The sequence below is a fragment of the Vigna angularis genome, chromosome 11 (assembly GCF_016808095.1).
Source record: "Vigna angularis cultivar LongXiaoDou No.4 chromosome 11, ASM1680809v1, whole genome shotgun sequence".
Classification (NCBI taxonomy): domain Eukaryota; kingdom Viridiplantae; phylum Streptophyta; class Magnoliopsida; order Fabales; family Fabaceae; genus Vigna; species Vigna angularis.
In genome coordinates, this window is record NC_068980.1 from 8,485,139 (window position 1) to 8,557,227 (window position 72,089).

Below are 72,089 nucleotides of genomic sequence, written 5' to 3' on the forward strand. Positions count from 1 at the left end.
TCCCCTCTGTCCAGAACCTACATTAAAGTACGAGCATATTCATGCAGAAAATACATTTTATTAATTTTCCAACTAGAATTTATATCTAAAGCAAATTAGAAAAGTTATTTAAGAAAGATGACTTTTATTGCAGAGAGCAATTTATGGTGTGGAGGGATACTAGAACTAGATGTTTATGAAGGAACATTACTGATATTGCTTCTTTGATTAGATGAAAAACCAGTTAGAGCCAACAATGTTGTGTCAGGAAAAGCAAATATTTTTCATGTTAAAGAAACTTGATGAATGGTTTTGTTTGTGCTAACATGAAACCTTATGAAATTTGATCCTATATATGAAGGACTGAAATGTTTTCATAGCAGTGTAAGCAAAATGACTGACCTCAAGAGCCTTGTTCTTGGCAAATGCTTCAGGATCAACAGACAATCCAGCAGTGTCCCATCCATAGTCCCCTGGGAATTCTCCAGTCAAATAAGAGGGAGTCTGAGCCGAAAAGGGTCCCAAGTATTTCACTATGTCTGGACCATACCACAATTCATTTCTCTGCTCACTCATCAACACAGATAACACTACATATTAGTCACACAACACAACCCAAAAAAACCAAAACCAGTAACTTCTTCAACAAACAAACAAACCAACATAAACAAGGAGGAACTTATGAACTCAAAGGTTCACGTCTAAACATAACTAAGATCCAATCACATTTCCAAGACTAATTTCAAGAGGTTTTCATCACATAATTCAGATTCCAAACTAGATTCAAAGTGTTATATAAGACAGTAGCAATTCTACCTTATATCAACTAAACAAAGGTCTATCCATCAAAGGAAGAAATCTGAAATTTGGATCTAGAAAGGATGAAGAACCAAGGAGAATAAGGTTGTTCTGAATGGTAACCAAATTCCATCTAGCTAATGTAATAGTCAATGATTGAAAGGCCACAGTTTTATCACCGTGAGAGTTAATGAATGAGAATAAGAGAAGAGTTGTCCTACCAGCACAAAGCAACATATAAACAATCATTTTGGGAACAAAAACAACAACCTTAACGTGATAATTGAGAAGCCATACTTAAATCTAATTCATGTACATGTCCTATTCTTAATTTCTTATCTTCAACTATCTACCATTTACCACTGTGAAAGTCTGGTCCAACTTTATTTTATAACTTTAAGTAACCATTAGTACACCAAGAGGAAACGGACAGACTTGACAGCAAGGATGCGAGAAATCGACTTTACCAAGAAGCATGGCTTATAGGATAATAAAATAAGATGCTCAAAATAAATATGGTGAAATGGTTAATTTCAACAGAAAACATTTTAGAAGTTCAGAAGTGACAACCACAATAGCAGGCTTAAATCTACACAAAGAGCGAAACACAATCAAACCTACACAATAAAACAAAAACACATTCACACACACAACAAGAATTTTAGAGTTGGTTCAGACCCTTGAATAAAAGAGTACAGCCAGAGAAACATGGAAACTCGAGAGGCAATTCCAATTTTAGCCTCTGGATTGTCCAGCTCTTCAACGAGTGCCGCAATGATCTTGGCAACCTCAACGGAGCAGGAGGTAGGAGTATACTTAATACAACTTCCAACCTTCTTAAACCACAACACAATGCCTCAATCGAACTTTGGAAAGAATGAAACACAGCTTGCCGAACCACAAATGTCCCAATTAAAACCAAAACGCAGATTAGGGTTCCTGTGGTTTACGATTTTAGGGATTACTAGGGAATGAAGGAAGAGAAGGATTACTTACCAAATGAAGGGACTGTTGAACGCGTCACCTTAAGCAACCACAACAACGAACTTCGTGACCTCAATGCACCGAACCACACCGAGAAGGCTGAACGAGAAGGCAGAACGAGAAGGCAGAACGAGAAAACCGATAGAGAAGGCCGAACACATACACTTCGTCAACAAACACCAATGTTTCGTCAACAAATTATGAGAGGCCAAAAGAGAAGAAGGTTCTTCGTTGAGAGAGAAGAAGAAAACGAAGTGAGTGACGATCAAACCGTACTTTTCCAGAAGTCGGAGCCCTAGAAATCATAACATTGAGCGCTTCATTGGTGACGATCAGAGAATGAGAACGAGAATTGGTGGCGGTTGGAGCGGAAGGAATGAGATTCACGGCTTACGGAGGAGGCAGAGTGGGAAGAGGAAAGAATTTGGTTTTCTTGTCTAATTGTCGAAGTGTAATTTTTTTCCAAACTTCTATACCGATTTTAGCATTTTTCAGGTATAGAATTTTTTTTTTTAAAGTTATTCCTGTACCGGTTTTAGCTTTTATTAGGTATAAAAAAATTTCTTTAAATTATTTATGTACCGGTTAAAAGTTGAACCGGTTTAAAATTATTTTTTTTGTTTTTTTATACCTAATTTAAGTATAACCGGTGTAAAAAAACTTACCTTATTTACAATTATGCCATCGCATCATTTTTTATACCTGGTAAATTTGAACAAGTATAAAAAATAGCTATAAAAAGTGTATTTTGCACTAGTGAATATATTATTTTACAAAGTAAATGATTATATTATATAGGTTGGGATGCCTGATGAGGTTTTTGAAGTTGTGGACTTTCTAGACAATTGAATCCTCAAATATAGCAATGAAGAAACAAGTTAATGAGTTTGCAACCCAGATTGGTGGAGTTATTTTGAGGCATTAGGAAAACATAAAGAGATGGGTTATAATGTTGTGAATGAGTTATGGTATAATTTGGTATTGGTTTTATGTTGGAAAAAAAGTTATAGCTCTTGTGTGATGCTAACAGGGCAATGCACATGATATTGCAAGAAGAAATGGGGATATGTACTTGTTTGTAGTACACAGTGTCTGAAGTTGAAATAGTAGATAATTTATTGGAATATTACCCTGCGAGTATCACAGTGGGAATGTTGAAGTAAAGGGTAAGGTGGATGGTCATAATGGTTGTGGGGATGAAGATCATGTGGTTGTTAAGGCTGACATTGTGAACCAAGATGATGAGACTGACATGTAGGATGAGGTTGATCTTTAATGTAAACAAGGGGTTAAGGGTGATAATGATGTTGACTCTAACTGGGAGAATGATGTTGATGATCAATGTAAGGATGGGATGGAAGCTAAGTGTGAGGTTGAGGCTAATTTTGGGGTGAAAGGTAAGTGTGAGGTTGAGGCTAATAACAAGGGACATGATGAGGTTCAGAGTTAGATTAAGTCTGAAGGTGATGACTTGGGTGATAATGATGATTCAGCAGGGGATAAGTTTGTACATGAAGATGTTAACAATGAAGAACTAGTTCATGTCAGTGTTGATTATGATCAATCAAAATAATATAGTTGACCATAATTTATGGGAGAGCAATGTTGAAGTAGAGGTTTCATTTAGTGAGGCAAATATAAGCATAAATATGAAATAGGGGAATGATGAGGTTGAAGGTTTGGGATGTCATGAAAGCGGTAATATGAAGATGCATGACATGGGATTATTTAATAATAAGTGAGAATCACGCCACTTGGACATGGGTGAAGTTAGTGACCAATCATTGGGTTTAAAAAGCAATAGTAAGTCAAGGTTTGTGACATTTTCAATGCTCAAAAACTTGGTTGAATACAAGTGAAAAGTTGGTACATATTTCACAAATAAGACAGAGTTTGTAGAAGCCACAAGAACGTATGAAGTGCATTTTGGAAGAAAAATAAAATTACAAAAGAGTGATACAAGCATAGTTAAAGTGATATGTTTGGGGCAAAAGGAAAGAGTAACTAGTTTGCATATTATGGGTAAGTGCCTACAACAAAGATATGACAATTAAGGATAATAGATGACAATCATACAGGTATCAGATAATTCAATGTTAATGTATTGAATGCTAAGTGTTAATGTATTGAATGCTAAGTGGTTAAGTGGACAGTTAAGGAACACAATAAGAGATAATCCAAGTATAAGGATAACCAATATTCGCAACAAAATAACCAAGAAATAGAATATTGTTATCACCAAGTCAATGGTATGAAGAGCAAAGGGATTAACACTGAACATGTTGAAGGTTCTTTAAAGATCAATTTAAAAAAATATATGATTATGCCCATGACATCATTAGATCAAATTTGGGATCTACTACAAAGATTAAAGTGAAAACAACGAGGGGAAACATATTTCATGAGATTTTATGTGTTTGAAAGCATGCAAAGATGGTTTAATCTCTTGTCGCCTTATAATTAGTTTGGATGGATATTTTTTGAAAGGGGAATGAATGGTGAACTGTTGACAACTATTCAAAAGGATGATAATGATCAGATGTTTCCAATAGCATGGGTTGTTGTAGAAGTAGAAAATAAAAATACATGGACTTACTAATTAAGGATCTTGGTGGTCTCGATTTTTGTGTCGTGGTTACTTTCAAGTCAAACCAACAAAAAGTATATATTTTAATTTATGTTTTTGGTTTAACCTTAGTGGGCGTGCACTTATAATTGTCTTTTTGTGACAAGGTTTGTTGCGTAATATACAATTACTTTTCCCTGGAATTGATAAGAGATTTTGCATGTGTCATTTATATGCAAACTTTAGGAAGAAATTCTCATAATTTTTTTTAAAATGTTTAATGTGGAAGGGTACTATATGAACTTATCCACAATAATGGGAGAGAGACATGAGGATGATTAAAGAAGTTAGTGTTGACGCATTCAAACATCTAATAGTAATACTCCTAAGGTAACTACATTAAATTATACTACTTACTTAAGTAAATAACATTATCATCATTTGGCTGAACATTTTATATTTGTGATTGATCCTTAAATAGGTATTGGTCAAGATCAAGGTTCAACCCAATACCTATGTCTATTGGTAAATAACATCGGTGAGACTTTCAATAATGTAATTGTTTGTGCAACGGCTAAGCCTACTATAAGCATGATGGAAGAAATCCGACTTTACAAGATGGAAAGATAAGCTACAAATAGATTAAAGGTTAGCTCATACGAAGGGTCAATACGACCAAAAATTAAAACAAGATTACAAAGGGAATCACAAAAAATTTAAAACTGGAAACCAAGGTACTGTAATTTTCATTGTCAGTATTTCTGATTCTTTGTAAGTGTGCTACAAAGGTTTTGTTCTAATTAACTTTATGTTTATTATGATAGGTGGTCAGCAGATAAAGTATTTGAGGTTAGACACACATTCAATGAGATAAGTTTGTTGTGAACATAAATAATAAATAATGTAGTTGCAAGAAATGGAATATCAATGGGATCCCTTGCTATCTTGATTGACTGAATGGAATTTCTCAATTTCAATGAAGAAGACTTCATCCCTCGCTAGTTTAGAATCTCAACATATAAAGAGAAATACTAATATGTCATATACCCCACCAATGGTCACCAACTGTGGGATGTTACAAAATTTCCTGATGTTTTGCCTTAATTCTTCCTAGAAGACCAAAAAAGAAAAGAATACTTAAAGCTTAGAAGTTGAAGAAGAATGAAAAACAATTAAGAAAATGTGGTTTGCCAAAAAAAATGTGGAATATGCAAAGAACTTGGCCATAACAAAAAGACTTGCTCCTAACTCCCTCGATTAGAACTAACACCTATAATTGAGTTATCTGAAGTAGGAGACCAAGAAGAATTACCTAGCTAAAACAATTAACCAGACAATAATGTAGACAAGTCAACTTTATGAAGCATCATACCAATAATCACTACAAACAATGCAGCCACATGAACAATCATACCAAGCACCAACACCGACAACTCAGGCAACTGAACAATCATATCAGGCATCAACACAAACAACTTAGCCAAGCAATCTGGCAACACACTCGAAACTCATTCCTTTTCCAACACGAGACAGACCCAATAAAAAGAAGAAACTTCAACACATGAAAACACATGTTTGGAAGCCATGACTTAAATTATGAATTTTATATACGTATAACCTTTATTAAGGGTCTTTCTTATGGATTTAAGGAACGGACGATAAACCCTCAATATTATAAACAAATATATAAGTTATGATTTCAAAATAATTAATTAATTCAAAATAAATTAAGGTGATTTTTTTTTTGGATGATTAATCGTTTATCATTTATAATTTATTTTAATTTTGATATTTAGTTTATATAATCTATTTTTTTATATTTTAAAATATTTAACAAAAATTAATAAAAAAGTAGATTTTAAAACTTACGATCGAGAATTAAGATGAATTGAATATAATAAAAGAATACAAAAGTTAGACCCAACCAAAGTTTTGTTATTAAATTAGTTGATAAGTTTTCGAAAATACATTTAAATGAAAACAATCACTTTGATATTTTGAGATTTTATTAAATCACACTAAAATTTTAAAAAATTTCAAAATCTAACCCAACCTTTTCTAGGTATTGCACATACTTCTTTTCAAAATTCCCTATGGAAAGGGAAGGGTAATTTAGTAAAAGAAATGAAAATATTTAGTGGTCTTGTAGCACTAAGAGAATTTGATATTTTTTTTATGATGTTAGTTGAAATGAATGTTGGTTGAGCGATTTTTAGGAATGAATGAATCAACAGTGGACACGTTGTTGGCAGCGTCACAGTTGTCTCAGTTTAGTGATGCTTTGTTTCTGTGTGTGGCTTAGGATTGTTCACTGCTAGATATTTTCTTAATATTCATGAATAAAATAATTAACATTTTTTATTTTATTTTATCACAATAGTAAAAAATGAGACTGCATTTATGAATTTTAACAAAATAAGATCAATAATAATGCTTATATAAATAAATATTTATATATTCATTATGTGTAATTTTTTGATAGTTTATTTTATTTTTTAATTTTAGAATACAACTAAGAGTAAAATATAAATATTAAATGTCCATGTTTTATATATTATTATAAATTTTTAAATTTTAAACATAATTAAGAAGAAACTAAAAATATAAAAAGTATGTACCAAAAGATAATATTTTGTATATTTAGGTATAGATGTGGTATATATTTAGGTATCTTTTGATAAAAGATATATTCAGAGAAAATAGAATTTGTTATAAACGTTTTTTTTAATATTAACAAATTAACTATCAGTTTCAAGTATAATTATTAAAATGTCTAAATTAATATGTGAGAGATTCAATATTTTAAATCAATAAATATATATATATATATTAATTTTAAAAATATGAGTTGCTTAAACATATAAGTAAGTTAAACGGATTAATTAATTAAATTTTAATATAGTTATTAGTGAAATAAAAACTATTACTTTTATATATTCAAAAAAATACAGTTCATAAAAATTAAGAATTAAATATCATACGTAATGTATAATAAATTAAAAAATTATACTAACCTATTCTTCAGCTTTTACATGATACATCATTCATAATAAATTATATAATTAAGTTTTTAGTTTATCAATTTTGTAGTTTTATTTTTTTCTAAGTAAGTTGGTGGGTTAATCCTACTCATCACAAGGACTATGTTGTCTCTAATTTTTTGAACTATTATTAAAATGATTATTTTAAATCAGACCTAACTTAGATACATGTCAAATGAAGTTAATCAGTAGGCTTTGTTTCATTCTTATAGCTTTAGTTTCACATCACACTAAATAATTTTCGTATTTATACTAAAAGAGAAAATTAATATTTTAACAATTATTTAATAATATATTACAATAATATGAATGAATGATTAACTAGCTAATGAAGTTACTATGTGGTTAGATGATATAAAGAGCTATCAATACATCTTGTAAAGATGGTTATAAAACTGAGTGATAAAAATATTCAATGGTTATTTGTACTTCTACAACATAAATAACTATTTTTTAAAGTAAATATCAGATATATAAAAATATTATTCGATTATTTTCTCAAAAGTATATTTTCTTTTCAACAAAGATAATAAAAAACAGATAAAATACTTTCAATATATTTAAATAAAAAGTTTAAAAATGAAAATAAAACATATAAAAAATAAAAGATAAATAAATTTTAAAATTATTATTTTATAAAAAATCATAAAATAAAATTTATTAATATAGTACTCAAGTATTGTAAATATATTAATTTAACAATTATAAAAAATTTCAGAAATCAACCTCATACCTATAACATGAATCCCTCTCTCGGCGTGCTTTTATAATTAAAAATTACACAGAATAATTTATTTTCTTTTAATTCTCAACTAATCACATTTGACAACCCAAATTAATGTGATTATTGATATTATTTTTCTTTTATTCTCACGAGTTTTTTTTAACCTGTTATGTTAGGGAGTAATCTATTATTTCCACCAAAAAGTAATTTATTATAATTATTCATTTGCACGAGCCTTTAATAAAAGTTAAATTATAAAAATATTTTTAAAATTAATATTTTGGATTCATACATTTATTAAAACATTAACGTAAAATAGAAATAATAAAGTGAAAAAGAAAAACACTTTTGACATCATAGAATGAAAAATATTTTGAAATAAAAACTATGAAAATGGTAATTATTTCAGAATGGATATGAGAGTTTCATAAACTTTTCATAATAAATAATTTTCTTGATGATATCATATTTTCAAATTCTTTTACAAGATTCTACTTTGACTTTGCATAAAAATTAGTTCAACTTTAATGAGTCAAAATTGATCGATCACCTGCACCTTATGATGCTATTTATCACTAAGTGCAAGACAATGGTTATAAAAAAAATATTTATACAGAAGCCAATAATTGAATGGATAAGTACAAAATTCAATATTTGTTTCCAAAATATGGATAAACTTTTTTTATTTATATATTTTGAGAAGAGAAAATGAATCCTTTCCTTTTTGCTTTTGAGATTTAGTTTGCTTTATTATCTTTAACTACAGTTGCAAGCAACATCTTTATCTTTCTGGAACTACTTGGGTGACAAGACAAAGATATGTAACATCATTATAATTCCACTTTGTATTCTAAGGCTTCTAATAATATCTTCCAACACCATTGATTAATGTTTATTAACTCCAACATGTGTCTCTTATTCATTTGTCAAGAGCCTCCTGGATGATTATTCTATTGCAGATCATGGTATATCCTAACTCACCCTGCCAAAAAGGGAATATCCAATAATCAGTCAACCGAAGAACATAACAAGACAGTTTCCTTTTTAATTGAGACAACATAGTAAGATTTAATAGAGGAAAGAAAAATTGAATGGTTTTGGTTTGAAGTTGCTCACTTGGAACAATTCATGCTGTCAGAGATGGGAAAGCTGAGAGTGGTGTTACACATATGGGGAAGATCTTGGATCTTGGAGGGCAGCAATGGTGGTGTCATTCCCTTAACCATGATCTCAATGCACCAACAAATGGTCTTGGGACCAATCCCATGATGGGCTAATGTGTTAAGCTCCATCACATGTTGGCAGCATTTTCTTGAGGGCGTGCTGAAATTTGGATCCCCCACAAGGAATTCCAAGCAATAGGGGAAGTATTGAAATACTGGTGTACAAACAGAGATTGGAGAGGCCATAACTTCTTCTGCCTCACCCATGTCTGATGCAGAAACCAGACATAGTGCTAGTACTAGGATACCAACCATAGTCATTGTGCAAAATCAGCTTAATGCTTAGAACGGTTTTCATTCATTTATAATAACTAGACCTGCTATTTAGCTGCTGTTATATCACTGAATTTCAGCAAAAACACTATATTACTGAATTATATTTAATGATGGATCCTGTTTTGGTAACACCCGCATTCTCATAGAATAAGCTGGTTTTTTATTTTGGAAATACTGAAATCAAACATGCCACATTTATGTTCCTTAAAACCTTAAAAGTGGTTCAATTGTACACTTCACACCAACTCATGTAAAGAGTATTTTGTTCCAAAATGCAAATAAATAACAACTCCAATTGCTTGTACCAAATGTTAGAATTGACTTTATTTATAGTGGATTTGAGACTTTCAACACACTCCCTCACGTCAAGGTATATATATTGAGTGTAAGATTAGGATAGACTCTGACCATAGTTTTGATATCATGTTAGAAGTAGACTTTAAACCTAACTCAATTTTACAAAACCGACTTGTAGAGTCAGATTTACACTCATTTATAAATATGAATTAATCTTATCTTTAGTACACGTCGAACTTCCAGATTCTGTTAACCACGACAACATTATGTTAACCACGACAACATTATGCAGACAACATTCTCACCCAAGTTGCCTTCACATTCTTTACTGATAATTGAAGGCAAGGTAGACTCATAGAATTTAACAAAACCCGATCAATATTTATATATTTTTTCCTTTTTCGTCTTTCACCATCTTCCATTTGTATAAAGGCTGTTGTTGTGCTTATACAATCATGTGACATCTTAACAACTGCATTATGGGTTGTACATTATAGCGATCTGGATATGCTTTTGATGGTCGGTGCACTGCTTGCGATGGTTCGAGATGAATTTCTCACCACATAAACAAAATATATTTATCTGTTTAAAAAGTATTTTATTTATTATACTGGAACTGTATAAAAGAAGGATCATTGCAGTGGTGAAGTTGGAAAGGAATGTAGTGTTATTTATGATTATGATGAGATGGTGAAGTGGTTCACGTCAGATAAACTAATTGGATAACCAACAAATTAATTTGGTATTATGATAATCAAGTTAATTGAACTAGAATGTACTTTTTTTAACACATTACATTACATACGGAAGTCCAATATGCTAGAGAATATCATATAGTGAAATTATTTATAAACGGATAAAATTCATGAATAGAGATTTTTTTATTACGTTTAATACTTTTGTATTATTTAGAAATTAAAATTTAAAACATTTATTTTTTTTAAAAATTTTTCGAAACACTTTTTGAAAACAAAATTATAACAGAATATATACCACAAAGTAAATAATACCTTAAATAAAGAGTAACTAACCTAATAATATCTTTATAGACCGACTTAAAAAATAAATAATAAAAGACATTATTCATTCTCTAATTATTAATTTGTTGAGGTTAGAACTATAGCTTAATTTTCTATACCATTTAGCTCGTAAGCATGTGATTAACATTAGAATTTAATTATTGATGAGACGCGAAGAGATAACGTCGGAGGTGACTAGTTTAGATGAGTTAGACAATGTAAAATACATTATTCATTGTTACTTAGTGAAAATAAAGGTAAAATTGTTTCTGATAAAAATTGGTCCAGCAGAAAAAAAAAAAAGACTCACATGAATTCAATTTTCGTTGTAAATGTCAAATTAAACATTTTTTTTTATTTTAAAGTGTTTGTTGAGATATTTGATTTTCTTAAAAATTAATACCGAACAAATACTTTTAGTTTTTTAGTACTTTTTTTTAAGATTCTTACCGTTTGATTTGATCTTTTTGCTAACGTGTTGACATGACCGTGATATTGAATAGTCAACATTATATTTGTTACAAATATTTTTAGTTTAAATTCACAACTTTTTTATGTTGAGATAAAACGACAACGTTATTTAGGGTCATAGGTGTAAATGAAAATCATTTTGGGTGGAAGGAAATGAAAGATAAGAGTGGTTGGTGAAAAAGAAAGGTAAGAGACAATACACTACGAGAAAAGTGTATTTAACATGGGTCAAAAGCCTATACTAAATACTTTAGTTTTGTATTGCATGTATACAAAACACTAAAATAATGAACGTTAATTTATTAGTGTTATTTTTTTAAAACTAATTCTAGTTAGCATTGGCTTAATAGATACATGTCATTATTAATTATTTAATTAAAACAATTTAGCATCAATTTGATAGATTATAAGACGTTTTTATTTTAAATTTTTTGCATTAACTTAATCTATGCTAATAATAATAACTTAAAAAAATCATAATGTACCTTCGTGTTTAAATAATATAAACAAAAAATTAATAAATAATTATAATAGATTAAATGTATAATTAGTAAATGAAGATAATGGATAGGTCAGAGTATGAATAAAGAAGAAAATGAGAAGAACGTGGATGAAGGAGATGAGAAAAAAATATAAACAAAAAAAATGTATGGACGAAAGAGATGAATATGAATTAAGAAGATAAGTGTGGATGAAAGTGATCTCTGTGATAAAGATTTATGAATATCAACCGAAAAGATGAGTATGATGAGATATATATATAAAAAATGAAGAAAATTATAAATAAAAAAATTTGTCATTTTTAAATTTTTTTAGCTTATACTAACTTGATAAATAAAATATTAAAACTAAATAAGATTAGTATTCACTGAGTCAATATTAGTTTTATTTATTTTAGTTTTTTTATACTTAGCATATACTCAGTAAACTTTAACTTTAACGTGAACATTACATTTGCTAAATTGATGCTAAACTTATTTATTTTTAATGTTTATTTTAATTAATACTTGCTAAACTAGTACAAACTCAAATATCTATTTAATAAAAATTAAAAATAATTTTACTTTTTTTTAGTTTTTAAAAAATAAATATTTTACTTCATTTTAGAGTCAATTAAGTCAATACCAATAAACAAACATTTATCATCATCATTCAACAAAAAAAAACACTTGTTTTCATCATGAAAGAAGTAAAGAATATGAAAATCCAAACTTAGCATAAAACAACAACATACAATGCCAACAATCTTAAACAACAAAAATCCCTTTTTCTAAATTAATATTAAACAATCATTGACAAAAATATGTACAATGTTAACTATGCAACATAAGAGCCACGTTAAAAAAAATCAAACAATAAAGACCTTGAAAAAACAGAATTATCGACAGTCCAAATTCATTAACAATAGTAAAATTTCGTTTATAAAACAAAAAATTTCAATAGAAAAGTGACAAAAAAATTGTTAGTATGATAGGAAAAATCCATCGTTAATTATATGATTGTAATTATTGTGATATTTTTCTTCTTTTTTTTAGATTGAATTAAATATACTTTTAGTCCTTAAATTTTAACATAAAATTATAATTTGTTATTGTCTAAAACTTTAATACATTTTAGTCCAAAAACTTTAAAAATAAATTAATATAGTCTTTTTAACTCAATTAGGTTGAATTTTTTTGACATGTCAAACATGTTTCCTAATTGATATTGAAGCGATAATATATTAAACGGTGTAAACAATTCAAATACTAACATAAAATACATATGACACGTAAAAAAATTTAACATAATTAAGTTAAAATGACTATATTAATTTATTTTTAAAATTTAAAAACCAAAATGTATTAAAATTTTGGACAAAGAAGAATTCCAATTGTTTTATTAAAATTCATAAATTAAAAATATATTTAACCATTTTAAATTTTATCAACGAATTCATCCATTAATAATAAAAATTCTAAATTATTAAAGAATTTTATCGATGAAAATCTCCCTTGTTAATAAAAACTTTAATATCTAATAAAATTCATTGATAAATTTTTATTTTTAATTACAAAATTTCTTGTAATGTTCGTTTCAATAAAAGTAGCTAAGAAAATTCTTACATTGCTATATTGCTAATATTGTTCTTGTGAATGGCTTGAACTATCACCATCCTGTTTTATATTGCTTATGCAAATTCTTAATTTTAGTTTCTACTTTTATGTCCGAATGTAAGTAGTGTCTATGTTCCATTTATTAGATCACAATCTTACGTATCTTAGGGACACGTAAGATCTCTTCATAAACCAATAAAGACTTTGTGAGAATAGATAGGAGTTATGGGAATATTTAACAACCAAAATATATTAAAGTTTTAAATTGAAGAAAATTTTAATTTTAAATAAAATTTATAGACTAAAAATATATTTAATTCTTTTATTAGATCACAATTTTACATATATTAGGAACACGTAAGATCTCGTCATAAACCAACAAAGACTGTGAGAATGGATATGAGCTAAGAGAAGTAAAGTAAAAAATAATGTGCAAGTTTGTCATTTGAAAGAGGACCATACGAAGCAGAAAAGACAGAAAAAATTCTCAGAGAAATCACGAACTGAAAATATATGTAGGATAAAAAGGAACAGGATCTGCATATATTCTCATAATACAAATTATATAAGAATATAAATCATAGGTTTATGTTCCCATTAATATAATATAAACATATAATAACATGTAATTAATAATAGTTAATAGTAACATAATAATATATCATTATAAATAATAATTATAATAATAAATTATCGAGATTAGTTATAATAGGTAGATATTGTTTTAAATGAACGGTTTCATAAGGGAGAGATTGACTTATTGGATTATGATTTTTAATATATCTATTAGACTGAATATGAAGAGGTTTTTATGTGAGTATTTCATTAAAACAAAAGTTTCAGTGTGATTAACCAAAAACTTAAAAAACAAATAGAGGTGAAGAAAGTCAACTTCACTGTACAAAGAGCAACCAAATTGGAGAACTTTTTGAAGTTTAAGACATTCTAATTTTTAAAAAGTTTTAAAATAGATAATAATAATTTAGAGACTGAAAATTGATATGACCAAATATAAAGATTTCAAAATAATTTATATAGATAGGTCACTGAAGAAATTATCACGAATGAAAACAGTGAATTCGGTTTGCTTATAGGCTAAAAATGAAGCCAACTTGAAGCCCAAACTTTAGAGGCTGCATGTAAAGTGTATTGGATGGAAATAGAAGGCTTTTTCTTTCTGTACCTCATAATTTTTAAAATGACCAGTTTATCTTCAATAAAAGTAACTTTCGCATCACTTATTCAAAAAAATTCTGAAATTTATGGAACGAAATTTCCATAATAGAATTTCTGGAACACGATTTGTGAAACAAGCTTTTCAACATGATGAAATCTGTTTCGGAATAAAAATTTCAGAACATATTATATATTTTTTTGAATAAATATTTTCATCTTTTTACTTGTAGAGTAGGGGTGCTGTCAGATCGCATTAAAAACGCACCCAAACCCTTCTGAACGGACGTCAGGTGTCAAACAACAGGATTTGGAAATCAGATAGTGGAAGACAAGTGTTAGCAGATGAGCGGACGTTCGTTTTAACGTGGGAAGCAAAACTATGTTTTTCTAAAAACCTCGTCTCACTCTCTCTGCATGCACCATTCTTCTCCAAAACTCTGATATTTCATTTCTCCTCCTTCTCTCTAAAAAGTTTTCCCTTCTCTCTACCGAAACTCACCATTTCTCTACTCCAATCTCCGTTCAAGCACCGTAGAAGCATCCCCGACGTCCCAAGCTTCAGTTTGAACCGATCAGTTTCGAATTCTAATCTGGTAAGTCTTCTTCTCCGTTAGTCGTTCGTTCCCTGGCACATGCAAACCAACTTCTGGTTGCATGGGTTCATAGTCTTCTTCTGAACCAGTTGGTTTGTTGTTTGTTTTGATTTGAATAGTGGATTGAACGTTGAGGGTAGAAGGATTTTTGTCAGACAAACCGCATTCTATATCTAGTATGCTCGTTCACGCTAGAGGTAAGGGAAGCTTATTTAATTTAATTAGTATGTTGTTGTAATGTATGAACGTTCGTTAGTTGACTGAATGAATTGGATGCATGATGATTGATATAAATGTAGTACGTGAACGTTCGTTTATTTAATGAGTGGAAATGGAATATGATTGAGCTATGTTATGATGTATGAAGTATATGAAATCTCTATGTTTGAATGGTATGAAATATGAATGTGATTATGATAGGAATATATAAAGTTGTAAAACTATATGTAAATAAATGAGTTGGAATATAAATGATCCTGATATGAATTCCCCTAAGAAAGTGTACGTTCGTTACTGAACGGTCTTTGACCGTTCGGTTTTCTACTGAATTTGGTTAGTGGTGGATTCTTTCATTTGGGAAGAATCCTATTTGATGACGAGCGTAGTCATTTCGAAATACCGTGCTTGAGCGTTCGGTCAAGCATAAGTTCTGTCTTGATATCCTGTTATAAACTTAAGTATGTATATATATATATATATATATATATATATATATATATATATATAGGAAATTGTATATTTTGGTTATTCTTAAATACTACTTCAAAAGTCTCTTAGTATATTTATCAAATCTCTTTTCTATAAGTTTGAGTAACACCCGGTCTTATACCAAGTGTTCGTCCTAAGCAAGTGTTTGGTCTCATACCAAATACTCGTCCTATCTCCTTAAACTAAAATCCTTAATACGAGCGTTCGTTCAAGCCCTCTAGGATTCGCTCACTAGTGTTCAGTCTTTAACTAGCATTTCGTATTTCTTGATACTAAACCTGAGTAATCTAAGTTCTCATAAGCATTCAGTTTCTTCATGGGAATTCCGCTAAGTATGGTTCTTTGAATATCTTGAAGTGTCGGTGTCCATTGGTTCCGGTCTAGAGCCTTAGTGCTGAGCATGGTCATTTAGATGTTCGGTTAAAACTCTTAAGAGTCAGTTCATATAATTGACTCATTTTGTAAGCTACGTTCGTTCGACTCGTTTCAGTAATACATGATTGTACTCGGTTTCTTTCTAAAACCGATAGTAAACTTCTTGGTCTAAATCCTTCTAGAACTGGAGACCTCTCGGTCTCGTTCCAATTATTCGATCTCGTCCTGAGTCAGGGTTGAACGTTCGGTAAATTGTCTCCGAACGGATCTTTGTGTGAAATGTTTAAGTGAAATGATAATTAAAGAAAGATGAAGAAAATATGATATGGAAATGTTGTGGATTATGGACGAGCGTTCCGGGGAGGAACGACTTATGTGTGAATATTGAAACTTGTAAAGTATGACTGTGGGTAAGCTAAGCTGACTGTTCATCCTGATGTTCCGTGAGTACTCGTCTTCACGTAGAGGAGGGTAGGTCATATGTGGGAACGACAGGAGGTCCTAGTCCTTAGGGTTACTTTGGACAGATAGGGCTAACCTCGAGTGGCAGCTGTTGAGGGTATCTCAGTTACTACATCACCCGAGTGCACGAACGCCTGTAGCTACGCAGATTTCATACAGTCCGGACAGTCAGTCTAGTATTAGGATTTGTGTGAACGAACCATGAATTATCTTGTTTGAATGATGTTGTGAAATGTATGTTTATGCATGAATTAAATTACATAAGCTTACCCTGTGCTTTTCTGTCATGTCTCGTCTTGTACATTCATCTTGTTGTTGCAATGATCATCCGTGTGGATGTGAGTAGAAAGGGACGCGTTGTTGGAAGATACGCTGGGAGAAGAAAATTTGGTTGAAGTTGAAGTTAAGACCGAACAGTAGGACGTTCGGTCAGTAGTTTAGTTTTTGTAGTAAGGTGGTCGTGTGATCACATTCTCTTTTGATTTTATTTGACCGTTCGGTATAAACTTTTGTAAACCGTTCGGTCAGATTTGCTTATCTTGTGCAGTTTTAGTTGTATCCTTTCTGTAAGGCCGTTCGGCCAGAACCGTTCGTTTTTTTAGTGTAAAACTGAACTGAAATATTATTAAATGTAATTATTCTATTATATAGTTTATTGTTGTATTTTTGAGATGTTACAGGTGCAATCAATAAAATGGGATGCAAGAAAAAAAAAACTCGAAATAGAATAAGTTGAAGGAAGAGTAGAGAAACTTTTATCAATTTGTAAGTGGTTAATTTTATTTATTTTTATAAGAGTAAGTGTTATATTTTCAGAAGAACGTACTAATATATTTTTAGCTCGTAAAATTAAAATAAAACTATTTTTAGTCCTTGAAATTTAAGATAAATGGATCTGTTGAGGTTATGAATGGGATAAAATGACGGAAAGAAAAAGTAAAACAAAGCAACGCTAACAAAAGCTAAATCCAAACCTAGAAAATCAAGTATTGTTTGGTTAGTCTAGTATTGGTGAAGTCATATGTTCTTATATAGTAACATCATATGTTCATTCTTAATTGTTAATTACAATACCAATTGTTTTAAGATAAATATTTCATTTAATACAACAGATATCACCATATCGCATTTTTAATATAATAAAAAAAATTACAACAATAGTAAACAACTTTAAGCATGTTAACTTTGTTAGAATTTTGTTAATCATTGAGTATATATTTAGTCCTTAATAATTTTAACATGTGTTTATTAAACACACATGATAATTACTAAACATCTGTTTATATATTAATCATTAATATAATTTAAACAAAATTAAACAAATTAAAATTGTTGTACTATTATTATACATTTTTTTTATTGATGCTTGTTTTATCTCAATATTTATCCAATAATTTATAAGTAAAAATAATAAAGTGAGTAAGGTTTTTATTTTTAACTTGCTAGTAGTGAGTTGTCAACTTAGTCAACCAAAAGCAAGATCTACCATAATTATTTTCTTAATCTTCAAGGTCATTTATTTATGTATTGAGTATAATAAAAAAAAAATAGTTTCTTTTATTTGACAATAATCGTGTACCGAATAATATGTAAACAAAATTGAAAAATACTAATCTTCTACGTGTATATTGCAATATCACAATAAATTTTTGAAAGGATAGGACTAACAATGTTCTACATTTAACGTTGATAACATTTGTGAAAAAAAATATATGAGAAATAGTTGAAGAAAAAAAGAAATAAATTTGAGAAAAGAAATGTTAAAAAAAATTGAGTATATGTAAATAAGAAAAGAATATGGTGGAAAAAAAAAGAGAAAAACACGTTATTAAAATGAAAAAAGATACTTAATTAGGCAGGAAGATATTCCATCAAAGAAATTAAAAATTAATGAAATATCTTTAATTATTATTCTTTTGAACACAATTAATTTTTGAAATGTGAAGAAACAATATCATTACATAATACTTTTATTCAGACACAATAACAGTTTGATTCAGGAAATGTTTAGATTTTAATTAGCTTAATCTATATTTTTTTTATTATAAATAGAGGAATTGGGTGTATATCCAATACAAAAGAAATTAATCTTATATATAATTCTTCAACTATTTTTAAAGTAATAAATGACTTTTTCTTGAATATCAGATATGTTGATATTAATTGACCTAAAATTTCGTAACTCAAATTTTAACACGTATACTATCCTCACATATGTTGACATTTTTGTGTGTGGACATGGTCAAGATTCAAGAAGAGATTATAACGTTCTGCCATCTTCGAGAAGGTTCTGTTTTCATCTGCGTCTTTAGTCTTTAGAAATATTTCTCTTACAAAACATATTTTTAATAAAAAATCTCTAATAATATTTTATTTAGAGTAGAAGAGAGGTGGCGTGTGAAGACGGCACCACGTGGCATGCTTAATCAATTCTTCTCACAATACTTTGACCCAAGCCACAACCAACACACATGCAACACGTATACAACACTCTTTTACTTTTTTAATTTAAGAAATCTTTGAATTGGGAATTAAAACCATCACAAAACCCAAAATTTAAACCATAAAAAAAATAAAAACAAAACCTAAAAACTTCAAAATTTAACTGAAAGAAGAAAATATTTTGAAGAAAATATACCTAAAAACCCAAAATTTAACTAAAAAGACTCTTTATTTTCTTTTTCTTTTAAAGAAAATATTTTATCGAGATTGCGTTATGTTCTGTGTGTATTATTTTTCAACTATATTTTACCATTTTTATTATTATATAGATATTTACAAGGATTTCTGTATATTGTTTGGATGTTTTCTTTTATGATTTATTTTAGACAAATTATTGACCACAATACATGGTGTAAGAATTCATAAACCAAATTCAAATTAAATTTTAGAATTAATTAGACAAGCAATTTTACTTTACTACATTTATGATTATAGCTAATTGCTTAAATAATATTCATACGAAAGTTGCACTACAAAATATAATTTTAAATTTTTAAGTTCTTGATTTACTTTTAATTATTGTTATATAAAACAAAATACATTTGTTATAGAAAATAATCTCGTGCGTTATACGGCTTAAAATACTAGTATATTATAATTCTTACAGAAGATAAGATAAAGGTCACAAACATTATAAACCAATCATGATATAAGATAATATATGTATTTATGAATATTTTTATAGTTAACTCTCCATGGTATTTAACATTTAATGTGACATAAACTAATAATCAATCCATTGATGTGTATCAATGCCCTGTTAACATATTTGGTTAAATAATTAATGATTAATAAACAGATGAAAGATGAAATTTTATAATAATGTATGGAAAAACTATTATTTTAGAAAAATGACATAAGTAAATAATGTTTTAATCAATTAATAGTTTAGAGATTGTGTCATGAAGTTGAATAAAAGTTGATTGAAGTACCACTTAATAATAAGAAACTACGAATGAAGTCATATATTTTCTATCACCAATAAATATTTATTGATTAACTTAGATTTGAAACATAACATGTGGCAATAATAATTGTTTTCAGGACAATTTATTAATAACTTACACAATTCTCTCTCAGACACACCCTAATGATTCAAAGTAGGTAATTCGTATTTTTTTCATGGCAAATACGATTAAATGATCATATGAAATATTTTTTGAATTCAACCATCGATTTTTTGGATAATTATTCTCTTAATATACGTAGTTTGGGGATACCAGGCAGTCAAAAAGATGGTACTCGACATTTCTTAAAGTATCAATAATTAATTCCATTAGTGTATTAATTTAATAGTAATGTACCACGTTTTTTTAATTCTCATCTCACCTAATCTTTCAAATACAAACGAAACTTCCTTTTTTAGGAGACATGTAACGTTACACACTCTCTCCATCTCAGCTCCACAGATTTCTATATCTTTCACACAAAGCTTCTTTCTCTCTCTCTCTTATCTCTCTCTCTCTTATCTCTCTAACTCACCCGCCGCCTTCACCTCCGTTCATGGCGTCTTTACCGTCGGGTCTCGCCAACGGTGCTTCCAACGGTTTTCATTTTACTTCTGGTGACATCCTTTGTTCCTACGAGGACAACAATACCAACGACTGCTCTTCTAACGGCATTTACATCGATCCCGCCAAGGTAACACAAACATACCCATGTCGGTTTTCCTTGTTGACTTTTCGTTTTTCTCCCTTAAAAGGAAAATTCCAAATATGGGTATGCACAAATGGCTAAGGTTTTGGGAAAGTTTTCATTTTTGGCACTATGTTGTGATCACGGGTGGGGGATTTTTTTTCGTTGCTATATCTATTTTTCTTTTAGGTTTTTAGAAGCTTCCTTCATTGGCTGCTGCATCGTAAATTTGGTTGTTTTTATTTTAGTATGTTAATGCAATGAAATTAAAGACTTGTTTTTGTTAAATAGTTGCATGATAAAAATAAATATATACCGACTGGTTCGTCAAGAACAAAATTAAGAATGCGTTTCTAATGTGGTTTGAGTTGGGAAAGGTGTTCTACAGATTTAGGTATCGATGCGGGAATGACGAGGGTAACTGGTTGGCAGTGAGAATAATGATAGAGGAATTTATGTTCAAGTGAAGAAAGGGTAGTAGCTTTGTGCAAATAGTAATATGAAGATCCTATCCAGGGTAGCTTTGTACACTAACTGATGAAAAATGATTGGCTGTATGTTCAATGTACCCATTGGACTGTTTTTTTTTTTATCTTTTTCATGTTTTTACTTTAACTCATCATTGATCTGGTTAAAAAGAAAGACATAGTAAGTTTAGGAGGGAGACTTATGTGAACATGCTTATTTTAGTGTGATTATGGCAGATGAACTTCTTCAGCGAGGATTGTCAAGCATTACTTTATTCCCTTGAGAATAACAAAGTGTCCTCATAAGCTCATTGCGTTTAAGTTGTTACTGTGGGTAGTTTGAATTTCTATTAGCTTAGAGTTGTTCTGTTTGCTTTATTGTAAATAATTTTTACCATTCTCAAGCTGAACACTTGCTGGACGGGTTTTTGTACTTGCAATCACAATGGAACACGTATACTTTTTTATTCCTGGCGAGTGGTTCTGGATCTCAAATCTGCAAATTCAAACTTTTTTGTAGGATTTTCATGCATCAAGGATGGCAAAAACATCCATAGTTCCTGCTACTGCCTATAGTTCGTCTGAAGATTCTTTGAGCCAGGATGTGATTGCCTCTGTTGAGAAGACTATGAGAACATGTACCGATAACCTTCTGCGGTTTCTTGAGGGAATCAGTTCAAGGCTGTCAAACTTGGAATTATATTGTTACAATCTTGACAAATCAATTGGAGCAATGCGATCTGATTTAAATAGTGATCGTGAAGAGGCAGATTCAAAACTCAAATCTCTTGATAAACACCTTCAGGAAGTAAGTTTTATTTTTAATTGATAGAATCTGCAATGTCCTTTAAGTTAGCTTTGATTTCTCCTTTTTTTGATCTGCTTGATTCATAGCTTTGTCTTAGAGTGAGAAAATATCTCTCTGGTGGATGAGTAGCTGGAATATTTGTCCTCATCCTGTATGGTAAACTTTAAAGTGAAGTCCTAGCCTGCTGGGGATAATTTTGTTTTCAGTAGGAGAAGCTCTTTTTCGCTCAGTTGGAAAATATCTTCTCTGTATCTTACACCTAAGTGTTCAACTTGCTTGTTTTTGTAAATCTTTCCAACATTAAATTATTAATATACTTTGTTCCTCAAGGTTGTTAATTACAAAACTAATATGTTGTTGTTGCTAAACTAAGAACCTTTTATTGCTGACAAAAAAAATCACTTACTACTAGAATAACATTTTTCCCCCTACCATCATAAAATTTATGCTGTTCAGGTAGGTGGAAGTATACTAAGTTATAAACGTAATAGTCCTTCATTAAATCACTAATTTCTTGCATGGAGCTGTTCACTTATTGGCTGGCTGCAGATACTTTTAGAGTAGACCTAATTCTGCCATGTATTTATTTTCTTGTGTTGCTGATGTAGGTACACAGGTCTGTGCAAATTTTGAGAGACAAGCAAGAGCTGGCTGAGACTCAGAAAGAATTAGCCAAGCTTCAGCTTATTCGTAAAGAATCATCTTCCTCAAGTCATACACAGTCTAATGAGGAGAGATCTTCACCTTCTTCCATTGATCCAAGAAGAATTGATAATGCATCTGACACACAGAACCTAGAGTTAGCTCTTGTCTTACCTCATCAAGTTGCCCTCCGGCAACAGCCCGTGTCATCTTCCCATCAAGTGCCAGCTCCAAATGTCGGCCAAGCCACTCAACAACCTCATCATTACCTGATGCCGCCTACCCCTTCCAATCCACATGCTTGGAATCAATATTTGCCGTCTGATTCACACTATCGAATTCCACCATCAACATCATCGTCTCTGGTAACACAATCCCCACCCAGTCAACAATTATCTCAGTATCAGCAGCTACAGCACCAAGAATTGCAATGGCCTCAACAGCTACCACAGCAGGTGGATGTGCTAACTCCACATCCACCCTCAATCCAGTCTCAAGTAAGACCCCCTTTAACCAATGTTTATACTCCTTATTCTACAAGCCAAGCTACAAATCATCTTCCGCCACGGAACAGCATGCCGATGCAACTCTCTTATTCAGGGATTCCAATTCAAGTACCCAGCCATGGTGATGTTCAACCACATGGATACAGTGGAGCTGGTGGAACAGTTCCCCCCCAACAACCTATGCTCCAGCACATGAAGGGCTCTTTTTCAGCACAGCCAGGGGATGTGTATGGAACTAGCGGGATCTACACCACTCATCCTCCTGCTAGTTCCTTCACGGTGTATGATAGTGAGAATGCAAGATCACATTATCCGTCACAACCTTCTCATACTGCTCAAGGTGGATATCCTCCAACTAGTGCTTCCCTTCACAACGCTGCACCACAGAATTTTATGGTTGAGAGCTCTAGCCAGTCACAATTTCTTCGAATCAATCCCAACAATGATCACGTGATAAGCACGATCCAGAGGGGATGGTTAGGGTGAAGTACCTCTACTGCATATACCGTTTGAACAATGGTGTGCACCAAATTTGGTTTGAACAATGTAATCCACCAGGTCCTGTGCGAACAATATGGTCAAGGACCGGGATGCTCTGTTCAGACTCTCAAAACATTGCGTGTTTTATTATGCATGTTATACTAAACTTTGATGTAATGTGCACGGTATATATAACGTGTTTTAGAAATCAGGATTATTATACTAGATTTAATGTTGATTCCGTTAATGGAATTATACGAATCCATTTGTTCATAAAGAAGTCAAATTGTTCGAAATTGTCTACAGCGACTATTAATCAAAATTGTTTATATTAAAAATTATTAGATTCAATATTAGAATTTAATTACCATGCATGGTGTGGATGTATGTTTGAGGTATGAATTGTGGACCCTATTGTATTTACCAACCATGCACATTTCTTCCCTTTTTTCCATCTCTGGTTTTGTAGCATCCACTACAAATTAACCCATATTTTAATTAGATATAATATTCACATCTCATTCTTTATAACATTTTCTCTTATGGAAATTTTGCCAATTTTTTGACAATGTCAAGTGTCGACATTTGATTGGTCCATTTCAAATAATATTTTCATTAATGAAATCTTATGTAGAGGGTGTTTTGGGAACGAGAAAAGGGATTCATCTGAAATCTATCTCTATCTCAAGGCTTTCTCTCATGTTGTCTCTTGGTTGCCCATCGTTCTCACTGACCACCGTGACCTCTCCCAATGTTGCTCCACCACCATTGTAGCATTCTGTCTCTCTATACTTCTCTTGCGCTCTCCATCAACAAGAAAAGATATCTCCTTTCTCCAAAGTTTGAGTTTTGTTCAGTGCGAAAAAGAGTTTTTCGCAATATCTATAAATAAAATAAATCATCCATCTAAAAAAAGGAATAAATCTCATCAAAACACACCCAAAATCATCCAAAAAGACATAAAAAATGACCTTGGAGAGTAAGTTCTTACATCAAACAAGTCATGTAATTTTTTTACAAACGAGCAGTTAGCCCCTAATAATCGATTAAAAGGACTCTGTAATCGATTGCCAAGGCATAACTTGGGCAAACATGGTCATAGACTTCACCATAGACTGCACTTCTTTCAACACTTGAACCAACTTGTCTTGACACCAACATTGGGTCTTTCTTTACCATAGACTGTCCAAACCTCAGTTTCCTCCCTCTACTTACACTTAAACACTAAAAACAACTCTCATCCACTGAAGAAATATGAAAAAATAGCAAAATTTCTTTGGCTACCTATGTGCCCACAACGGGCTCCTACAACACAGGTTTTTGTACAAAATCAGAATTTTGTTCTTGTAATGGTTTACAGGATCCTTGTAATCGATTACAATGGTCAAAGTGGCCTACACTTGATTACCAAGGCAAAATTTGAAAGGTCTTTGAGTCTAGATTCTAACAAAACAAGAATCAACTCATTTGGAGTTCGGTGAAGAAAGTTATGAGCAAAACAACCAACAAAGGTCAGAGTTGACATAAATATATAAAGCGTTAACTTTAAGGAATAAACTGTACCTACTCAGATGTACAAAAATTACAAATTAGAAGTCATTGAAAAGCCTTTTGAGTCTAGTTTCTAATAAAAAAGAATCACATCATTTGGAGGTCGGGTGGGAAAAGCTATCACTAAAATAGCAAGCAAAGGCCAAAGTTGACAGTATGTTAACTTGGTCATGACACCAACATTGGTTCTTTCCTCCACCAAAGACTGCCCAAAACCAAATTTTTTGGCTCTACTCACACTTAAACATTAAAAAGAACTCTCATCCATTCAAGAAATATGGAAAAATAACGTAAAATTTTTTTGGCTACTTATGTGCTCACAGCTAGCTCCTACAGCATAGGTTTTTGTACAAAACCACAATTTTGTTTGTGTAATCGTTTTCAGGGTTCTTGTAATCGATTACTATGGTCAAAATGGCCTACACTTAATTACCAAAACATAATTTGAGAGGTCTTTGAGTCTAGATTAAAACAAAACAAGAATAAACTCATTTGGAGTTCGGTGGATAAAGTTATGAGCAAAACAACCAACAAAGGTCAGAGTTGGCAGGAATATATAAAGCGTTAACTTTAAGGAATAAACTGTACCTACTCAGATGTTCAAAAATTACAAATTAGTAGTCATTGGAAAGCTTTTTGAGTCTACTTTCTAATAAAAAAAGAATCACATCAGTTGGAGATCGGTGGGAAAAGTTATCATTAAAATAGCAAGCAAAGGTCAAAGTTAACAACATGTTAACTTGGTCATGACACCAACATTGGGTCTTTCCTACACCAAAGACTGCCCAAAACCCAGTTTTCAGGCTCTACTCACACTTAAACATTAAAAAGAACTCTCATCCATTCAAGAAATATGAAAAAGTAACGTAAAATTTTTTTGGCTACTTATGTGCTCACAACTGGCTCTTGTAACACAAGTTTTTGTACAAAACCATATTTTTGTTCGTGTAATCGTTTACATGGTTTTGATAATCTATTACAATGTCCAAAAATGCCAACACTTGATTTCGAAGGCATAATTTTAAAGGTCTTTGAGTCTAGATTCCAACAAAACAAGAATAAACTCATTTGGAGTTCGGTGGAGAAAGTTATGAACAAAACAACCAACAAAGGTAAGAGTTGGCAGGAATATATAAAGCGTTAACTTTAAGGAATAAACTGTACCTACTCAGATGTTCAAAAATTACAAATTAGTAATCATTGGAAAAAAATTTGAGTCTAGTTTCTAATAAAAAAAGAATCACATCATTTGGAGGTCGGTGGGAAAAGTTACCATTAAAAATAGCAAGCAAAGGCCAAAGTTGACAGCATGTTAACTTGGTCATGACACCAACATTGGGTCTTTCCTCTACCAAAGACTGCCCAAAACCCAGTTTTCAAAAGAACTCTCATCCATTCAAAAATATAAAAAAATAACGTAAATTTTTTTGGATACTTATGTGCTCACAGCTGGCTCCTGCAGCACAAGTTTTTGTAGAAAACCAGATTTTTATTCGTGTAATCGTTTACATGGTTCTTGTAATCGATTACAATGTCCAAAAATGCCTACACTTGATTTCCAAGGCATAATTTGAAAGGTCTTTGAGTCTAGAATCCAACAAAACAAGAATCAACTCATTTGGAGTTCGGTGGAGAAAGTTATGAGCAAAACAACCAACAAAGGTCAGAGTTGGCAGGATTATATAAAGTGTTAACTTTAAGGAATAAACTGTACCTACTCAAATGTTCAAAAATTACAAATTAGTAATCATTGGAAAATTTTGAGTCTAGTTTCTAATAAAAAAAGAATCACATCATTTGGAGGTCAGTGGGAAAAGTTATCATTAAAATAGCAAGCAAAAGCCAAAGTTGACAACATGTTATCTAACTCAAATTGCATTTGGTTACTTATATGCCCACAACTGGCTCCTGCAGCCCAAGTTTTGTTACAAAACCGGATTTTTGTTCGTGTAATCGTTTACAAGGCCCTTGTAATCGATTACAAGGCACAAAATGGCCTACACTTGTTTCAGGACTTGAACCAACTTGGCCTTGACACCAACATTGGGTCTTTCGTTCACCATGGACGGCCCAAACCTCAGTTTTGCTCCTCTAGTCACACTTAAACACTAAAAAGAACTCTCATCCACTGAAGAATTATGAAAAAATAACGTAAAATGTCTTTGGCTACCTGTGTGGCCACAATTGGCTCCTGTAGGACAGGTCAAAACCACAATTTTGTTCGTGTAATCGTTTACAAACTCATTGTAATCAATTACAAGAAGCAAAATAGGAAACACATGCCATAGATGCAATGAAAATTGGTGATATCATTATTCATGGATGATAGTCAATTGCATTGGCCACTTTGTTTATTCACATTCCAAACAATAACACATCTGACAATGACAATAACAAAGACATTAAAACTTCAATTAACATTAACAATAACCAACTGAAGTAAAGTTTCATCTTTTATTTCATTAAAAAAATTGGGTACAATAAACTTATTTCATCTATATACAATTTTGTATTCCTTTCTATAACAATTCAATACAAAAGTCACTCGTGTTTCGCTCTATTTCTTGTGTATGGGGTTCTAAGCTCCTTGCTCTTGTAACAATTTCGCGATCTGACCCTCACAAACCTCTGCACACTGGGTTGGTTGTTGTACATGCCTCTCGGGCTTACAAAGGCAGTATTCATGTCAGATTATGCACTAGGCGTACTTTTTACATTTCTCCTTTTATTCTTATCTTCAAAGTACAAAGATACTTTGTTGAAAAAGAATAATGGAAGCACAACTGCATCAAAGAAAACAAAATAAGAAAACCGCAAAACACAAAAACGGTAACAAAAATTTTTAATAAACAAATAAAACGCCCAAGAACTAAAATTCAATAGCCAAACCGATAATGCAAATAAAAAAAGACAAAAACTCATTTACCTTGCTCAAACCACCAACGTCATTGGAAGATTTCATTTCGCACTATAACGTCAACCGAAATGCTTAGATCTTGAAGATGAAAGGAAACATTTTGGTTCGTCAGAGCCGAAGGAAATTAGGAGCCAGGAGGGAGGACGACGAAGATGACACAAAGTTGAAGAATGCTAAAGGTTTTGCAAAACGGCGAGAGACGAGAAAGAGAAAAATGAGAAAATGGAAAGAGAACGGTGAATAAAAATGAAAAATCACTATCGAGAGAGATAAGGAAATAAAGTACTTTTGAAATTAGGAAAATTGAACCCTCAACCCATTTCAACATGAGTTTTTTATTTAAATAAATTTCTTCAAACGAGCCAAAACACATGACGTTGGCAAAAAATTGGTCAAATTTTGGTTGTCAAAATACAGGAATCCTTCTCTTATTTCTGCATCACATTCTTGTTCTTTTATCTTTGTAAAACAAACAAAAAAAAGTTTAACTATTAATGTTAAATTCAAAATAAAGAAAACTACGAAATAAGATATATAAAAGCTAGATTGTAAATATATTAAGTGTACTAATATGTTAATTATAGCGTAAAAGTAATAATTTATGAGAGCTTGTAACAAACTAACCCGTCTTTTGTCTTTTTGGCGCTAACCGTGCACTAGCGTAACCAGCTCAGTGTGGTATGTTGTTGTAGATCCTCGTTCTTCACCATCACATGCCTAACACTCCTCATCACCACCATGTCGACCACCCATACAACATCATCCCCCTCCACACCCCTACCATCGACCACCCTTCTCTCCGCTTCCCGGAGGTCCGGGCCGCCATCGTCGCCCTTCGCTCTGTCGGCGACCTTCGTCTCCCCCCACAATGGCACCCTGACATGGACATCCTGGACTGGCTTGGCCTCTTTTTTGGCTTCCAAAATGACAACGTCCGCAACCAGCGCGAGAACCTCCTCCTCCACCTCGCCAATGCCCAGATGCGCCTCTCCCCTCCTCAAGAAACCCTCGACGCCGCCCTCCTCCGCTCCTTCCGTTCCAAACTCCTCCGCAACTACACCTCCTGGTGCTCCTACCTCTCTGTAAAACCCGCCATCAACCACTCCTACCGCCCCGTCAATAACTCCTCCTCCAATCACCGCCGCGAACTCCTTTACGTCTCCCTATACCTCCTCATCTGGGGTGAGGCGGCCAACCTCCGCTTCCTCCCCGAATGCCTCTCCTACATCTTTCACCACATGGCCATGGACCTCAACATATTACTACAACACCATGATGACGATAACAACTTCCATCAACCCTCACTTCACCAGGAAAGCTTCCTGGATCGCGTGGTGCAACCAATTTACCGAATCCTACTATCTGAGGTTGAGAGTAGTAGGAACGGAACCGTGCCTCACTGTAAGTGGAGAAACTACGATGACATAAACGAGTTTTTCTGGGACAAACGTTGCTTTGAGAAGCTCAAGTGGCCTATTGATATTGGGAGTGGTTTCTTCGACAAGCGCGTTAAGAAGATTGGGTTTGTGGAACGACGGTCGTTTTGGAACTTGTTTAGGAGTTTCCATAGGCTTTGGGTTATGTTGTTTTTGTTCCTTCAGGCTGCTCTGATTGTTGCATGGGAGGATAAAACCTATCCTTGGCATGCATTGGAGGATCGTGACTTGCAGGTTCGGGTTTTAACCATCTTCTTCACGTGGAGTGCACTCAGGTTTCTGCAGTCTTGGCTTGATATAGTGATGCAATGGAGGTTGGTTCTGGAACATCAATACTTTCCTTTGTTTCATTTCATGCATTCACGTGTGTATCTATCCCATGAACCTAACTTGTAATATAACGTATTTGTTGTAATAACAGGTTGGTTTCGGTGGAGACAATTGGACTTGGAATGAAGATGGTGCTAAAAGCCGTGGTTGCCGCAGCGTGGTTCATTGTGTTTTTCGTTTTTTATCAGAAAATATGGGAACAGAGAAACCGTGATGGAAATTGGTCTGTTGAAGCGAACAAGCGGCTGGTGAATTTTCTAAAGGTTGTTTTTGTTTTCATGGTTCCGGAGCTTTTGGCTTTGGTACTTCTTATTCTTCCTTGGGTCAGGAATTTTATTGAGAAGAAGAATTGGAGGGTATTTTTCATGTTGTCGTGGTGGTTTCAAAGTAGGACGTTCGTTGGTCGTGGATTGAGTGAAGGTCTTACGGACAACGTTAGGTACATCTTGTTTTGGGTTGTGGTTCTGGCCTCAAAGTTTTGTTTCAGCTACTTTTTGCAGATTAGGCCAATGGTTGGTCCATCGAAGATGATTTTGGACCTTAAGGATATCAATTACCTGTGGCATGAGCTTTTTCGAAACGGTACTTGGTTTGCTCTCGGGTTACTGTGGCTTCCGGTTATTTTGATTTATTTGATGGATATTCAAATATGGTATTCAATATATTCATCTTTGGTTGGGGCGAGTGTGGGGTTGTTTGCACACTTGGGTGAGATTCGAAGCATGCAACAACTGAAGTTGAGGTTTCAGTTTTTCGCTAGTGCAGTTTTGTTTAATCTAATGCCAGAGGAGCAGTCGTTGAATGGAAGTAAAACATTGAGTAGCAAAGTTAAGGATATGATTCACAGGATGAAGCTAAGGTACGGGTTTGGTCAGTCTTATAAGAAGCTTGAGTCCAACCAGAGTGAGGCTAATAAGTTTGCATTGTTATGGAATGAGGTAATTATGTGTTTTAGGGAGGAGGATATCATATCTGACAGAGAGGTTGAGCTCCTCGAGCTGCCAAAAAACTCTTGGAACGTAAGGGTTATTCGTTGGCCATGTTTTCTTCTTTGCAATGAGTTACTACTGGCGCTCAGCCAGGCTAAAGAGTTAGTTCATGTTCCTGATAAGAGGCTTTGGAGTAAGATATGTAAGCATGAGTTTAGGCGGTGTGCTGTCATTGAAACCTACGATTGCATCAAACACTTGCTTCTTCAGATTATCAAACCTAACAGTGAAGAACATTCTATTGTGACGGTTCTGTTTCAAGAAATTGATCACTCTCTCGAGATCGGGAAATTTACTAAAGTTTTCAAAACCACTGCACTTCTCCAACTCCATATTAAGTTGATAAAAATTTTGGAGTTATTGAACAAGAAACAAATAGATTCTAGCCAAATGGTTAAGACCTTTCAGGCCCTTTATGAGATTGCTGTCAGAGATTTTTTCAAGGAGAGAAGGAATATTGAACGACTTAGGGAGGACGGTTTGGCTCCACAAAATCCAGATTCTTCTAAAGTTCTACTTTTCGAGAATGCCATTCAGCTGCCTGAGACTGTCAATGAGAATTTCTACAGACAGATTCGACGCTTGCTTACTATTCTTACATCTAGAGATTCAATGGAAAACGTTCCAGTTAATCTTGAAGCAAGACGAAGGATTACTTTCTTTACTAATTCCCTTTTTATGAAGATGCCCCATGCCCCCCAGGTTGAGAAAATGATGGCTTTCAGTGTTCTAACTCCTTACTATAGTGAAGAGGTAGTTTACAGTAAAGAACAGCTAAGAGTTGGGAACGAAGATGGGATATCAACCCTGTACTATTTGCAGACTATATATGATGATGAGTGGAAGAATTTTATGGAGAGGATGAAGAGGGAGGGGATGAAGAATGAAAGTGATATATGGACTGATAAACTTGGAGATTTGAGGTCTTGGGCATCCTATAGAGGCCAGACACTATCAAGGACTGTTAGAGGAATGATGTACTACTATAAGGGCCTCAAGCTTTTGGCGTTTCTGGATTCTGCATCTGAAGTAGAGATTCAAGAAGGAACACGTGAACTTGTTTTACTGAATCAAGACAACTCAGATGGATCTAGCTCCAATAAGTCACCACCTTCCCCTATGAGTTTAAGTAGAGAAAACAGTTCAGCAAGATTGTCATGCAAAGGCCATGACTATGGGACTGCGTCAATGAAATTCACATATGTGATTTCTTGCCAGATATATGGAGCTCAGAAGGAAAGAAAGGACCCCCGTGCAGAAGAAATTTTGTATCTGATGAAAAACAACGAAGCCCTTCGAGTTGCTTATGTTGATGAGGTTCCCTTTGGGAGTGGTGAGAAGGAGTATTATTCCGTTCTTGCTAAGTATGACCGACAATTGGAAAAGGAGGTAGAAATTTACCGTGTGAAGCTGCCAGGTCCCATAAAACTCGGAGAAGGAAAGCCAGAGAATCAAAACCACGCCATAATCTTCACTCGCGGGGATGCAGTTCAGACCATTGATATGAACCAGGATAACTACTTCGAGGAGGCACTTAAAATACGAAATCTCTTGGAAGAATACAGGTACTACTATGGTATGAGGAAACCCACTATCTTGGGAGTGAGAGAACACATTTTTACTGCTTCTGTTTCCTCTCTTGCATGGTTCATGTCAGCTCAAGAAATGAGTTTTGTCACCTTGGGACAAAGGGTGTTGGCAAACCCTCTGAAAGTTCGAATGCATTATGGCCACCCTGATGTGTTTGACAGATTTTGGTTCATAACTAGAGGTGGTATTAGCAAAGCCTCAAGAGTGATCAACATAAGCGAGGACATTTTTGCAGGCTTTAACTGTACACTTCGTGGTGGTAATGTCACACATCATGAGTACATTCAGGTAGGAAAGGGAAGGGATGTTGGTTTGAACCAAGTATCAATGTTTGAAGCAAAGGTTGCAAGTGGAAATGGGGAACAAGTCCTAAGCAGAGATGTGTATAGGTTGGGTCATAAACTAGATTTCTTTAGGATGTTGTCATTCTTCTACACTACAGTAGGGTTCTTTTTCAACACAATGATGGTGGTTCTTACAGTATATGCATTTTTGTGGGGCAGGCTAATGCTTGCTCTCAGTGGCATTGAAGCTGCTATGGTAAAAAACAATAACAAAGCACTTGGTATAATTTTGAGTCAACAGTTCATAGTACAAATTGGACTTTTCACTGCCCTTCCAATGATTGTGGAGAATTCCCTCGAACAAGGGTTCCTTCAATCTGTATGGGATTTCTTGACCATGCAGCTCCAACTTTCATCAGTTTTCTACACGTTCTCTATGGGCACACGTAGTCACTTCTTCGGAAGAACCATCCTGCATGGTGGGGCAAAATACCGAGCCACAGGTCGTGGTTTTGTTGTAGAGCACAAGAGCTTTGCCGAAAACTATAGACTCTATGCTCGCAGCCATTTTGTGAAAGCTATTGAACTGGGGCTAATACTAATAGTTTATGCAACACACAGTACTGTGGCAACTGACACATTTGTTTACATAGCCATGACCTTCTCTAGTTGGTTCTTAGTTGCATCATGGATCATGACACCATTTCTGTTCAATCCTTCTGGCTTTGACTGGCTGAAAACTGTGCGTGATTTTGACGAGTTTATGAACTGGATTTGGCAACGCCAAAGCTTCTTTGCTAAAGCTGAACAGAGCTGGGAAAGGTGGTGGTACGAAGAACATGATCATCTAAAGCTAACTGGAATTTGGGGAAAGCTTTTGGAGATAATTTTAGATCTTCGATTCTTAATATTTCAATATGGTATTGTCTACCGGTTAGGCATAGCTGCTGGAAATACCAGTATTGGTGTTTACTTTCTATCTTGGATTTATGTATTTTGATAGGACTCCTAATAAGAATGGGCCTGTTAATCAAAATGAAACAATTATAGAGGGAGCAAGGCCCAAAATATGGAAGGTCTACGTGAGAAGAAAGAAAATGGGGTTAGGAAAAGAAAGGGAAGTTAGTTAGAAAGGGGAATGACGTGTCAGGAATCGAGGGGAGGGGAATTCTGTTATAGGAGAGAGAATAGAGAGTGTGAAGGGGGGAAGGAGGAGAGGTGGTGAGTGGGTTAGGAGGAGAGTCATCCTCTGGTTAGGAGTGGGAGCACTCTGGGTTTTACTGGTGATTGTAGAGCTTTCAGCTCCATAACTTTTATTCTGCATAATACTTGAATAATATATCTGTGATATTCAGTTTTATTGTTGGGTTTCTATCATTGGTCCGACCTGCCGGATTCCCGAGAAGAGCTAGCATTGTTGTCCATGCCACCCAAAATGTCTGACCGAGTCGACGCATTGGAGGAAAGATTGTTAGCGATGGAAGTGTCTTTACGTGAGACGTTGGGGGAATTTCGCCAACTAATGTTGGAAGAGTTGACTAAGCTGCGTAACGAGCAAGCGGGAGAGCGTCGAGAATCTCCGTTTTCAGATATGGATTCAGGGGCAGAGTACAGGATGGCAGCAAAGAAGGTGGAATTGCCATCATTTGATGGTACTGACCCTGTGGGATGGATTACCAGGGCAGAGACATATTTTGAAGTGCATGGCTCTACAGAAGAGGTGAAGGTCCGATTGGCAAAACTAAGCATGGAAGGGGCAACCATTCATTGGTTTAATCTTCTACAAGAAGCAGAAGTGGGGTTGTCGTGGGCAAAGTTAAAAAGAGAGTTGATCGGTCGTTATGGTGGTCGTACTAGCGGTAATCCTTTCGAAGAGTTGAAAGATTTGTCGCAGACGGGCAGCGTAGATGAGTATCTAGCGGAGTTCGAATATATCTCCTCTCAAGTTTCTCGTTTACCAGAGGAGCAATATCTGGGTTACTTTATTGGAGGGTTGCGACCGGAGATTCGGCGGAGGGTTCGCACCTTCAACCCGATGAATCGTCTCCAAGCCATGCGCCTAGCTCGAGACGTGGAAGCAGAAGTGCAGGGAGAGGGATTTCAGCGTGGAGGAGGATTACGAGGGTGGAAAAGCAATCGTGATTGGGGAACGGGTCAGGGAGAGAAGTCTGGATCCGGGTCGGGTCAAGGCCCACATTTAGGGAAATTAGGCGTTGGGTTAGGCCCAACCCAGAGCATATCAAATAAACCATTATCGGCAGCGGGCTCCAGTCTTCATGAGTCACGTTCAACGACGCAAGGCAGTCGCGTTTCAGGTGATCGTTTTCCGACCGCCGACCGAAATCGCGGTACGAAACATTTGCCGTATGCGGAAATAATGAACAGGAAAGCTCAAGGGCTTTGTTTTCGATGCGGTGAAAAGTATCACCCCTTGCATCGATGCACAGAGCGGCAACTGCGAATGGTGGTGTTAGCGGATGACGAAACAGTAAATGAAGCGGGGGAGGTGATCACGAGTGAGACGCAAGAGGAGGAAGATGACCCTAACTTGGAGTGTGGGTCTATGGGGTTGTTCGCAGAAGTTGAAGTACCATGGGGTGGTCGGAATAACCCTACAACTTTGCGCATAGAGGGTCTTCTCAATGGATTAACCCTGGGAGTGCTGATTGATAGTGGGGCCAGTCATAATTTCATTTCTCCCCTTGTAGTGGCTACTCTGGAGTTGAAAGTGGACAAAAGAAAACAGATTGGTGTACGTTTGGGAGATGGACATAGGGTGTTTACAGCGGGGAAATGTGAGAAGTTGGACATCCAATTAGGAGAATTCTCTACTACGGTAGAGCCATATGTGTTGGAATTGGGGAACGTGGACATGATTTTGGGAGTTTCCTGGTTGCGAAGGTTTGGAAAGGTTACTTTTGATTGGGAAGAGATGACGCTAAGTTTTTTTTGGCAGGACAAATATCTGGAGTTACAAGGTCAGAAACTGAGAAAACACGGACAACATATAGCGTTGATGACATCTTTCCAGAGTGTGGTGAAGGAGAATAGTTTGGGAGAAAAGTCCATTTCGAAACAAAGCTTATCAAAGACACAAGTTGAAGATATTCAACAGATTTTAGTGGGTTATGCGACTGTATTCCAAGAGCCACAAGGGCTGCCCCCTTATAGAAATGTGGTGCATGTTATTACATTGCAGCCAGAAGCAAAAGCCGTGAGTGTGCGACCATATCGGTATCCACATCACCATAAAGAGGAGATTGAAAAACAGGTTGGAGAGATGTTGACACAAGGAGTTATCAGATCCAGTTCTAGCGCTTTTTCCAGCCCGGTAATTCTTGTTAAGAAGAAAGACGGTTCATGGCGCATGTGCGTGGATTATAGGGAGCTGAATAAAGTCACAATTCCCGACAAATACCCAATTCCAGTGGTAGAGGAGTTATTGGATGAGTTATATGGTGCTACTTATTTTTCTAAACTAGACTTGAAATCTGGGTATCATCAAATACGGATGGCAGAGGAAGATGTCCATAAAACAGCTTTCAGGACACATGAAGGTCACTATGAATTCTTAGTGATGCCCTTTGGTTTGACAAATGCCCCTGCGACTTTCCAGTCTACTATGAATCAGATTTTTAAGCCCTATTTGAGGAAATTTGTACTAGTATTCTTTGACGATATACTAGTTTACAGTAAAGGATGGGATGAACATTTGAAGCACTTAATGAGAGTCTTTGAGCTGCTGTGTGAACAATCTTTCATGGTCAATAGAAAAAAGTGTGTTTTTGGGAGTCGGCAAGTAGAATACTTGGGTCATCTAATTTCTGAGCAAGGAGTTGCAGTAGACCCAGAAAAAATTAAAAGTGTGATAAATTGGCCCATACCTCATAATGTCAAAGGTGTGAGGGGTTTTTTGGGATTAACGGGGTATTATCGAAAATTTATTGCGGGTTATGGTAAGATTGCTCGGCCCCTTACGGAATTGACGAAGAAGGATGGTTTCCATTGGGGTCCAAATGCATTATTGGCCTTTGAGGAATTAAAAAAGGTAATGACTCAAGCTCCCCTATTGGCTTTACCTAACTTTTCTAAACCGTTTGAAATTGAGTGTGACGCTTCAGGGGCAGGGATAGGAGCAGTATTGATGCAAGACCGACAACCGATAGCTTATTTTAGTAAAGCTTTGGCACCGACTAATGTTAACAAGTCAGCCTATGAAAAAGAATTAATGGCATTAGTGTTGGCGGTCCAACATTGGAGACCATACTTGATTGGAAGGAGTTTCAAGGTGTATTCAGATCAGAAGAGTTTAAGACACCTCTTACATCAAAAAATCACCACCGAAGCTCAACAAAATTGGCTGGCAAAGTTGTTAGGATATCAGTTTGAGGTGATTTACAAACCGGGCCCAGAGAATAAAGCTGCTGACTCACTCTCAATAATGTTTGAAGCGGGTGAATTGGGGGAGATTCAGTCTTTTCCATTATGGTTGCAGGAACAGCATATCCAAGAGGAAGTGGAAGTAGATCCTTTTTTACAGCAAGTGGTGCAGAAGCTACAACGGGAAGATGCATCTGTTACAGATTTCAGTTTGCAAAGAGGAGTATTATTTTACAAAGGACGCTTGGTATTGTCAGCTAAGTCAGATTTAATTCCTACTATCTTAAATGAGTTTCATTCTTCACCAGTAGGGGGTCACTCGGGTTTTTTAAGAACCTACAAACGTATCGCAGCAAATCTGTACTGGACGGGAATGAAGAAGATGATTCAAGAGTTTGTTAAAGCATGTGATGTATGCCAACGACAGAAATATGAAGCAACGTCTCCAGCTGGATTACTACAGCCCCTGCCTATTCCAGATAGGATTTGGGAAGATATTTCCCTAGACTTCATTACGGGCTTACCAAAATCTAAGGGGTTTCAAGCTATATTTGTAGTGGTGGATCGATTGTCTAAATATGGCCACTTTATTTTATTGAAACATCCTTATACTGCCAGGAAGATTGCTGAATTATTTGCTAAGGAGATTGTACGACTTCACGGCCTTCCGCAATCGATTGTTAGTGATCGAGACCCTGTGTTTATGAGTCTTTTTTGGCAGGAACTATTTCGATTACAGGGAACAACTTTAAAAATGAGTTCTTCTTATCATCCTGAGACTGATGGTCAAACGGAAGTGGTAAATCGATGTTTAGAAGCTTATTTACGATGTTTTGTGTCGGAACAGCCCAAGAACTGGTCATATTGGGTACCTTGGGCAGAATTATGGTATAATACTACTTTTCATGGAGCAACAGGAAAGACCCCTTTTGAAATTGTGTATGGGAGAACACCACCCGCTTTAGTGCGTTTTACACAGGGCGAAACACGTGTGGAAGCTGTAGCCGCTGACTTGGTTGATAGAGATGAAGCTATTAGACAATTGAAATATCATCTGCTGCGAGCCCAGCAGCAAATGAAGAAATTTGCAGATAAAAAGCGGAGATTCATGCAGTTCGAGGTTGGAGAGTGGGTGTTTATTAAATTGCGTCCCCATAGACAAGTAACCATAGCCCGACGTATTAATCAGAAGCTGGCACCTCGGTATTATGGGCCTTTCTTAGTGGTGGAGAAGAAGGGAGAAGTGTCTTATAAGGTGCAGTTGCCGGAATCAGCAAAAGTACACCCGGTTTTTCATGTTTCTCAATTAAAAAAGGCTATTGGTAATCATGCGGTAGAACCCACTTTACCAACAGAGTTGAGTCTGGAAGAGGAAGATCAAGAAGAACCTGAGACAGTGTTAGCAACCAGGGAGATTCCTGAGGGTGGTACTATTACTAAACAATGGTTGGTTAAATGGAAGGGGAGAACAGAGGAGGAGGCAACTTGGGAAGATGAGGGACTATTGCGAAGTCAATTTCCTTATTTTAGCCTTGAGGACAAGGCTGTTGCTGCAGGAGGGAGTAATGATAGGACTCCTAATAAGAATGGGCCTGTTAATCAAAATGAAACAATTATAGAGGGAGCAAGGCCCAAAATATGGAAGGTCTACGTGAGAAGAAAGAAAATGGGGTTAGGAAAAGAAAGGGAAGTTAGTTAGAAAGGGGAATGACGTGTCAGGAATCGAGGGGAGGGGAATTCTGTTATAGGAGAGAGAATAGAGAGTGTGAAGGGGGGAAGGAGGAGAGGTGGTGAGTGGGTTAGGAGGAGAGTCATCCTCTGGTTAGGAGTGGGAGCACTCTGGGTTTTACTGGTGATTGTAGAGCTTTCAGCTCCATAACTTTTATTCTGCATAATACTTGAATAATATATCTGTGATATTCAGTTTTATTGTTGGGTTTCTATCATATTTTTTGTGTTTGGGATTTATGTGGTGGTAGCTTATGCCCGGAATGAATATGAAGCAAAACAGCACCTGTATTTTCGGTTGGTCCAGTCCCTGGTCATAGTTCTTGCCATACTTGTGATACTTGCATTGGTGAAATTCACTGAATTCCAATTCATGGACATTTTTACTAGCTTGGTGGCATTCATTCCCACAGGGTGGGGCATGATATCGATTGCTCAAGTATTCAGGCGATTTTTGCAGCGCACCATAGTTTGGAATGTTGTTGTTTCCTTGGCTCGTTTATATGATACATTATTTGGGATGATTGTTATGGTCCCTGTGGCTCTGCTCTCATGGTTGCCTGGGTTTCAGCCCATGCAAACTAGGATTCTCTTCAACGAGGCATTTGGCAGGGGCCTTCGCATTTTCCAGATTGTTACTGCAAAAAAGTCCTCGGCTAAATCTTATTAGACCCTCTTCTTCTTCTTCTTCTTCTTCTTTGTTCATCCCTTATATTGGCCTATATGTTTCTTAAATTCATCTCTGCTCCATTCTCATTATAGACAGTAAAAGAACTGCCATTTGAAATTTATTCTTATCTCTTTCTTTCTGTTACATTATAGCACTTTCAGGTGTTGATCTCTCCTTTTATTTGTCTTTAGTTTTCTAATATTTTTTAAAAGCATAAGATAATAGTTAATAAAAAAAATGCAAAATTTGAAACCCCGCAAATCATGATAAGAATTACACAATACACTTACAAAATCACCCTATTGTAAGCCTCCAAAAAAAATCTAATAAACATGATAAACTAAAGAGAGTCATTTCTCCCATCAAAACTTTCTTCTTCTGACGTATTTCAAAACATAATAACTCTCATAAAGAAAAACAAATTTCATTCACACTTCTTTTTTGGTAATGTGGAAGTGCACGCCAATGTCTATTGAATGTGGAGGTTGTGGACACATATCACCCAACGTTTGTGATACATAAATATTCTATTTTTTTAACATTAATCTAATACTAATAAAATAATATTTTTATTTTAAAACATAAAATAATTTAAAATAAATTAATTAGAAAAGTAAAAGGAATTTTTTTTATTAAATGTTAGAAAAAGTAGAAAATTGAAAGGTGTACATGAAGTTTTTTTCTAAATCAAATTTTTAGTAAGATCTTAAGAAACCTTTTGGGCAAAATATTTTAGAAGATTTAAATTTTATATTTTTGGAGGAAAAGGAGTACTGTTTTTCTTATAAACTGTTTTAAAATAGTATTTTTTTTAACAAAAAAATATAATATAAACAATTTTATATCAAAAGTGAGGAGAACATCACATTTTCTAAGTTAAATATATAAATACTTTTAATTTGGATACATTTTTATACAATTTATTTCTATTCTTTTCTTTCATTCATCTAAATAAATAAGAAAAGGATCTTTACTTTTTTCTTCAATTTTCATCTCTTCAAACAAGACATTGCACATTGTTACCCCTGTTTTTTAATTTTTTTATTCCTCCTCTTTCATTCTTATAGCATTTTTAGTGTAAGTATTCGTATATGTTTCCTTGCATTGAGTAATTTGATAGCATCAATGGTGAAATTAGGGGAATGAGGTAATAGAGATAGAAATACATTGTATTTTAGAAGTAGTTTTTGTTAGAAGTGGACTCTGAATTTAAGTAAATTCTACAAAAGAAGAGATTTAACTCACTTATAAAAAATGAATTAGTTTTATTTCTAATTGATATGAAATTTTTAATATTTTTTTAATTGTATTTTTTTAACGACATTACACCTAAATTTCACTAATTCTACTCCAGTAGTAACTATTTCTGAATGCTTTGTACTTTATCTTATTAAAAAAAAACTTTAACTTATTGATTTTTGAAGATTGTCACACTAGCCACTATCCATTATCAAACTGTATAGCTCGTTAGTTTCCTTTCTTCAGTATATGATCAAAGCTTCAAATTTTCAAAAGGTAACAATTTGCTGAATTCAGTCTGTTGACCAACAAACGAAACCAATTTTTAGAAGATTTGAGACAAAGAAAAAGACAAAAAGGCTTGAAAAATTAATTAATATGAATACATTATTACAATCGGTATAGAAAATAATAGAATTAAATATGTTTTTAATTAATATAAAATTAAAATTTGTTTCTTTCTAAAATTTTAATTTAGTTTAATTTTTAAATTTTAAAAAACAAATATTAATCATTTTATTTAATAGTATTAAATTTTTTTAACGTAAAAAAACATATTAAGTTAGTGTTTACATTATTTATATAATTAGACATATTTTAATCCAAATATTAATTTAATACATAAAAAAATTAACACCTTTAAATTAAAAAAAATATTTATTTATCTTTAAAATTAAAAGACTAAAAGACATTTATGAACAAAAACAAATTTCAAATCGAGTAAAAAATATTTAACTCAATATTGTTTAAGAGGCTATATGTAACAAAAGTTTAGAATTTCATAAAAGACACTTTACCTAATCTAAACCTCAAATTAATCTAAACCAATGCGAAATAGAGAGATGAGTACAGTTTACACGACATTGTGCAAACCCCTCGTACCCAAATCCTAGAAACTAACCTCAATCAAAATCAATTAGTCAACAACTTTTCCATTTGTTCTCCCAAGAACAAAGTACCCCAAAACAGCACAAACAGCAGCCACTATATTCCCTTCTTTCAGCAAAACCTTAACCACAAAACTGAAAATCTCCCTCGTAATCTTCCTTCCCTCCACAACCAAAGTCCTCTTAGGCTTACCAAAGAAAGCCAACAACACCACTATGGCGATCCACGTTACCAGAACCGCAGGCACCACCACAGCAAAAGCTGCCACCATTGAAAGAACCCCAAAAACAACACCGAGAAGCAGCGAGACAAAGAGTGCAGGCCACCAACAAGATGATGACGATGACTCAGCTTGCAACTTGTACCACGAAATCATGGACTTGAGAATGTTCCAGGAAGATGTGAAGAGCAGGCCATAAACAAGCACAAAAACACATACCCAGGTTCTCCTTTTGCTCATGATTTGCAGCAGTAGTATAACGTAAGAAGAAGATGGTTTGATTGGTGAAGTGGGTTGCTCTTCCACTTTTCCCATGGACTTGTGACAACCTCGGAAAACTAGTACTACCAATGGCCAGTCTGGTTTTGCTTGTCTCTCCCAAGTTCAAAACTTTATGGTACTATTCCATCGATAAGCGCGTTTTGGTTCTTTTCTGGAATATGGGTACCTCTCTATTGTTGCTACTACGCTATCTCTAGCTTTTGGGGACCATGAAAATGAAGTTACCGCTATAACATTGTCCCCTTGTCGGCAATTTAGTGGACTGCACCTATGTCTTATTTTTGGATGAGCATTCACAACCGTTTAATTTTTGGAAAATGATACTCGAACAACCAAATTTGACAACATTTGAACACGGCACACGTGTCAGCGTACGAGCGGTCCACGTTTTAAAGAGAAAAGCTGTTGCATTCTGAGAAAACCTGCTGCAAGTGTGACGTGGCGAGGGACGGGCACGGGCAGCTTAGGGTGTGCGTTCCAAATTTGAAATGATATTCAAGTAGAGAGAGAAGCGGCGCAAACATTGGAGACGCTCAAACGTGACCTAGACAGAGAGACGAGAGAGTTGGAGAAAGGGTTCACGAGCGAGAGAGAGAGACGGAGTGGTTGCCGGAGTGCCGCCGTTCACTGTCGAAGGTCGTGTCGGAGAGATCGAACGCCTCCAGCCCGTTCCATTTCAGGGGCGCCGCAGGTCCGACGTCGACCGGTCGAAGCGAACACGGCATCGTGTTCCGTCCGTTCCGGCCCAGCGACTTAGGGAGGCGTTGAAGGTGTCGCTTCGTCCCAGCTGCTTCCGTCCCTGTCCCGGAGTGTCGCCGGAGTGCCGCCGGACCTTTCTTCTAAAGATATTGCCGTCATGAAGAGGCGGATATCAAATGTTCTTGAACCTGGGGAAACGGTATGTATGTATTTTATCATTCTTAATTTTCTGATTTTTTATTTCTTTGTTCTACTGAAGTATCATTGTAAAATACAATATTTATTTTGCAATTCACTCCAGAGTAGTTGTAGATCATCCATTTGTTTACGCAATCATTGGTTTTTTATGTGGCCAAGGAGTTGTGCAATTTCTTGCTTAGGGTAGTTCATATCCTTAAAAAATATTATCCAGTTAAAAATATTTTACTCTCAAATCTGAACGTGTAAGGAATGTGTAATTTTGACATTGTGCTTTTCAAGTTGGAACAAATAAATACAGAAAATAAGAGAACCCGAATCTGCTGTTGACTCCATAGTTGCGTATGCAAATTTACTTTTAACTTGAGTTGAGTATGGCAACCCTAAACCGTTATCAGAGAAAGCCTGTTAATTGCCATTTTTTCAAAATAAAGGATTAATGGTGTTCATAAAGATAAAAATATAAGAAACAATATTTAAAGTTATATTTGGCTTGTATCTAACTGCAATTATTAATTTTATATCATGTTCATTTACATGTTCTCTTTATATCTTGTAAATCTTTATACTTGACTAGGCTGGAATTATATATCATATATCTACTTCGTTAAGAGTTTTTTGAGGTTCATTAGTTGGGCAGTATTAACCGATATTCTTCCAATAGGTTTTGCAAGCCTTGAGAAGGCTAAAAGGTAACAATGACAGAAAGGCAAAAATGTCTGCTGAGACTAAGGTTGTATTTGACCAGCTAACTGAGGATGCTATGAAGCTGATGGAGAATGATGAATACAGTTGAGTTAATCCCTCCGGGCTTTGTAGATATTATGCATTGTGTAAACATGTAATCATTTAGATAGGCTGATGAGACTCTATGTCATGCGACTTGTTTTGATTCACTGTATCTTTAGTTGCTATGCCTACATTATGCTTAACTTTGGCTCCTTGACCTTTTTCGCATATGTTTATCATGAAAAGCGAGAGGTTTTTGATCGTGAAGCGGGTTAGTGTTATACACTATGCTTTATTCTACTTATATTATGTTTTGTTGTTTCATTATGTTTACATTGTTAACAACATGATGTAATATGCTGTTTGATTTTATAATTTATTTGATTTAACTACTTGGTTTTACTATTATAATATTGTTCAACTTATGTTGTTATTATGGTCATGATGCAAGATAGAATTTATTGTTTTATTATCAATATCATACATGGTGTTTGTTTATTCTTACTGTTTGGAGAAACTATCTTTGGGCCTCCATATTAGTTAAGTGTTGGATTTTGGGGCAGGTTATTAATTGTCAATTTTTCCTTGGCTCTTCTTTCTTCTTTCTATGATGTTGTCGATATTTAGGTTTATGAGAAGGAGTGAAGGGTGCCAGTTTCGTGGTATTAACTGCTTAATGCTTATGCCTTCTACATTCTCCCCTTTTCAGAAGGATATGAGAAGTTAGCCCGGGCAAAAGAAGGTCCATCAAATCAACATTTGGCTAGTGGAGAAGCCTCTAGCACTGGTGAAGGTGATTATGATATGTTTGCTGACGAGGATGATAACAGTAAGCCATCTACACATGAAAATAATACAGTTAGTCAATCTTCATCGGACGCCATAAATTCTGGCACTGAGGGTAGGTAAATTGGCCTCCAAAGTCTTTGTTACTGATTTTTATTTGATTAGTATTTACTTAACATTGTTCTACTTTTCTTTCAGGTGGAGCATTGCAAAATGATTATGTGTATGATGAATCTTCTGGGTATGGCTCTTCTCTTCCATGTAAATTTTGGGAAATAGTCTGATATACATGACATTATTTATCTTTGTTGTAAATTTCAAAACCAAAAAAAAAATCATGATGGTATTAAGGAGGTGGCAAAAGTTGAGGGTTTGTACCCACTTCTTCTTCTAATGAATTCTGTTACCAAAAAGAGCTGTTATAAGCTTGTTCTGACATCAATATTTGATGGTCCAGGTACTATTATAGCAGCAGTTTGGGCTATTATTATGATCCAAATACCGGGCTTTATTGCTCTGCAGCATCAGGACAATGGTACAACACATTCCTTTATCATCTTTTCGTGTGGTTTGTCAATTTTTATCCTGAAATCTTTTAGCCTTTGTTTACAGTAAGTGGTGCCAAACATAGATGTGGATTTGGATGTGTGTTTAGTTGTTTGTTAAAATTTAATTTTGATTTGTGATATTTTTTGTTGGAAACTATATCAAGAGATGTGATATGTGTACGTCAATTTATAGATCTTTGGTGGCATAAAAACATGCAGGGTGATTAGTTGTATAATTAACACCTTTGGCTGAGAGGAATGATAGGTGTAAATTTTACTTGTTTTTGTTGCTTAAATTGTTGTGCTTTTGAGTAAGTTTTAGTGTTGATATAAGTATAATTTTGACTGTTTAAATGTTTTTTGATGCTTTTGTTTGTTTATTTCGAAGTAGAATAAGGATTGGATACTGTCAAAGACTTGGAGCGCATCATTTGGCTGTCAGCATCGAGAAGAGAACGCCCATCCAACAGCAAGCCAGGACGCTCGTCCAGCGCGCAGCGCAGAGGACGCTCGGCCAGCGCTCAGAGAAGGCTCATCCAGCGCGCAGAGGACGCTCGTCCAGAAAGTGGACGCTCGTCCAGAGAGCGGAGATCGCTCGCCCAGCTAGCGGAGAACGCTCGCCCAGACGCTTGTAGCCCAGAGGGGACGCTCGTTCAGCGCGCAGGGGACGCTCGTCCAGCATGCAGAGGAGGCTGCGCATAGGACGCTCGTCCAGTGAGCGGAGATCGCTCGCCCAGCTAGCGGGAACGCTCGCACAGACGCTTGTCGCCCAGAGGGGACGCTCGTCCAGCGCGCAGCGGACGCTTGTCCAGCGCGCAGCGGACGCTTGTCCAGCGCGCAGAGGAGGCTCGTCCAGCAAGTTGATGCTCGTCCAGCAAGTGGACGCTCGTCCAGTAAGTGGACGCTCGTCCAGAGAGCAGAGATCGCTCGCCCAGCTAGCGGAGAACGCTGGCCGAGCTGGCCGAGGACCCTCGTCTAGCGCGCAGAGAGGAGGCTCGTCCAGCGCGCACAGGACGCTCATCCTATCAACCATTTACAACAGATATGTGGTGTGCTACGACTGTCTCGTTTTTTGTGATTGGAATTGTTATATGATAACCTTTTACGGCCAGTTTATTGAATTTGGTGCAGCAATAGGTGCCCCAATGTTCATCTTTTGTTTAAGATTCTAAATCCATTTAACGAGTTATTGATGATTTGAATTAATGCAGTATAGACTAGGAAGTATTGCGGTTCAGTCATAGATGACACACGAAAAAAAGGGGGGTTTTTTTTTGGATTGTTTTGCAAGGAAAATTAAATTAATTAAAAGTTGAAAGTTAAAAACAATTGACAAAAGACCGAACGGTCCAAACCACAGAACGAAAGGTTGAAGTATAAATTGCACAGAAGTAAAAACCGAGCTGTAAAAACATTGAGACCGAGCGGTCTCCGATAATGGATTTGAGCGAACGCTAAATACCGAGCGTCCTAACCACACGGTTCTTATAACAAGGCCGATCGGTTAAGGCAGTAAATCAGAAATGAGCACAATAAAGCCGAACGGTAAAAGCAGCTTAAATAGTTAATGAACAGGACGAACGGTATTAGGTGACCGAACGGTATGAAGATAACAGGCAATGGAAAATGATATTGAAAACTAAACCAAACACAAAAACGAACGTTAATGACCGAACGGTACAAGAATATTCATTCATCAAGCTAAAGGTACCAAGACCAGAGCTAAACCAGAAAATAAAGAATCAACCGAACGGTTAAAGCAGCAAGGTAAAGACCGAACGTCCATACTGTGACCGAACGGTAGATGTAAGTATAAATGAAGGAGCCATTCGATCTCTAACAGACCGAACGGTATGAAGATTAAGAACGAACGGTCAATAAACAACAAGCATGAACACAGAGACAAGCCGAACGTCACAGAGCAAGTAAAAATCAGATGAAAGATGGACGAACGACTCTAACAGTGACGTTAAAGACCGAACGGTTTGACAGGCAGAAACAGTAAACGTGCAGAATTCAAAACCAGCAGAAACGCAATTGTAGGAACAGTAAACTCGCACAATAAAGCTATCAGTACAAACAAACGTAAAAATTAAATTTCAAACAATCAACAACAGTATAAATTAAATGGCAGACACACAACAACACAGATCAGATTTCAGAAGAAATTTAATCGCATCAGTAGAATAAAATTGACAATTCAGTAATAGGAAATTAAATGACATTGTTCATTCAAATTAAAATTCATTACAATACAGAAAGCCAAATTCTCAAGTCTCGTTCTGGTGCTGCCTCGTGCGTTTCCAGCCAGGTTGCCATGCTGTTGTCTCCCATTAGCAACCTTTAATGAATTTCTTCCATCACTCTTTTGCTTCTCTGTCAGATAAAGCCATGTGGGGCCCTCCATTTTGTTTACACTTCTGCATGTTCTGCACACCATCGTTGCCCATGCTGGAATAAACAAGGTCTGTGTCAGCTTTCCACTTCTCTCTCATCTCAACATGTGCATCCAATTCGGCTGGACTTGAAGACGGTGTGTGTTGTCGTTGCTGCTGTTTGATGCAGCTGGACGTGAATGCTTCCAACGTTGCAGCTCCCAAGCTTCTCATGGGCGTGCTGCTGGAACTGCTAGACGGATGGGGTGTGAATGAACAGAAAACGGAAACTTAATACATAGTATTCATATTCAAGCACAATGAATTTAATTTAAACTCTCTTTAAGAAATGCCAGATATTTGAACTAGACAGGAGGTGACCAACATGACAGTAATCCCCAAATCAAAATAACACAGAATTCAATGTATAATAACACTACACCAACACAATCAACTAAAACAACAAATTGGAAATCATAACAAACATTGTCACCATTTGTTAAACCACGAAAAAAAAGAGAACAAAAAAATAATAGTCATTTACTAATTCATATAATTCGTGCCACATAAAACAACATTTTCTAACACTAATGGCACAGGAACAGAACTGGTACCTTAGGCAAAATAAGTGGGTACCTGGGTGCCAGTTTTTGCACACCAAGGCCAACTACGTCCATCACTCTCATTTTGGGGTGTCTTCTTTGTTTTCCCTCATTTTATCTACTTCTAAGTAATCTGGGAACAATTTCTTAACATTTTCTAACACTAATGGCACAGGAACAGAATTGGTACCTTAGGCAAAATAAGTGGGTACCTGGGTGCCAGTTTTTGCACACCAAGGCCAACTACGTCCATCACTCTCATTTTGGTGTGGCTTGTTTGTTTTCCCTCATTTCAGCTACTTCTAAGTAGTTTCGGAACAAATCTTAACATTTTATTAACAAATTCGTCTCGCATAAAAATACATTCTCTAGGACCCTTGGTTCACCAACATTACTGCTACCAAAGCCGAATAAAGTGGGTTATTGGGTTGAAGTTTTTTGACAGCAAGGCCAACGCAATCCATGACTACCAATCGAACAGAATTACAGCAACAATGTAAGATTAACCACAGAACTTGTATAAAAATGAGTAACAGAACAACACCAAATCCAATCCAAAAATAACATCATCCATGTATTCAACATTCATTCCACTGAAAAATCAAAAAACAAATCAACCTTCAGTGAAGACGACGTGTGGCGGAAAACCCCTCTTTTTGGTCCACCTCACAGCCCACACTCCGGCGAGACTCCGGCGAACGTCCGGCGGCACTCCGAGACAGGGACGGAACCCCCTGGAACGAAGCAACACCTTCAACGCCTCCCTAGGTCGCTGGGCCGGAACGGAGGAAACACGATGCCGTGTTCGCGTCGACCGCTCCACGTCGCACCTGCACCGCCGTGAAACGGAACGGGCTGGAGACGTTCGATCTCTCCGACACGACCTTCGACAGTGAACGGCGGCACTCCGGCAACCACTCCGTCTCTCTCTCTCTCTCGCTCGTGAACCCTTTCTCCAACTCTCTCGTCTCTCTGTCTAGGTCACGTTTGAGCGTCTCCAATGTTCGCGCCGCTTCTCTCTCTACTCGAATATCATTTCAAATTTGGAACGCACACCCTAAGCTGCCCGTGCCCGTCCCTCGCCACGTCACACTTGCAGCAGGTTTTCTCAGAATGCAGCAGCTTTTCTCTTTAAAACGTGGACCGCTCGTACGCTGACACGTGTGCCGTGTTCAAATGTTGTCAAATTTGGTTGTTCGAGTATCATTTTCCTTAATTTTTTACCCCTTTCTTTCTTATAATCCATTTCATTAATATTTTATTGATATTTAATATTGGTAAGCAATTATAAAAGAAAAAGTGACATGTGAAAAATATTAAATTAAGTTATTTAAGATAAAGTAAAAATTAAATGATTGATTACAAAATTAATAAGATAGGATAAAAATTACGTCTTCTGAATAAAGTTTTATTTTTTTCTCTCCTTTGAGTACATCTATTATCTTTATCACCTTTATGATTTAGCTTTTGATACGTCAAAGAAATGTAATTATTATTTGTAATTTCCTATAGATATGATGATAAATGAATCTATTTGTTTTCATAAATGTTATTTGAAGACCAGAAATTATTGTATTAATTATTTTTATATTTTTATTATTATTTTAGATTATTAGATAATTTAAAAAGTTTATATAATTTTTTATGTAATTTTGTAATTTATTTCTAAAGTATATTTGATATTATTTAAATAGTTATTTGACTTTTATTAAATTATTATGTAATATATATATATATATATTATATTTTTTTCTATATGTTAAAAAAATATGTATTATTTTGACATTTAGTATTTAATAATATTATGTTTATTTGTTGTAATTTTTATTTCATAAAAAATATTTAATTAATATTTGGAACAGTTAATTAAATTTTATAGTTAAATTCTTACTATATAAAAATATATATTTAATTATACATTAATTTTTTGTAGTTAAAATGTTAGAAACTAATTTAAAACCTAATTCATAACCTATTGAAATTTTATATTTATATCATAAACTATTTTAGATACTAATCATTTCTAGTTTATAAAATTGAATATAAATTGTTCAAACTAATTAAATTTTGTTTTTAAAATTGGTTGTTATTTAAATATTTCCTTGTAGTGAAATATTTTTATTTTTAATTTCATAATATACCTTTTTCATAATTTTTTTTTTGAAAAAAAAATTATTTATGACTTTTCTTTAACTTTTCAAAATTATTTTTTACCCTTTGTAATATCTTTCCTCTTGGTAGTAAGTGGTCTTATCTAAACCATTTTCCTCCAGTAAAAATTTAAGTGAGGGTAATTCTTTTTCAATCTACATTTTCATTATATATATATATATATATATATATATATATATATATATATATATATATATATATATATATATATATATATATATATATATATATATATATATATATATATAAGGTTAATATGTTATAGAATCTTTTGCTTAAATTTATTTAATTTTTTCATCATTTTGTTTAGTGAGGTGATGTAAGTTAGGGTTTATGAAGGTTTTCGGTTTTTTTTAGTTGTAGTTGATGTTTTTGGAAGGAAGATATTATTAGGAGAGGTGAGCTAAAATATATTTAAAAGTTGTATGTGTTTTATTAAGATGATTTAAACTATTAAGTTGAATGCAAAATGATTGACTTTTGAGTTGGATTATAGTTGCTAAATTGCATTGTTTTTTTTTTATGCAATTAAGAGTTGATATATTATATTTTTAAATGGTAAAATTGTTGTTTTAGTTGTGTTAATAAATGGAAATTGATGTTAAGGACATGCTGTAATAGTTAAAATTAGTTAGACATTATAATCTCATTATGCACTTATTTTTTAATGTTTTTCCTATACTACTTGAGTGTTAAGTTATAAATCAAGGAACACTCAAGTTGTGTCTTGATACTAGAGTAACTTGAGTTGTAACTCAATTATCTCCTTTTTAGATAAGTGATGTTTGAAATGAAAATTCTATAACTTTGGAATGCATTGAACAAGTTAAACACTTAAGAAATGTTAATTCTGTTTTCATTAAACTTTTTAGATGACTAAAGTAAGGAAGAAGTCAAACCAATTTTGACACATGTAACTTTTTGAGGCTTAATTTTTTATTTATTTTTATCTATTTTCTATAATCATATGTCAACTAGTTGATAGTTAGATTTTGTTTGTAATTGTAATCCTATTATTGTTATGCTTTGAGGTAGGCTTGATGTGAAATTTCTTATATGTTAATTAAATGGTTAACCCATCCTTAGGTTTTTGTTGTGATTGTATTAGGATGCTAAATAATAAAAAAATGTTCAAACTTTCTCCTATGAAATCCATTCTTAGTTTTAACCATCACTTTTTTCAAAACATGATTATTTATGAAAAGGGAAAATTATTCTTATATTAACCAAAGGTTAAAGAATTCTTATTCTTTTTACAATACATATCAAATTTTAGTTTAATTCAAGTTTTCAATAAAAAAACATAAAAGAAAAGTAGGATTCAATTTAGTTATTTTAAATTTAATTACGATTAGGTTTAGATATGTTTTTGTGATTTTTGACACTATAAAATTGTAAATTATTATTTTTTTTACAAAAATTTATTAAACATTTTAGTGAAAATTGTCAAATAATATAAATAATTTGTATGTAGTTGTTATTATATTCTTATTTTTAAATATATTTCATATTTATAAACAAATATTATACTTAATCAATGCAAAATTAATATTTTGTTTATTGTTAATTAAACCTAAATACATAACAATATTAATATATATAAATAAAATAAGCGATTTTGTTTGATTTAGTCTGGTTCTCAATTTTCAATAAAAAAATCTAAACGGCATCAGTTTGTATTAGTTTCATAAAAATATAAAAATAATGTTGATGGATTTTCAACTTTTTTTATTGATTTTTTAGTTTTTATAGACTAAATTTTAATAATCCTAATATCAACCACATGAAGATTATTTTTTGCCTGGATTATAAATAACCATGATAAAAAAATAAAAAATTATTTTGTCCTCAGTTTTGGTGAGTAATGTCGATTAGGTTCGAGGTTTTAGAAAAGTGTTAATTGCATCTTTACTTGATAAAATTTATCTCAATCAAATCCCTTTCGGCAAAATTTATTCTCTCTTATATTTTTTTTAACATAACAACTTTTTGTCGATGTTTGCAGTATAAAATAATTAGTTTTCATTTTAAAATGACTACAATGTGCCTCTGTGAAACAACACCACTCTTAATTCGTTTATTTAATGTTAAAATGACACTGTAAGGAGATAAGTAAAAGTGAGGCAGGAGGAGAAGTATCGATTTTCGTGGATCTGAAGGTTAAAATTATGATTTTTTAAAAAGTTGGAGGTGCAAGCTGGACTTGTAGCCAGAAACTTTTGTGAGGTGCGTGGAGAACCTTTCTAACAACTTCCATCTAGCTTTCACTTCCATTCATAGTCATCTTCCTCACCTCCATACCCGAACTTTGCATAATAGAATATGCTCCACCGTTAAACCCACCAACACACTTTTTCTTCCTTTTTAGTTGTTGTGCGGTGGATTCTGGAACAACCCCATTTTTTTTCTTCCAATGAAGATGAGAGAGAGCGAGCAGAGTAACGCAGTGTTCACTTGAACAAATTTTACTGTTCAGAGGCGAATGCAAGGGGTGAAATGAAAGTGAACTCGTGTTCGGATGAGAGGAAAAGTGAGGAACGTTGAAGACGAATTTGCAGGATGGATGGGTTTTTCATCACCCACAAAAGTAAAGAGATTTGGAGGGATTGTTACTGAAATGTCACATGTACCCTCAACCTATTATACAATTCCTTGTGTGTATATCAGCTTAATATAGAAAATCGATTCGCAAAACTACAGAACCGATTCAAAGAAGTTAAAATTAAAAAGACGTGAAGAATAGTTGAATCAATTTGAAGAAGGAGTTAATATATTGGTGCCCTCAGGTCTCTCCACAACTAGTGTTCAAAGTGCAATCTGTTCGGTTTATTCCATTGACGACGAAGAGCAACACCGGTTTCTTCCATTGACGACGAAGAGCAACGCCTGAGGTTAGTATTGCAGTATCTTCTTTGTCCAATTTTCTTGTTCTTTTTGAGTTGCAGGGTTGCAGATGAGGATGAAGAAGGAGCTGATGGCATGAAGAAGAAAGTCGTTAAGTGGAATGCGCATGTTTGAAGGTGAAGAAGACGATGAATAGTGCTTCATCACGAAATTGAAGGAAGCGTATTCGGTTCCAGGCCTACGAAGCATTCACAAAGGAGCTATATTCGATTCCAGGCGCAGTAGTATCTGGTTCCCCATTCTCGCACAACCCCTTATTTGGTTTCCCATTCTCGCAACAGCGCCGTATTCGGTTCCCCATTCTCGCAACAGCGCCGTATTCGGTTCCATGGAGCGTATTCGTTGGTGGTGGACGACCGATATGTCACCAATTACCCATATCCGTTCCATATTTGCTGCCTAATCTGGTTTCAATCTTTCGCTGCCTTCAACCCATTCCCCATGCTGGCGCAACCTCATCAAGTGGTATTCAGAGCCTAGGTTGCTCACGGTGTTGTCTGGTTGTTCCAGCTAAGTCATTTTTCTTTCATTCTAATTTGTCAACACAGTTCCTTCATGTTTTTGCTTCTATAGTGCACTGTTACATTGATTTCTGGGTTTCAGTAGTTGTCCATCGAGTCATTTAATTGTTCCAGCCTTTATTTGACTTAGTTTCATCATTTTAATCGGGTCAATTTTTGTGTTGAGTCTTTTAATTTTGCAATCTTATACTGTCATGTCAAAGTCATGTTCATTTGGTTTATTGATGTCAAATTCCTGAGTTGAATCTGTGAATGGGTAAATCTGCTTGACATGAGAAGTAATTCAATAGTTGCACATCATAAGAGCAATGATTCAAAGAGCTCAAAGTGCAGCATGATTGCCATCAAGTGTAGTACCAATGCAGTAGCCAAATTTATTCAAATCTGAATTTTATTTTTCTGAAACTGCACCGTATGGAAGTGTCATTTCTGGATGTGTTTGAATTCTGCAATTGTGATGTGTGCATACCATATGAACAGTAAAATGTCTAAGACAAAAAACTTGGTTGCACCATCCTGCAAAGTCCAGAAAAATACATTACAACAGCTTGACAAAACTGCACCAATCTTTGCTTGAGTTCTTTTGGTTTTAAATCTGTTTCAGTTTAGAATTCATTGTTGAACATCTTTAAATTCAATCCTAGAGTCTTGTTCAAGTTTAATTTGTTGTCCTAAAGTCATAAGACTTGTTTCCAGTCCCATTTGAATCTTTTGTTGAAATTTGGTTGGTGAATTGGACCAATTTTAGATGTTAAGAGCAACTCATACAGTGAAATTTTGATATGCAAATAGTTAGTCTCTACTGGCAGCTTACACAAGTCCTATTCGGTAAAAAAAAAAAGTTGCTCAAACCATAAAATTAAATGTTCCAATTCATTTGTGCAAAAGTGTTATCCAAACCACTAATTTTTCAACTTTTCTGATATAAGTTGCAAATTTTTAGTATTGACTGTTTGATGTGATTATTGCACCGAATTCTATCTTAAATTGGTAGCAAAAGCTTGGTTCAATTGATTAAAAAGAAGTGCACAATTCAAAAATAACAAAAGACTACATAGTAAAAGGCTGTGTGAACCAGTGCCAAGCAAAATTTTTAATTATGGTCCATCAGTCATAGAACTCTCTTAGGCATTTTAACAAACAGTTTTACCTATTTTGAATTTGAGTTCGAATTCACTGTCTATGCAACATGTATGCGCTTCTTTCTTTTTAAATCTACTCTAGAGCCTATCCTAAGTTCATTTTGAGTGCCACCTTTCGTGGAAAATCGATTAATTGATTGATTTGAGTTGTTTGAAATCCTGCACCTAAATTGTTTGATGAAAGTCCAATAGTGCATTCTGGTTTAGCATTTTCTGGCAGCAGCAGAGCTGATTTTCTTACGTTTTAATTACTTGATGGTGGTACATTTAAGTTCTATTTTGGTGCAGAAGTATCATAGGATGTCCTACAACACTGGTAGCATCCTAGGAAGTAGATTGGAGCAATGAAAGATGAATATTGCAACTGATTTTTGGTGTAGCAATTTCACGTTTTCCCCTGTCGGTGTGCACAAAACGCTGCTACTGCAGCCACTATTGACAACAGTTTAAAATCCTCATTCCCAACAACTGTGAGACTTGTTTGCTTGTCCAAAAATCAGTAAATCCTTCTTTGAGAGAAGTCAAAGTTGCATTGCCCACTTTCCTCTTTCTTTTGTGTAAATTGTATTTGTTTCTTACTTTCAAATCTTGTAATACTTTCCTCTTTCTTTTGTGTGAATTATATTTGTTTCTTACTTTCAAATCTTGTAACAAGGCCATTAGACAAGTGACTTGGTAGTAAATTATATTACAGCCAAATACTACATTTAAAAATAAATTCATTTTACTAAATTATAATTTTTTTACTTTTTAAAAATTAATTTTAATAATTATTTTTAATTTTTTTACTCTTTATAAACATTTTTACAATTAAATATACCATTAACAAATAACATTTTATATTACTTTAATAACTAGGGGCATTTTGATAATCTTCAATTTTTTCCAATTAAACAAATTTTTTAAATATGTCACATCAATCAAATCCTACACTAATTCTCACAAACTTCACTTCCAAATTCACTCTCAATTACCTCCAAATCCACTCAAATAAACAACACAAAATTTATCCTCAAATCCATTCAATCACTCTCCCTCAAATCATCTCCCACAAATCACCTCATGTGAACAAAGCCTAATTGATGGAAGAAAAAAAAAGTAATTTTGAGGAAGTTTTTGTTAAAAAAATGTTTGGAGGAGCATAATACACACAAGAGTCGTCTTTTTCTTCTTCCTCTTCTTCTTCAATCTCACACCTCATAATACAAAACAAAGAACTTATTTTACATCTTCTTCCACCTTAACATAGAGCCACCTCCACGTTGGCCTTCATTTTTAATCATATCTTCAACCATTTTCCCTAAGATTTTGAAACAATGTGACTGGTCTAGAGTCAGACCGGCCCCATTATCGACAATGGAAAAGCTCTTAAATCCAGCGCTGATGTTGTGCCACCCTGGTCATGACCATGATTGAAAATAGAGTGCCACCTCTGTCGATCCAAGTAGAGAAAATGGGAAAGAGGAGAAAGAAGCCTTAAACGTTTTTGGAAGGTGAAGAAGAAGGTGGTGTAAACTTAATGCAATGGCTTCTGCCCGGTAGAGGATGCTCGAAGGTTGGTGATGCTCCATGGCTGCCTGGCGTGGAAAGAGAAGGTGAAGAAGGGTGAAGGCGGTCCTGGTCCATGGCTGTCTTGGCCGGGGAGGAATTTTTGGGTCTTTTGGATTGAGAATTATTTTTATTAAAAAGAGGGTATAAGTATATTTGTGGTGTGAATAAAAGTAGAGATCTTAATGTCAGTGTATTAAGTTAATATATTGAGCAATGCTCCCTACACCTCACTTGTTTCCTCCTGCATCTCCCATTTTACACATTTGTCCTTCATTTATTAAATCATTTATTAAAATCAAATCAAAATTAATGACGAATTAATGATTTCGTAACCACTATTAACCCTAAATCTCATTTTGTTGCCTTACATGCACCCCCTTCCCTCTTCTTGTTTTTTGACTTTAAAATAAAATAACAAACAAATCAAAAAATGAAAAGATATTCCAAAAACATATTAAATATTATTTAACCATAAAATATAACATAAAAATAAAATTTACATAATATATAAATATAAAATATTAACAAAAAACTAAATAAAATATTAACCAAAATAAATTAAATATACTAACATAATATTTCATACATATATTTTTTAAACAAATTTAATACTATAAATAAATATAAAAAATACTAAATAATAAATAATATAAGGAAATACAATTTATAAATTTTAAACAAATTTAATTAAATATAATAAAGGAAAATAAAGTAATAAAAGAAACCCTAAAAACGCAAGTGGCACAGCTCCAAGTGCGGCGCAGCTGCAAGTGCGGCCACCGTAAACTGCAGGTTGAAGTGTGCCTAGCTTCATCCGCAGTTCTGTTGCATGCAAAAGTGTCGAATGCCAAACGCAGGTCCAACTGTGATGACCCGTCAACTGCAACTCCAAGTGCGGTTCTCATCCTTCCCAACCGCATTTCCATGTGCTGCAGTGCAGTTCCATGTGTGACGACCGCAATTCCATGTGCGACTGCGCCTGATCTGCAATTCCAAGTGCGGTTAAGGCTCCAATTTCTTTCCATCAAAATAAAAAACGAATCAGATAGATAAAAATGAAACAAGCACATATTTTATCACCTTCAATGCATCATACAATGACCTTAAGGAAATTTTCCCTTGAAGTTAACTTTCTGAGAAGAAGAAGATCTACATTGTTGCACTAGAAGAACTTAAAAATAAATGAAGTTGGTGATGAAGGAGGTGGGGAGAAGTGCGGGAGAAAAAAAATGTGAGCTTGAAATGAAATGCGACAAGGAGAGGCAAGGAGGAGGAAGGAAGGAAGGGGTGTAGGGTTTACAAAATAATCTGAAAAGCGGTAAGGCTGAACTCAGATAGGAAGGGGTGTAGGACTGCTGGTTCAATTTAATCACTAAATGGGTTAGCTTTTTTAAAGTAAAATATTCTTTTTGATAAGGGTAGAGTTGTAAATAAAAAAAAGAAGGGAGGTGTAGGATGATGTTGGTGAGGCGCATGGAGAACCTCTCTAATATTTTATATATATATATATATATATATATATATATATATATATATATATATATATATATATATATATATATATATATATAAAGAAGGTGGGGATTACGAAGTTTATATATTAGATAATATAGTTTTATATAAATGAATTAAGAGTAGTGTTGTTTTACAATATTTTAAAATGAAAACTAATCATTTTATGTTGTAAACACTGACAAAAAAACTGCTTTGTTAACAAAAAGTAAAGGAGAGCTATTTGTTTAAAAAAGGGATCTAATTGATACAAGGTCCAAAATTGGAGATAAAATAAGCTATTAAGCCAAATATAAAAAGGATGTCGATGAGTTTTTAGTTTTTTTTATTGATTTTTTAATTTTTAATACTCCTAATATCAAATACATTAAGATTATTTTTTGCCTGGATTATAAATAACCATTGTATTATGATAAAAAAAAATAAAAATTTATTTCTATTTTACTCTTTCCTTTTCATTTTTTTTAAATATTCCTCATGGACATGAAAGCTGCTCAATCAAAATACACGTTTGTTAAATTAGAAATTAATGTATAGAAAGCTACTCAATCCTATGTGAAATTTTTTTCATACTAGAAATGCAAAAGAGCTCCCGTAGCCAATTAAAAGCTTTTGTATATCCAAATTGGGAATTTCTTAAAAAATAAATTTTCATTATCTTTTACAAAGTATGGATAAATTTTTTTTAAAATAATTCATATATATATAAGTAGTGTTCAGTACAAATTCAAAAAAAAAAAAAGTGGTGTTCCGACATTCTACTTTAGGAGTGACTAAACTTTAGTCCCAATTAAACAAAGAAGATGCATTTATATGCGTATCTTTCTCTAAATTTTTTTAAGTCTTTTTAAATTTTCATAAATTTAAATATTTTTAATTGAATCTTTATTATTATTATTTTTATTAAGTACTTAAAATTTTTATATTATTCAATTAAGATTTTATTACTTTAGTTTTCTAAATTAAGTGATATAATTTTTTATAAAATAATTATAGTTAAAATCAAATTCAAATTATTGTTACTTTAATATTATCTTATATTAATTATTAAACCTCATAAGTAAAGTTACAAAATAATTACCACATCATTTTATTAAAAAAATATTTGAAATTAGAATTAGTATTTTTTTTTTTAATTTTGAATCAATTTAGTTCTCTCATCTTATAAATGTGTAGATTTAGTCCTTTTAACTAAAATTTATTATATTTATTTGATATTTTAAAATTTTAATTAAACTTAATAAAATTTATTTAAAATGACAAATTTTATGTATTTATAAAATTAGAAGACTAGATCAAAGTTTCAAATGGATTGATTTCAATTTTCAGTTAAATGAAAATGTTGAACCACAAGACTCAATTTAAAAATATAAAATTTTAATTATTAAATTTAATTAAAAATTTCAAAATTTATATAAGACTTAAACTTATATATGACATCCCAAAATATACGGCAAACATATATAATAAAAACGTTATTGAGTTATAATAATATAAAGTAGTTGGAAACATATAACTGAATGTTGGGAATTACAGTCATCCTTAAGAATGCTATGAAGCTAAAACATGAGGTACTAGAGTCTTCCAAAATACCATAGGTTCCACATATTACAGTTTTTCGAAATGCATAAGTTAAAGTAAAGAAATCCTAATGAAACTAGGATTCAACGTCCTCTTCTTCCAAGACTTGCTCCAGGGGCACCTCCTCGACATCTGCTCTCATCCAAGTGGATGATCATTGCAAAAGGAAACATACACAAACATAGCACAAACACGAACAAGCAAGGGTGAGCTAATTATATAAAAACATACGATATGACAATATGTACATGTAAGAGTTAACTTCAATCAAGCAAGATAAACACGCATCTTAACATGTTATGTTCTAGACTTGACTTGTCCGGACTTTAGAATGATAGTCGAACTATGGTGGGTCTTGCACTCGTGGTGGCTTGTGAAACCTGGGCTCCCCCACCCTACCACACTCATGAGGTTAGTCTGTTCCGGGCCTTGAGGCATACTGGAAGCCCCCAAGACTAAGACCTCCTGCTACTCCTCACCACATGGTTCAATCCTCTCTACATGAGAGGAAAGACCATTGGAGTTTCAAGATGACCCCCAAGACTAAGCTCCTACTCTCATTCTAAACACTAAGAATCTCACCAAGATATCCTACACAGATGAAACTTGGTTTACAACTTGGGTCGTCTTTCCACCACTTTATAACCACACACTGTTTGCTACAATCCACATACTTGTTTGAATATCAAAATACAGTACTATAGATGCAAAGAATGCTTCACCAACAAACCAAAGAGCACACTAACCAAACGCAACACAAGAGAAGATTTAGAGAACCAGACCCCACACTCGTCGCACAACGCACCACCCATCGCATGACGAGACTGGCGCTATTCGCATAACACCCACCCAGCTCGCCTTGCGAAGTAAGTCTGACTAAGCATCAGACTTTGGGTCTCTGGCATAGCGCACCCAGGTCGCTATGCGAGAGTCCAGATAGAGACCAACCCCCTTATAACTCCCTCTATGCGCCCCACTCGCCTTTCGAATTAAATGGGCAGTGGTTCCAGACCACCACCAGTCGCATAGCGACAGGATTCGTCAGGCGAGTCCACAAACAGAGAGCAACACCCTCTAGTCATTCGCATAGCGCACCAACTCGCACAGTGAATGACCCAGACAGTGAGCACCCTTTACAGGGTCTCGCTATGCAAGGCAACTCGCATAGCGACTCTGCATCATCTGCAGAACGCAATTTCTGCAAAATCAGACACTCACCCCAGCCCTTACCATTTCTAGGACTCTTGGCCAACTTCTAAGACCTCCAATTCGGGTATTAAGCTTAATTATACCTGCCTAGATGATCCTAACCCTCCCCATTTCTAATCTAAAGTGATTAAAATCAAATTTTATCTCTTAAAACATCAATTCCTACAACTTACGGACCCAATTCCAATTCAACCATTTTGCACCTGTTTTGACCAGTTTGATGACTCTAACAAGTCACAAATAACCTCCCTATACTGCCACCACAGACTACAAGAGCCCTAGACCCTTAACCCTCGAATTCACTATCCCACTTCCTCCCAAATGACCTAAACCACTATCAATTCACTACGCTTTCTTTTGAAACAAGGTTGTAACAGACTTCACACCCCGAATCACTCCCAACCTGATCAATCACAGTAAGTTAAACTCTTCCACTCAGTTCATAACACCTCAGCACAGTTCATAGTTCTCACATATCAATACATATAATACAACATACTCAAAACAACCCATACAACTTCAAACAACATACCAGTTCAACATTCACATGCATACATATTTATAAAACAGATTTAAAACAAACAACTAGCTCCCCTTACCTTGGTGGTTATAAGCACAACACTTTTAGAAGAAGCCCCGAAACAGTAACCCTCGCACAGAAACAAGCTCAACAAAACCTACAAACCACCAAATTGGGGTAGAGTACAACTCTTAGAGCTAGAATGAACAAGGAAACTAAAAGGGAAACTATCAGCTGCATGCAACTAGTAAAGTTGCATGCCCTAGGTTCAAGAGAAATGGAGAAACTGACTTACCCGTCCAAAACAGAAACTAATCGGATGGATGGGAAGCTCTCAACTCCGTGAGCGAAAGAACACCACCTATTTGACAATGCAACGGTTGAAATTTGTGTAAGGGTAGAGAGAAGGCAGAGCAAGAAGAAGAAGATCAGAGTTTAGAGAGAGAAAGAAAGGTTGGTTACTACACTCAGAGTTGGATAAATGAAACCCCTTCTAAGGTCATGGTGCCCTTAGTTTTACAGGCCTGACTACCTCAACATAGGGCCCAATAGCCCTATATTTTTCAAGCCCTTACATTATGTCTTTATCTAAAACTTTTATTTTGTTTTTGTATATAATGATTTGTCCTTTACATTCTTATTAATATATTATGTCTTTATCTAAACCTTTTATTTCGTTTTTGTATATAATGATTTGTCCTTTACATTCTTATTAATATAAAATATGTGAAATTACAGGACTTCCAATGTATTTTTTTTTAATTGAAAGTGGTTTTTTTATCAAGTTATTGTTTTAATTTTTAATTAATATTGTTATTTTGAAAATGATTTTTATTTTTTTACACACTATGCAATTTTTTTTATTAAACTATATATTTCTTTTACGAGGAAGGTTAGTTATCTTATCATATTATTTTCTAATTTAGATATCTTTTCTACACTGAAGTAACAGAATATCATATTATGTAGACGCACCAAATAATTAATTACAATATAATAGAATAATTATGTTTTTCTTACTATAATATTGGTTGTCAACGGATTTTTAAGTATTTTTTTAAATTGTGATAAATATATTTAATATAAGATATATTAGACCTAGAAAAATAAAGTATTAGAGTATATAGGTGTATTAAAATAATGAGACGAACATTTTATTTTAAAATAATCTTATAATATAAATAGAATTTTCTAAAGCTCGGTTCATTATCTAAATCACTTCTATCTCTCTAAAACACTATTTCCTTTCGTTTCTCTGACTTCTCTCTAGATTTTCTCACATTTAGGCGATCTGTTTGATGATTAGGAGGTACCTAGATGATCATTGCGTTAAGGGCTACACATCTGACTGATCAATTTCGGGGTTCTAGCCGGTAAGTCGTTTTCCCTCTTTTTCCGTACATTTTTGAAACTTTGATCATGCAACAACGTCTATTTGCATGTATCTAGTAGTGTTTTCCTTCAATTCTTGACTTCAATTAAGTCTTAAAGTGGGTTTTCTGTCATCAATTGGTGATTTGTAGGGATTCTTAGAGTTGCCTTGCGGTTCAAGCATCGGTTGAAGTTTTTCTAGAGCTGGGCAGTATATCTCTGAGGTAAGGGAAGCTAGATTTGTTTTGAATTAGAAATTTGTAGTATATGCATGATGAATTTGTGAATATTGAGTTGGTTGAACTGAATTTGACACTAGTACAATAAGAAGAAAAGACACCGGTTATTTTTTATTATTGGCATCGGTTCTGCAACCGAGGCATATGTGGGCGAGGTAAAAAGGCCAGACTTTATTCCTCGGTCATGGACTAAGATAAAACCAGATATGAATATGCCTCGGTTCTTAGATAACCGAGGCAGTATCGTATTTTTTTTTTCAGATGCAACCCGTTTCAGTACGCAACCAGCAACCAGGAATTGTTTCAGTTCGCAGCAACCAGAAATTGTTTCAATGGTGCAAGTCATTGTTCTTCAAACTACCGAAAAATCCCAATCCCAATCCGAGATCAAAACAGACCTAATATTTCCCAATTTCAGAAAGCCAGAGTGCTTGTGATTGTGAGTCTTCACTGGCCTGGCCTCAAGAACAATGCCAAAATCTACAAAATTTCACAGATCTGACATGGTTAAACTTCTGCAACGAATAAGATATGAAGAAGAGGCAGAAGAACAAGAGTAGATGGACACCTTCTGCAACGAACCAGGAAGCTCCCTTAAGGTTTCCAATCACACAAGGCTTCGACGGCTGGAGGAAGATTGCCGGTCTAGGGCGGCGGTGTTCCATTAAGGGGTGAGAGGGTAGCGGCGACTCGCGGTGGATGAAGATGAAGATATAGAGGGGAAGAATGGCGGAGGCAGCAACGACGTAGCGGCTTGGCGATGGCGATCTGGAGCAGTGGATCTAGAGCGGCGGATGCAGCAGTGGCAGAGGCAGCAACAGCGACATGGGGAAGAATGAGAGAGAACAAAGGGGAAGAATGGGAGAGCACGAACGGAGAAGAAGTGAGAGCACGAGGGAAGAAGAAGATGTTGGGCCGTGGAAATGAAAAAGATCAGAGAAATGAAGGGTCGCACATGTGTATAGGCATCGGTTGTTTGGCAACCCGAGACCATAGGACCTTTTCATAAAGTTGTCAGACAAAAAAGCAGTGTATAGGTCTCGGGTGTTCTTCTAACCGAGACAATATCATCATTCTGCCTCGGGTTAAGATGTAACCGAGGTATATAGTCTTTTACGTTTCAGGTTTTGCATAACCGAAGCGTATATGGCGTGTTAGATTCCACTTTTTTTACTAGTGTGATTTTTAAGATATATGTGATGTGTAACTTGAATGTGGTAATGTGCAAATGTATGATTTGTGTAATTAAGCTTGATTGGATGTTGTATGATTCGTAAGTGGTGGTATGAAAGGTTTAAAAATCTATTAGGAAGGTGTTTAGTTTGAAATTGAAGTGATCTATAATTGTTTTAGGTCATTGGTAAGGAAGTGGGGTAGTGAAAATGAAAAGTAGAGGTTAGATGCTCAATTGGTCATTTGGAGCAGTTTTAGCAAGTCAAATGTGACTTGCTTAAGCCCTTGAAGTGGACAAAAATGTGTCAAAACTGGTATAATTAGATTTGGGTTCCTAAGTTGAGAAATTTGGAGTTTTGAAGAGAGAATTGGCTTTTAAACACTTTAGATTGATGGTAGGAAGGGTTAGAAACATTTAGTCAAGTCTAATTAGGTATATAACACAATTTAGGAGTGTTAGAAGTTGGGAAAAATAGATAGAATTGGTAAATGGGGTTTGAGTTGCTTAATTCTGCAGAATTTCGTACTACAGATTATGCAGACTCGCTAAGCGAATAGATTCGCACAGCGAGTTGTTCTAGCGAGATGCTCTCTGCCTGGGCATTCGCACAACGAGAGAGCTCGTTGTGCAAATGGTTTTAGAGGTTTGCTCTCTGCCTAATGATTCGCATAGCGAATCTGGGCGTTGTGCGACTGGTTGTGGTTTGGGAGCACTGCCAATTTTATTCGAATAGTGAAAGGGGGACGCATAGCGAGTGTTTGGGGTGTCTGGGTCACTGTCTAGACTTTCGCATAGCGATTTGGGGCGCTATGCGAGGGGGTTGAGGTATGGTGTCACTGGAAGTTTATTTGCACAACGAGTTTGGGTCGTTGTGCGAGAAATCTCTAGATTCACTATGCGAGAGAGTGCGCTGAGCGAAAGGTTCATGTTTTAGTTCATCCTTTTCTTCTTTGTGTTAATTTAATTTAAATGAAGTGTGTAGTACATTATGAATTATGTTTGAGTGTGTTTTGCAGTATATGATTAATTACTATCATGAGTATGTTTCCAAGAGAAGTTGTGTGAATTTTAAGTGATGGAATTAAGTTTCAAGGTAGAATCTCTTGGTGAGATTCAAGTTTGTTTAGAATGAATGCAGAAGCTCAGTCTTGGGGGTTATCTTGAAACTCCAATGGTCTTTCATTCTCAAGTAGAGAGGATTGAACCATGTCGTGAGTAGTAGCAGGAGGTCTTAGTCTTGAGGGCTTCCAATATGCCTCAAGGCGTGGTACAGACTAACCTCGTGAGTGTGGTAGGGTGAAACCCATTGGCAATGACTTTGCAAAGCAGTAGAGGCCACCACGAGTGCACAATCCGTCATAGCTCGACAATCATTCAAAGTCCGGACGATCAAGTCTAGGTCATAACATGTTAGGATGTTTGAACTAGTTTATCTTGCTTGCTTGATCATGTGTATGTTATATAATATGTAATTATATGGATTCTTTTATTTCTAGCTTACCCTTCTGTTTGTGATTGTGTTTTATATGTTCGATGTTCTTCCTTTGCAATGATCACCTTGTGGGTGTGAGCAGAGGGAGAAGAGGTATCTCTGGAGCAAGCTCTGGATGGCGAGGATGCTTCAGCATAATTGGACTTTAGAGTAGTTTTATGTATAATTTTGATAACTCCTTGTATCTAAAGTTTTAAATTTTATGGTTATTTTGGGTGACTGTAAAGTTAATACTTTATTTACTAGTCCATAAATGTTCTATCATATTATTTTGTGACTACTCTAATATGGTTTATGACTATATTTTGGAATGTTACAAGATATACTCATAATATTTAATAAGATTGAACAAAAAATCATCTAAAATTATATAAAAATTATAAAATCTATTATAAAGATAACTAATAATCTTTTTAAAATGTGTTATAATAAAAGTCAATTTAATTAAGATGTTTTCGTCTCATATATTTTGTATTTCATAAATTTTATTTAAAATTAAAGAAAAATAAAAGGGATTAATTTAGAAAAATTATATATAAGACTTTCTCAATTCGAATCCAAAATTATTTTGTTGTTATTTATACATTATATAAACTTTAACATTTTAGTGATATTCCAAAATCCATCAATATAAACATTTATTAAAAAAATAAAATAAAATAATATAAAACATGAAAATCACGTTAAACTTATCAAACTCGACATTGTTAACTATTATAAATTCAAAATTAATTAATTCAAAATTAATCTAGTTTATTTATCTTATATTAAGTTTTTCATTCTATTAACAACTTTAAGTGTACAAACAAAAAATTAGTTAGTTGAAAAAAAATATATATTAAATACTTGTAAGAAAAACATTAAAATAATTGATTAAATATAGTATTTACCTTTTTTTTTTATCTAATATTTATACTACATGAAATATAAGTTATATTCAATAAAAAAATCATGAGATAAGTTATATTCAATAAAAAATCGTGACAGTTCCTTGCCAACACAAGTTAATAACTAAACTAGTTTGACGTTATAGATGTGAAACATGTTTTAATTTGTGTATAACAAAACATCTACAATACACTTTTTTTCTCCTAAATTATATATATATATATATATATATATATATATATATATATATATATATATATATATATATATATATATATATATATATATATATATATATATATATATATATATATATATATATATATAACTTAATACATGTGTTTTATGTGTGTTCCTCTTATTTTAAAAAGGCAATTATTTGGCTTTTAAACTAAACATTAATTGCACTAATACCAATTATATATACTCAACTTAGTATGTGTTTTTTTATCCCTTCTTATTTTAGAAAAGATAAGTATATATATGTGATTTTTATCTGTTCCTCTTATTTTAGAAAAGACAATTATTTAGTATTTTGACTAAACATGAATGGCATTAGAACGATTCACCTTAATTAGGAGTTAAGTACCATTTTTTGAGTATATAATAATTCTCCACCATCTCAACATTTGAAGGAAAACATATTCCTCCAAAGACTCAGACACAGAATAGGGATCTCATTTCTCTCCACTTTTAATCAGTAAGGTTCTTGTTTCACACAAAATATACACATTACTTATTATTCATTCACTGCAATATTATATGATTATTTTATGCCTAGTGACTTTATTAGATTTTGAATCTTTCTAAAAAATAAAAATTGTTTATTTGTTTGAATATTTAGAATTTCTAAAATTATCCTTATTGATGATGACATTATATATGTAAACAGATAACACATTGTTGTTAATTGTGCTGATAAAATTAAAAAGAATAAAAAATTGTTCTTAACGGTTAACGTTATATGCATGCATGTCGTAATAGCAGTAAAAGACGAGGGTCAAAATAAAACAAGATCATGTTCAGAATTCAAAAACTTGTTTATGAAATGTCATGTTTATTTTTGTTTTGTCACATTTACTAACTTTACACTGAATCCATGTATGATATAGGAACTATACATACTTGAAATGTCGGAGAGAAATGTTGATAAGGGAAAGAGGATCATCATTGGTGTTTCAACCTTGTTCTTGGTGGCTGTAGTTGGGGCTATCGTATTTGGTTTCAACCTCATTGAGAGTAGTTCAAATGGAAATGGTGATAAAGAGAATGTTAATAACAAAAATCAACATGTTGCTGCCTCTGTAAAAGCTGTCCAAACCCTTTGTCTTCCCACAAATTACAAGGAAGAATGTGAGAAAAATCTCATGACAGGTGTCGGAGACAGCACAACAACAGATCCATATGAACTTATCAAACTTGCTTTCAATATCACCATCGAAAAAATTACTGATAAATTCGAAGAAATGAATATCTTGCATGACATTGAGAAGGAGCCTAGAGCGAAGATGGCACTGGAAACATGCAAACAACTCATGGATCTCTCGGTTTCGGAGTTAGAAAGGTCATTTATTGGAATGAGCGAGTTTAACCTGATGAGTGTTGATAAAATCCTCATGAACTTAAAAGTTTGGCTAAGTGGTGCACTTACATACCAAGACACTTGCCTGGATGAGTTTGAGAACACCACCAGCGATGCTGGTAAAAAGATGCAGGATTTATTAACGACGGGCATGCATATGACTAGCAATGGTCTTTCCATCATAACAGCATTGTCTGATACTTTCACAGATTTTAATGCCACAAAATTACTGGGACGTCGTCTCCTTCAAGATTCTGAGTCACCATCATCGGTTGATAATGGAGGACTAAATGAAACACTGATATTGAATCGCAAACCTAATGTGACGGTAGCGAAAGATGGCAGTGGAGATTTCATAACCATTAATGAGGCACTGAACAGTGTGCCAAGGAAAAATAAAACGCCATTTGTGATCTACATCAAGGAGGGCATCTATCAAGAGTATGTTGAAGTGAAAAACAATATGACTCATGTGGTTTTCATTGGTGATGGTGGCAAAAAGACAAGAATAACAGGCAACAAAAACTACATAGATGGAATCACCACTTATAAAACTGCCACAGTTGGTACGTCTTCTTTCATGTTTCTTTTCTATATCTTTGTTTAATAATTCTATATTAATTAAAAATATATATATTCATGCAGCTATTCAAGGAGATAACTTCGTGGCCATGAACATGGGATTTGAGAACTCTGCCGGAGCTGAGAAGCATCAGGCAGTGGCATTGAGAGTTCAAGCAGACAAGTCTGTGTTCTTCAATTGTTCAATGGATGGGTATCAAGACACACTTTACGTACACACCCTACGTCAGTATTACAGGGATTGCACCATTTCTGGTACCATCGACTTTGTGTTCGGAAATGCACTTGCTGTTTTCCAGAATTGCACTTTCGTGGTCCGAAAGCCAATGGAAAATCAACAATGCATTGTGACTGCACAAGGTAGAAAAGAGAAAGAACAACCATCTGCAATAGTGATCCAAGGAGGTTCCATTGTGGCTGACCCTGAATTTTACCCAGTAAGATTTGTTAACAAAGCTTACCTAGCTCGTCCATGGAAGATATACTCCAGGACCATTTTCATGGATACGTACATCGATGACTTGATTCAAGGTGAAGGGTATTTGCCATGGCAAGCATTAGAAGGACCCATTGGTATGGATACTTGCTTTTATGCAGAGTATCACAACACTGGTCCTGGTTCAGACAAATCCAAGCGTGTAAATTGGAATGGGATTTTGAACCTTAATTCAAAAGCTGCACGTTTGTTCTCACCTTCCAAGTTCTTTCATGGACTTGATTGGGTTCGGGCTACTGGAGTTCCTTGCTTCCCTAGCGTGCCCCCACACTACAGGCACAAGCAAACCATATTACCCTGGTGATCAAATCCTCCATTATTATATCATCATCTTTCACCTTTTTTCCTATTCTTTCATTCTTTTTATTTTTGTTCCTTCATTTTAGAAGGAAAATAAATAACATGTTTTTCTTCGTTCGCCTGCTTCAGTTTTTCATTCTCATATAAACATTTGTGTTTTAATTTCCATATCTATTTTCGTAAATTTACACTGAATGCAGATAAATATAATTAGCAAAATGCAAAACAAAGGTAAAGTATTATCTCACACTATCCTATTTTTTATTTTATTCTGAAATTATTAAAAGAGTTATTATGAAAAAATTGAAGTTGTTATGGTTTAAAACGATTTTTGTGTTTTATCAAATTTATTAAGATAATTTCAACTTTTTTTATAAAAGTTATTTTGACTTAGCATGCTTTTATTTTAGTTAAAATAAAATCATTTTAACATGACATGATTTTTTTTTCGGGTAAAACTATAATAACTTGACATAACTTCTTACTTAATTTTTTTTAAAGTTATTTCATTTTGATAATTTTATAATAATCATCATAAAATAAAAAAGCATTTGAACTTGTAATACTTGAATATAATTTTTTTTATTTGCAATGAATAAGAAAAAAACAGAAAATTTAAAATGTATCCGTTTAAATGGATTTTGTTTTGGTCTTTTATCCGTTTCATTGATTATGAGATGAGATAACCCTTTAAAATTAATATTAATGCAAAACTATCGAAACGTATAAGGAATTTAAATGATATCCTTTCATTGGCAGGTATACAATATTTTTCCCACCAACATTTAATATAATCTGAGCATTTTACTACGTTACTCTTCTTTAATAAATGAAGTTTATGTATATTTTTTTTAACTATACATGTAAATTAAACTTAGGCATAAGAATGATTTGTGATATAAACTTTCTATCATAAAAAAATATTAAATAAATGTTTAATTAAGTTATTCATTTAAATATTTGTTTCATAGTGCTATAAGTATAATATATTAATTCTGTCAAAATAGAATACAACATATTAATTAATTTGTTGATAATTAATTACAGTCAGAGGAACTAATTAATTAATAATTTAATATTTTTTACATTCATAAAATTCAAATTCAATACTTACTTAAAGAAACTAGACCTCATTTCACTCAGATTAATATAATGTTGGCTATATAAATGTGTTCTGGAAATAAAATTAAAATTATTTTAAGAATACAAAGTCAAAGTGGACCACTCTTATATCATAAATTAAGAATACAAAATTCAGAATTTTTTTTTACTAAAATATTTTTTAATATTTTCTCACTTGTCTAGGAGATGCATTTCATTTCACGCATGATACCATGAGACTAGCAAAATAAATTCTTCAAACCATTTCACGGATTTGAAAATACCATAAGTATTTTTTAAAAAATATCTAAAATATTAATTGATTACATATCTAAAGCTATGTGTAAAGTATTTTCAGGCTAAATAAGTCGAGCGATTACTAAAATATTACTAATTGCATGATGCATTCTAATTTAGCTTTTAAAAAGTACTAACAAAATCATGAACTTATTTTTTCATGAATAAGGCATGAATAAATAAATAAATAAATATATATATATATATATATATATATTTATATATATATATAGGAAAAGTTGAATATAAATATATTTTTCTTGTAGTATTTTTAATTAATGAAAATATTGAATAAATAAATTAATAAAAAAATTCAGTTATATGAGATTTACAAATAAAATATTTAGTTTTAAAAATAAAATTAATCCGTCAAAGGGCGAAATTTGTTCCTTGCATAACGTCAATGGCAGACTCGGCCCCTGAGAGAAAAGAGAAGGGTCTGTTGACTGAGTTTAGTCGGCAAAAGCCGTCGTGTTAGGGAGATATTAATATTTCATTTCCCTAATTTATGAAATTATGAATACGCGTTGAACTTTTGCCAAAATCCAACAATTTCTTTCATATTAAGCTTTTCACCAACCATTCCATTCTTACCTTTAACCCCATTTTAAAGATCCACTCAAGTTTTTATTTTTCTCGTTCCGACTATTTTCTTTATTAATCATTTTTATCATACCTTGTCTACCAGTGTTAGGATCATCACCACCCTCTTTTTTTGAATGTTGACAATTGTTGGCACAGTGTTACTGGAGGGTTCTGAATTGCGTCTTTGATTGGAATATCTGACTCTGCAATTGGGTCAGTTTGAAAGTTTCAAAAGAGGGCAGAGAAAGCGTGGTTTTTTCCATTTTTTATTTTTAAGGGTTCAAGGAGGGGAAATTCCCAGCTTTGTTTTTTGGAAGGACGACAACAAATTGATGCATGAGCATTAGTTGGTGACTTGCATGATGGAGTTGTAGGTGGAAGATTGCGATCGTGGTTCTTGATTGAAGGATAATAATATTATTGTATAGTTGAATAGTAGCTTCTTGGTGCAACATGGGGTGCATAGCTTCCAAGAGTGCAGCTGTTGATGACAGCAGGGAGGGTGTGGCAAGGGAATTGACCTCATCTAGCAGAAGGACATCTGAGATGAAGGTTTCTGCATTGGGTTCCAAGAAAAGGGTCGATGGAGTTTGGGGGAAAG

The 72,089-nt window shown here is 34.0% G+C and overlaps 7 protein-coding genes and 1 non-coding gene across 8 annotated transcripts in view; 6 read left to right on the forward strand and 2 right to left on the reverse strand.

Moving 5' to 3' along the window:
- Positions 1-8,810: 8,810 nt before the first annotated feature.
- LOC128194785 (non-specific lipid-transfer protein 13-like) lies at positions 8,811-9,588 on the reverse strand. Its single transcript, XM_052870900.1, has 2 exons — positions 9,209-9,588; positions 8,811-9,074 (listed from the first exon to the last, which is right to left on the reverse strand). Exons 1-2 carry the CDS (start codon positions 9,574-9,576, stop codon positions 9,065-9,067), a joined length of 378 nt encoding a protein of 125 aa, XP_052726860.1. The 5' UTR covers positions 9,577-9,588; the 3' UTR covers positions 8,811-9,064.
- Positions 9,589-20,660: 11,072 nt separating this feature from the next.
- LOC108332353 (uncharacterized) lies at positions 20,661-24,124 on the forward strand. Its single transcript, XM_017567577.2, has 3 exons — positions 20,661-20,931; positions 21,913-22,200; positions 22,809-24,124. Exons 1-3 carry the CDS (start codon positions 20,794-20,796, stop codon positions 23,832-23,834), a joined length of 1,452 nt encoding a protein of 483 aa, XP_017423066.1. The 5' UTR covers positions 20,661-20,793; the 3' UTR covers positions 23,835-24,124.
- Positions 24,125-29,009: 4,885 nt separating this feature from the next.
- On the forward strand, positions 29,010-39,703 carry LOC108332859 (callose synthase 12). Its single transcript, XM_017568158.1, has 3 exons — positions 29,010-30,046; positions 30,154-33,916; positions 39,230-39,703. Exons 1-3 carry the CDS (start codon positions 29,010-29,012, stop codon positions 39,701-39,703), a joined length of 5,274 nt encoding a protein of 1,757 aa, XP_017423647.1.
- Positions 32,013-32,093, forward strand: LOC128194869 (small nucleolar RNA J33). Its single transcript, XR_008246318.1, has one exon. It is a non-coding gene; the product is annotated as a small nucleolar RNA J33 (small nucleolar RNA).
- Positions 39,704-41,667: 1,964 nt separating the features above from the next.
- LOC108333716 (uncharacterized) lies at positions 41,668-42,515 on the reverse strand. The gene has a single exon (XM_017569191.2). It carries the CDS (start codon positions 42,363-42,365, stop codon positions 41,859-41,861), a length of 507 nt encoding a protein of 168 aa, XP_017424680.1. The 5' UTR covers positions 42,366-42,515; the 3' UTR covers positions 41,668-41,858.
- On the forward strand, positions 42,401-45,343 carry LOC128194628 (uncharacterized). The gene is made up of 8 exons (XM_052870169.1): positions 42,401-42,494; positions 42,836-43,023; positions 43,090-43,230; positions 43,894-44,020; positions 44,071-44,229; positions 44,668-44,859; positions 44,943-44,985; positions 45,202-45,343. Exons 1-8 carry the CDS (start codon positions 42,401-42,403, stop codon positions 45,341-45,343), a joined length of 1,086 nt encoding a protein of 361 aa, XP_052726129.1.
- Positions 45,344-67,188: 21,845 nt separating this feature from the next.
- Positions 67,189-69,563, forward strand: LOC108332858 (pectinesterase). The gene is made up of 3 exons (XM_052870901.1): positions 67,189-67,245; positions 67,658-68,693; positions 68,773-69,563. Exons 2-3 carry the CDS (start codon positions 67,676-67,678, stop codon positions 69,507-69,509), a joined length of 1,755 nt encoding a protein of 584 aa, XP_052726861.1. The 5' UTR covers positions 67,189-67,245; positions 67,658-67,675; the 3' UTR covers positions 69,510-69,563.
- A 1,736-nt stretch (positions 69,564-71,299) lies between these two features.
- LOC108334275 (probable serine/threonine-protein kinase At1g54610) overlaps positions 71,300-72,089 on the forward strand; it is a 5,613-nt gene continuing 4,823 nt past the window's right edge. Inside the window, exon 1 of the mRNA XM_017570031.2 lies at positions 71,300-72,089. This exon is cut by the window's right edge and continues 272 nt beyond it. Within this exon, the coding sequence (XP_017425520.1) occupies positions 71,942-72,089 (148 nt within the window). The 5' untranslated portion in view covers positions 71,300-71,941.

Coding starts and splice junctions, on each gene's coding strand:
- LOC108332859 (XM_017568158.1), top strand. CDS start 29,010: ATGCCTAACACTCCTCATCACCACCATGTCGACCACCCATACAACATC. Junction 30,047..30,153: donor GATATAGTGATGCAATGGAG/GTTGGTTCTGGA, acceptor TTGTAATAACAG/GTTGGTTTCGGTGGAGACAA. Junction 33,917..39,229: donor ACTTTCTATCTTGGATTTAT/GTATTTTGATAG, acceptor TGTGATATTCAG/TTTTATTGTTGGGTTTCTAT.
- LOC108332353 (XM_017567577.2), top strand. CDS start 20,794: ATGGCGTCTTTACCGTCGGGTCTCGCCAACGGTGCTTCCAACGGTTTT. Junction 20,932..21,912: donor TTTACATCGATCCCGCCAAG/GTAACACAAACA, acceptor ACTTTTTTGTAG/GATTTTCATGCATCAAGGAT. Junction 22,201..22,808: donor TTGATAAACACCTTCAGGAA/GTAAGTTTTATT, acceptor TTGCTGATGTAG/GTACACAGGTCTGTGCAAAT.
- LOC108333716 (XM_017569191.2), bottom strand. CDS start 42,365: ATGGGAAAAGTGGAAGAGCAACCCACTTCACCAATCAAACCATCTTCT.
- LOC128194785 (XM_052870900.1), bottom strand. CDS start 9,576: ATGACTATGGTTGGTATCCTAGTACTAGCACTATGTCTGGTTTCTGCA.
- LOC128194628 (XM_052870169.1), top strand. CDS start 42,401: ATGGCCAGTCTGGTTTTGCTTGTCTCTCCCAAGTTCAAAACTTTATGG. Junction 44,021..44,070: donor GATGGAGAATGATGAATACA/GTTGAGTTAATC, acceptor TTGTGTAAACAT/GTAATCATTTAGATAGGCTG. Junction 44,230..44,667: donor GGTTTTTGATCGTGAAGCGG/GTTAGTGTTATA, acceptor TCCCCTTTTCAG/AAGGATATGAGAAGTTAGCC.
- LOC108332858 (XM_052870901.1), top strand. CDS start 67,676: ATGTCGGAGAGAAATGTTGATAAGGGAAAGAGGATCATCATTGGTGTT. Junction 68,694..68,772: donor TTATAAAACTGCCACAGTTG/GTACGTCTTCTT, acceptor ATATTCATGCAG/CTATTCAAGGAGATAACTTC.